The following is a 62,830-nucleotide window of genomic DNA, read 5'->3' as shown; positions in this document are numbered from 1 at the left end:
GTGTTTTGGAAGGGTTGGAGAACAAGTGCAAGCAGCTGTGCACACTCACTTTGAAAGCATATCCTTTCCTTTCCAGGGCTTCTTACGCATCAAGGTTTAACTTGATCTTGTAGTCTATTTGATGCTGTGAGGACATCCCTCGTTGCCCTTTAAAAGAACATTTGTCACTATATAAACACAGGGTTGATTCTTTGTAAATGGTTTAACTTGTTTTCCACCCTTTTATTCTGCCTGTTGCACACAAGAGAGTTATTTCCTACACCGGGCTGCTGAGTTACCAGCCAGGTCTGACCCCATCTGCTCGGAAACCTGCATTTGAAGCTTTCTCTGTTCAGCATCCAGTGCCCAATGCCTGGGAGGGGCTGGGTTGTTCTGTTTACTTTCATTTCAGTGACCTACCTAGGGCCACCAAGTGACACCACCACCTGTGATAACGCCACATTAATCGCAGCATTTGGGATTCCACACACCTTTAAAGCAAGGCATGTAGTGACCAAAATGCTTTCACACTGTTCCTGTGATAAGCACAAGCACATCTGCATGTGTCTGTGGCTGAACAACCAAAACACCATATCACAAATATCTGTTGGGGTACTTTATTCTTTCCTTTAAAGACATTTGAGTGCACTTGAACAAAAAACATAGCACTATCCTGTCTCCTATGCCATCATCTTGCAAATACATCATGGCCATGCATAAATTCATTACAAACCCCATGATAACCAAGCATTTGCTATGCCTGCAGAGCTGGATTGACAAATACTTCATTTAAACCCTCAAGGTAGTCTTTACATTGTATTCGTGGACTGGTTTCCAGTAAAACAGTGTTTTACTGGAACTGTGGAGGTGAGGGACCTGGTAGAGATCCCTGCAGCCACGGTGCTCCACATGGTGGTCCTCCACCTCAAGGACATCACGGTGCCTGCTGATCCCCAGGAATCTCAGACCCTTGGGTCTGCATGCATAGCTGGTCACAGGGACCATCCACTCCTGCAGCCTGGGATGCAACAAGAGATAAACAGGTTATAATCACAGTAATCCTGGGAAATTGTCCCAATTTACTCACATCAGCGATTGGGCTGCACTTGCTGCAATTCCCTGTAACAGCTGAGGTTTTGCTTCACACCATGATTTGAGGTCTCTTGAAGGAAGACGGACCCCAAGCCCAAGAGGGGAATGGTTCAGCTTGCTAGTCTTCAATCCGTACATGACCCGCCACCACAGAGCATGAGGAAGTGGACTGAATTGTTGTTTTCCCTAAAAATGCCAAGTCAGACAAAAAAAAAAAGTTTTAGTAAGAAGAGATTTTTCTTAAGAAACCAATCCTGCATCATTTATATTCTTTCCTTTCTCTCTTGTATTTCAGAGAAAGCCACTTTCTTATCCCAGCTGCTGCCAACCTCCTACTTACAAGAGAAGGGATCCAAGATAAACCCATTAATTTCAAGGAAGATACTTTGGAATTATTTCATTACAACTCCAAGTGTATTTTTACCCTGATCTGTTTAACCACTGTATGGATTCATATTATGCACTCACATTTCCTCCTACATCCAGCTCTCTTAATAATTTAATTAACATCACAAAAAAAAATACAGTTATACTAGAATTTAAAACAGAAACAGAGGCATCGACATTTCTGAGCTGGTGAAAGGTTTTTATCATGTCTCTTTCAATAGCTGGTATTCACCTGAAGGAAGATGCAAGGCTTTTTTTTCTTTTTTTTCTTTTTTTTTTTCTTTTAAAGAGGTATTTATGAACGAAGAAGAAGGAGAAAGAGAAGGAGAAGAAGAAGAAGTTGTTATATTACATATAACTGCCTTAGATTTGAGGGGGTTTTTTCCTGTAAAATGACAGAGCGACCTAGAGAGGTGCAGATAACTCGATCAGGCTGATGTGAGATTAGTGGAAGAAATATTACCTATGCATTTCTGTATCCCTATTTTGGAAGTGTAGCTATCAAATAGAAACATTTAAATATTATTCATATCACCAGCCAAGAGGATTTTAATCAGAGAATTCCACTTGTTAGTTTTACCTTTATCATGAAAAGATATTAAAGAAAATCAAGTAAAGGTAACAATCCACGTGGCCATTCAATCCAATACACTCAATTTGTTCTATCCTGAAATTTCCTCTAAGGAAAGTCGGGCACGTTTTTCATTCCTGTATTGGCAAGGGCTTGGAAGCCCTCATTTAACTGTGTTGTGTAAAATGATTAGGTGCTGAAATCTGTCTCACTTTCTGGTTACGAGCACAGCACAGAGAATACCCAATAACAGCTGTGCTTTGGCCACACTTGATGGCTGTGGAAAATGGGGTTGCTCAGAAGGACATGTATGAACATACAGGCAACAGGATTTTGTCTTCCTAATTATCCACTCACATGCAGGAAGGCAGGGCGTGTATATCAGTATATCTCTGAAGCTTGGAGAAGAGGTAATACCCAGGATTAAAACTGTTTCAGACACGTTATTTCTTGCTGTACAACGTGGAAATATCAAAGTTCACACCCAGTGATTTTGGAAGATCAAACTAAGCATGAATGGAAGAACCTGTCTGGCTGAAAAACAGTGCCCATGTGGGACTCGTATTCACTATGCTGAAGCACCTGGATGGGTTTTTGCCCAATTTTTAACTCTTCCAAGTTAAGTTTAGGCCATGCACTAGAATGAGAGAAATTACAGGGACACTGCATCACTAGCAGTGAAGATGAGGAAGGTGGAAATACCCTTTTCAATTTTTCAGGATATGTCCCCAGCATCTCCATTGCTCATCCCCACTTGCTCCATTTCCAGCCCCATTCCTCCCAAAGCCCACCCAAAGCCTGGGGAGAGACAATCATCACACACAGCCTTTCTGTGTTGCCACACAATATTTCCCCAATTTCAAAGAGCTTTATTGCCTCCTCGAAGGCTCTTCTTGATTGCGACCAGCTGCACTTGCCCTGGCTGCTCAACACTTCCCCTCTGCTAAGCAAAAACATCCCTTCTGGTCCCCCTGAGCCCACCCGCCTGCGGGCCCTGCAGCTTCTGTGCACGGGTCCAAAAAAAGCATCTGCTGGCTAGATAATAGCAACAAATTGCTCTTGTCGGCAGAGCACAGGAGGCGATGCTCCTTCCTTTTGCCTTAACAGCATATTTAAATCATCCCCATCAAGCGATGGCAAGTCCTCACTCCCTGAGAGCAGTTTTCCTGTTTCCCATTCCCCTTCTTCCCCCTCCCCTGAAGCTCAGAGCTTTCTGCACCAGGGCTGGGACGGGTTTGGTGTCGGTGCTCGCTCGCCTGCCACGCAGCAGGAACACCAACAACATCCAAGTCAAACAGACTTAATGACTCCTGCAGCAGAAGTGCCAGGGCCCCGCGCGCGTGCTCTGCTTCCGGAGCCCGACGGGGAGAACGTCTCTTCCACTCAAAAGGCAATTTTTTCCTGTCAGCTATGATAAAAGCTGGAGCTGGAGACAAGCTGCAGAGGTTGGGTTGGATGGCTGATAGGCGGATTAGAGGAGCTGCTTCTGCTGGGAGGAACCAGCACAGACAGACTGTATCGGGAGCCATCCTCCAGGGTCTTCTTGGTGGTTCTGCTCTCATTCCTCCTCGTGCAACGTCTGCTTCTCTACCTACATTTGTTCCAGCTGAAGGAAAAGATGGATTTGAGGACAGAAACCATAGGAATAACCGTGGACATCGTCTTCTCCAATGCTGTCTGCAAGAAGCGCAGTTTCTAGCCTTTATTGAACCAAGACCAAGGGTTGCACTGGAGTTGTGGAGGCCTGCAGAGGAAAATGAAGTCTTAGGAGCCTCCAGAAATAACGCATGGCTATGCTAAAGACCACATGCCACCATGCTGTGAAGGACAAGTTGTAGCTCCAGTCACAGCATGGGCTACCAGCAGGAATGGTGAGGTCAAGGTTTTCTGGACAGTTTCAGACTCATTGCAACAATTTTTTTCTGCTTTAAAGGTCTACAGATCTCCTCCTCCCTCTCCAAAACACCAGTGCTACCCATCAGACCCTTGAAAGCAACCAGCAAAATGAAGAGGTATCCAAGAAGCTTGGGACATGACTGAGCTGCTGCTGTGGAGCCAACTCGATGCTATGGGTATGGAGGCCACTGGAGATGGGTGGCCCATGCCATCACCATCTGCAGAAACCTTCCCAAATGAGCAGCTTCCCAGGCTGATGATCCCATATGTCCCACTACCAGACCCACCTGAGCTAGAGAAACTGCCCTGGACAGCCCCCCAGGACTATTCCAAAGGACAACTTGCAATATAAGAAAAAAATCAGCACTTCTCAGAAGCAAACAAGAAGAGGTGTCCATGGAGCCTGAGCCTTGCTATTTTATTGCCAACCTAATCGTTTTATCTGCTGTGGAATACTAAAAGCTCGCTGAGAGGCGGAAAGGTGCCTGGGTGGAGCGAGCAGGGCCCTCTGAGCTCTGGCTCTCCTTCCCGGGCCCTCCAGCACCTTGCTGAGAAACTGCAAACCTGGGCAGGGCCTGCTGTGCCAAGGATGGCAGGAGAAGTTCTCCTGCAGGTGGAGGCACGTCAGGAAAGCTGCCAGGCAAGGCGTTAAGCAAAAAGCCGCGAGCAAACCGGAGCACAAAGTGCCCAGCGGCTGAAGGCAGGAGCAGTGCCGAGGAGCCAGCTCCCAACCCACGGCTGCTGCCTCTTGCAGCACCCTTTCCTCCTCCTCTAGTGCCCTGTCTTGCAGCTCTGAGGAGCCAGATCTTGGATCTGGAAACCTGAGAGGCAGGATTAGCATCTTGGTTTGCTCTGGTGTGTTGTCACATGGCCCTGGGAGCGTTAGGGTGCGAGTGACAGCCAAGTTGCCTCATCCCGACCCAACACGTGGCCTGCAGACAGAGTGACGACACAGTGAGGGTCTGGAATTTGCCCGTCCTGGTCGAGACATCCTGAAAAGCAAACTGTTTTAATTAGGAGAAGCTTATCATGTCAGCGGGAGCTTGCTGTAAGGAACAGAAAGCAAACAGCATGTGCAGCATCTCTCCTTGCAGGGGGATAACAGCGTGGAAGGACGGGACTTTCACCATGCCCAGTGAGTAGGGTGGATGTGTCGAGGTTGTACCAGGAGCCTTGAGGAGCACCAGCCAGGCTAACCTGAACCAGGACAACCCGGGGGTTACATTATTTTGGGCTGGGTGTTGAAGATCAGGCCGACTGTTTCTTCTGCCATGCCTTCACCACCCTTTTATTGGGAGCCAGGCCACTCCAGGCAGAAGAGGCACCCAGATCATTTCCTGCCCATGGAGGTGGTGACTTGCTGCTGACCCTGCCTGGAGATGGATGTTGGACTGGAAACCTCCAGAGGCTGGACTGGAGGCCCCTGCACACCTGAAATACCCCATGACCCTACCAACTGCCCATTACCCTTCTGCACCCCCTGCTACGACCCTCTGCAGGAAAAGCCCACCCAGATGAGGACAGGGCACTTGGCAGCCCTCTTCCCTACAACCCTACAACATGAGGCTTTCATCTCACCCCCTGCTGCCCAGGAAGCCTCATGAATTTTTATCAAGCACTAATGGTTTAATTCCTGCTCACATATGTAGAAAACTTGCCATGAGTCTGAGTTTTTTGGGGGGGTTGTTTTGTTTCTCTTTAATTTTATAAGAACTTTAATTTTACAAGTTCATAAATCAACACTTCTTCCCTGCTCTGCCCCACACCTCATGTCTGGGTGTGGCTTTAAGCAAATGAGAATATTGAATGAAAAAAATAACTTTTCCTTTTCTTTCTTTCTTTTTTTTTTTTTTCAAGAATCGCTCATGTCTCCTCACAGCCTCAAATATTTCATGCAGGTTGTGCCATGTATTTCACAAGCTAAGCCAAGCAAAACACCGCCTTCCATATACACAGCAAAAAAATGTTTTCCAGGGCTCAAAGCATTTCTGTCTTTGGCAGAATCTTTTCTCAAAGCATACTGAAGGGAAAGTATGGAAATGAAATACAAAGAGTGGTTAAAATAATATTTTGGGTAGAGATGAGCCCAAACCAAACCCCAGATTAGAAAGCCAGATACCCCCCTAGATACCATTCCCAAAATGAGGAGGGTTTGTTGTGATACTTGGAGAACAACTGGGAAACGTTGCAGGTCTCCCACCAAGTTTAATTTATTAATTGAACTTGTAAAAGACTTAACCCTTACCAGTCCTCACAGCTAGCACAAATCCTACACTAGAGTGAATGCACTGCATGGTTGTGATGGGCAAATTCAGCTGTGCCATGTGCCTGAGACAGAGCTCAAAGCAGAGGTGGGCAAAGATGAAATATTTTCCCTTTTCTGGCCCTAGATACTCGTTTATATTTACCCAGAAAGGCCCTGGATGGGTTACTTTGGAGGTGGACATGCTGTGGGGAGGCAGATGGGGGCCAGCGAGGACCTGCATGGACCACAGGGCTCTGCTGAACCCAAGCAGGAGACTCGAAGCTTCAGTGCGATCATATCTGCCGTTTGGATCCAGACTATCACTGACATGGGCTCTAACTGCGGCGTAATTTGGGGTTTCAGACCCAGAATTCAGGACTGGATCCAAAACTCAAATGGAAGAAATTTAGGAAAGAGGCTTTTATGAGTTTAATTTGAAACAGAAAACCCGTAAATCTATTTCTGCCCTGGTGTTTAATTGAACTATATATTTTTTTTAATCCTCTAGTATGCCCGGGCTGTTCAGACATCCAGCAGCAATTCCTCAGTATTAAATAGAAGGCTTTATGCTATATGAATGATGAACGAAGGACAAACTCAGCTTTGTGTGTACCTGCTGTTCTGGAGAAGTGAACAAACAGCATGTTATGGCTCAGTGCGTTTACTCAACAGCAGCCAAAAAGAAAGCCACCTTCAAACAAAGCCTATCTTGACAGCACATTTGAAGAGAATAACTGAACCTAGTAATTCATAAGTGCTCTCAGATACTGGTAGTGAAAGTCTTAGACTCAGACATATCTCTACTTTGTATCCCAGTAGAGTCCTTGTGTGCAACTCTGTAAAATTAAGACAGCTTAATCATGCAAAGTATATTTCACTCTCTAGTTTAATATTTTTTTATAAACCTTAAAATAACCTTAGAAATATCTGTCCTAGCACTTGACGGGATTTGGGTTTGTTTTTCCATTGACTTAGTGGCTATAATGAAGGTCTCAAAATAGAGCACCCAGGGGAGGGAGGGTGGTTTTCTGCTCCAGAAGCTGGGTATGTACCCGGCACATCACCCGCCACCAGGCCCGGCACAGTGGCACACTCAGCACCTACCATCAAGAGCCGAAACCGTGCCAGAAACCCAGCAGCAAAGGGTGGACATGCCATGGGCTCCAGCCACTGCTGTGCCCCATTCCACACCACGCTGGAGCTGCTCATGACTGGGACCCACAGCACAAGCATGTACTTACCCATGCCAACTGCCCCAACTCCAAAACAAGGGCAAGACTTGGCAAAAGAAGTAAACCTTCCGTGAAACATGCTGGATAAGTCAGTGCTACCCACCAGCATGCATAGTGAATTGTTCCAGGCACGAAGGGTCTACAGGGCAGAAGAGAAGCATCACGCTTTTAAAACTTTTCATATTATTAATTCCTCACCCATTGCAGCTTGACATTTTGGGTCTGCAGGAGTCATGTTGCAGATGTGATGCAAACAGCTCCCCCAGCACAAGCCCAGCTCAGTCCAGCACCAATGGTACCCACACCTCCCTGCACCCCCACTATTGTGGACACACCAGGAACCCCTGACCCTCCTCCAGGCAGTTTTGGGATCCACAGGTGTCCAGTTTGGCAGCAAACAATGTCCCCCAACTCCATCAGCAATGTCTTCGGTCTCGGTTACCTTTAAAATAAACCTAATCCAATGAACGCTGCCTGTGCATACGTACATGCGCACACAAAAACACTTACTAGCTTAATAGGGTGAGTATCAGAATGTAACACTAAATTATCTGACATCTTTATTGCTTAGAATGACAGATTCAAACAAAGCTAACCCTTTAATTATGTTTATATAATGTAATTTGGCATAAGTCATAAAGCACCCCTTTGGCAATGCCAGATTAAATATTTTACATTTGCTTGGGCAGCACATTACAAGATTGGAAGCAGTATTTTCTTCTGATGCTCCAGAGCAGGGACTACACTACTGTGGATGGGAACAAGGCTCAGCCCAGAGGCTCTCTCCGTGGGGAGCTCTGCCATGGGAGTCGTGTTGGGCTCACGGGGACCCCAGTCCCATACCTCACTGTGCACAGCTCCCTTTTGCACCCTCTCTTTCAGGACATCAGCACCACCGGTGTTTGCCAAGAGTAAAACAAAAGGCCCTGCTGATGCCAATGGCAGCAGGGAAGCCTCCGTTACTGCTGGCAGGGTTTCCCAGGGCAGTCGCCCTTCTGCCTGCACTGGATCAGCTGGGACTTCTCCAAGTCCTGCTCCTGTGTACAGAGGTGGGGGTGTCCCATGCTTTTCCACAGAAAGAGCTGACATGGCTACTGGGCTTTGAGAAAGTTCACATCTCACATTTTGGAGAGGATGAAACATCTGAGGATGTTCTGCAACAGAGCAGAGAGTAGAAATTGGCCTCAATATTCAGCTTCCTTCCCAGTGCCTAACTTTCCCATTGCTCCTAGGCATTTTCCTGAGATAAGGGACGTTCCCTGCAGCAGGCTTGGTGTCTGGGTTCCCCTGCAGGAAGCTTCTCAAGGGTACACCTCCAAGCTCCATGGCCTCATTTTACACTGGTGAATTAGAAGAGCTAGTGATGCTCACTGCCTATTTCAAAGGGATGCTAATGAATAAACACGGTCCTTGCTCCCAGAACAGGTCCCTCTACTGCCAGCACAACAAGTAAATAGATCCTCCGAAATTGTAGAGAATAACTCCCTGAGATCCAGGGTGGCCGTTTCACTGCCCACCATGAATTGGTTGCCTTTTCCAAGCGTCTTCATATTCCACAAGTCATGACCAACACTCTGGAGACTTCAGCCCTCTGATATAAACCTGCTCACTCTGACGGTCTGCTCCAGCACCTGTAAATCCACCACTCCCAAGGACCAGGCTTGTCCAGCCTAACTGAGTGGGTCCTTCAGAGAGGTTTCTCTGGCCAGGCTCTGCTGGTACGCTACTACGAAGCTGACACTTGAAAGCAAATGCAATGCAGCAGGACTCAGCCACTCCAGGAAAAACATGACTCCTCTTGGTAGATGTTTGTATAATAACCTGTTCCACATTCTGCTTTTAAATTTCTTCCATCCTATATACTTCAACAGGCTAATTAATTAATAGCAGAAGGAGCTTGAGAGCATGCATCCAGATGCTAAAACACTGTCAAACTCCAAAATTTAACAGAATGCATTCAAATTTGTGTGCAAAATAAACCTTCACACACCAAGCCTGTGTATTTCCTGGCCTTGCACATCACTGCTACACAAGGGTTCTTCTGTGCCATGGAGACCCCCTGCCTTGGTTAGCCCACGAGCCCACTCTTCACTGTACCATGCCTCTGATGTAGTCCATGAACCACACATAAAAGTTAACTCCTTTTTCAGGTGGTATGTACACCTCTTACTTTTGTCCCATCAGCATGAGGTTGTGGGTGAGATGGTTTTGTTTCCTAATTCCCAAGCTTGCCTACTTGACCCATTTCTTCATGTGCCAGCTCTGGCCTACATGGTACTGCTTGGCCTCTGTCTTCTACCCAAGGAGGCAAGATAACAGTCTTACCCCTTTTTTATACAAAGTCCAGGGATTCCTTCAAAACTCCAGAGACACAAAAAATTGGGAAGGAAAGATTTTACCCAGCCCACATCCCCATCTCATAGAGTGATGAACTTTCTTCGTGTAAATTCATGAATTTCACATCTTGTTGGAGATGGCTGAAGTGGTTTTGTTTATTTTTGTAGGTTTGGGATTTTTATTCTTCTGAAGTTGCCACCAGTACATAGAAAACAGACATTGCACTGCTGAGGGAGACAGAAAAACAAAGACAAAAAAAAAAAAAACGTGCAAGAGTCCAGCCCTGCAAGGAGCTGCCTGCCAACAGGGAGATGGAAAGCAACGTTCACACAATCTGCTGGAGCACCCAGCATAAACTCAGTGTAGCCTCACTACGTTGTTTAAGCCCAGACCTTACTGACCAGAGCTGTCAGACTTTCACACACACACATGCTTTGTTGAGAACGGTCATTGTACAATGCAAAGCAGGTAGCGGTTTGAATTGCTCATTGCCCACATAAATTTGGACGCTCAAGCAGTACCTACGTTCTTCATCGCTTTCAGAATAAAGTGATAGCTGTATAGAGACATAAAGAATAAATGCGGAAACAGCACAGACAACAGGAGATTGAACTTCTTCAATAACATCTGGAGCCAAATGGCAAAGAATTAACATCACAATTTTACAAAGGAAAATAAAAATCAAGTGCTTCCCCAAAAAAATGCATAATGTACGACTCAGAGCAGAACATTGACTAATGGAGAGAGAAGAGACTTTCAGAGCACCAGACAGAGCACAGATTCACAGACTTTGGAGCATGCAATGTTTGCATCAAGGTGTTTTAATTAGTGAATCAATAAATCTACCCAGGCAAAATTTCCTTGAGTTCTTCAAAGATAGTCTTGACTTTTTTGTCAAACCATTCTCCCTTTCTGCCTTCATCTATATGCATGCTGTTGTGTGAAGGAAAAAAAAAGTTAGAAAGAGTATGAGTTATGAATTTTTTCCTTGTGCATAAAGATTACAAATCTCATTGAAATTCCATTGAATTATATTGACCACACAACTTGCACATGTAGTGAGAGCCACACAAAAGGCTTTCTTCCCCATTGTTTATGTGAGCATTTTGGAAATGGGGTATATATTGCTACACAGAAAGGGGAAATAGAGACAGGAGTGAAATGTAGTTTGTTGAGCTAATAAAACAGCAAGCCCTCCATTTGTTTCTTTAGTCCTGCAGAGCCATTTCTATTTCAGACTTACATGCTCCACTGTTAGCAGAACTGGTGACAAGCATTTCCACTGCAGATTGTTAAAGCATGTGGGCTAGTTTAGCTTTAACTATGGGAATGCTTCCCAGCCATTCTTAATGGTATTGCCATAATTCCTGATTTAAGAGATCGATATACAACAACAAAGGGACAGAAAGCCCTAGAGACACTGTCTGTGCCATTAGCTAGGTTAAATACATCTAAAGACTACAGCAACCCCAGAAAAACATGTATTAATCTGAATTCTGGGGCTCCTGATGTTTGCAATGAGCTTGGCCAAAAGCAATCTAATTATTTTCATATTCCTTTACATAAAGTTACCAGTACTGCCTAATTAAATGAGTAATAACAGACAACAAAGCCTTCTTCTCACACATTCAGAACCCTGGAAACACCCTTTCATGCAGTGAGGAACGGTGCATATAAAATAATTAAGACGGACATCAATGAAAGCAAGAAGGGGCAAGAGCTTCAGGAAATGTGCCAAACCACCGGGCCTTCTGGCAGAACATCCCGAATGTCTGCCATCTGCTTGTCCAAATATGCGTGTTGAACATCTCTGTCGAGGCACTCAGTGCAGGTCAGCGGCCACACACTATCGTGGGACAGCAGCCACCTCCTGCTGGCCATTTCAGCCCTAAGACAGCAATGGCAAAGAAACTGAACATAGGTGAATTCTGTAGCAAATACCTCTGAAAAAGCTGTCAGAAATGCCTTCCCCATGCCCCAGCCCTTGTGGTACACGCTCTTCCCTTGCTTGCACTCCATTCTCCCATCTCTGGAAGGGCTCACAGACCATTTCTGAAGACACAGATTCAGGCAGAAAGAAAGCTCTGTGCGTCCAAGAGTTTCTCGTGTTCCCCCCCAAACCCCAAACACTCGGGTGAAATGAATGACAATTCCAACTTTGCTTTACACGTAGACTTAGACCATCACAGCTGAAGCAGTGCAGTGTTGCTCTGTGCATTTGCAATGCCCATTCCAAGTCTGTTAACTGCTCAAAAACTTATTGAAGGCAAATGATGACCTTCTGCTGAGCAGAGAGGGCGGCAGGCCAGGCCCCAAACTGCTCCTTGGAAATCACAGTTTATTTCCTTACAGTTAAGGAAGGAAGGGAAAAAGGAAAAATGGTCTGGTCTTGATTTTTGGGGTTGGACCCGATGATCTCTGAAGGTCCCCTCCAACCCCTACAATTCTGTGATTCTGTGATTCAGTTGACTGCAAGAGGATTGAGATCATTTACAACAGCCGATAATGCCCTCAGCAGGTAAAATTGTAGGGTTTTTGTGTTTACACCTGATGAGACTCACCATCACCATCAGGGCCATCAGGATATGGATGAAGCCTCTCCAAGCAACAGATTCTTTTCAGTGCTTCCCAGGGCCAGGCTGAGAGGCAGTGGGCACAAACTGGAGCCCAGGAGCTCCCTCTGACCCCCAGGCAGACCTTCTGGGCTGGGTGGGGATGGAGCCTGGCACAGGCTGCCCAGAGGCCGTGTGGTTTCCTCTTTGGGGATCTCCAGGAGCTGCCTGGACGTGGGGCTGGGCACACAGATCAGGGTGGCGCTGCTGGGGCAGGGCTCGGAGCAGAAGGCCCAGGAGGCCTCTGCCAGCCTCAGCCATCCTGTGACCCTGTGAGAGCCCTTCGCTCCCAGTCAAACCTCCCTGTGCACACTTTCTCTTCAGGGTTCCCACTCTGAGTTCCCAGCTGGTTTGGGCTGGGGACAGCTCGGGTGATCATCACCTCCTGGCCACGGCAGGGCCTGCTCCTGTGCCTGGCACCGTGAGGCCTTGCCCGCAGCGTGCGCGGCTTGGGCAGCTCGGCAGCTATCGGGGGATTCACAAACCAGAGCGATGGGCTGCTTGGACTCTCTGGGGAACGCGCTTCTGGCACATGCAGCTGGAATTAAAATCAGGTTTCATTTCCTTCTCTGTGTCACACAGAGTAAATCATCGTCTGCCTCGTAAGCAAGGAGCCTGGGACAGCAGCTTCCCCAGCAATAAGCCCTGGTGACAGAAATCCATACTTACCAGCAGTGAAAGATCTTCTTTCACTTTTGGCACAAGCTTTTTAACCTTGCCTTTCTTCCCCCTCCCCTGCACATTTTCTCCTTAAAACAATTACTTTGCTCCATAGCTGAAGGCAGGGTTTAATCCTGCAAGCATAAATTCACACATACAGCGATGCGATCAGCAAGGTTTGCGGGATTAAGTCCCTGGGTCCAGCAGAAATTTTCACAGGAGTGTAATTAAAATGAGGCGTGCAGCTACATGCGTGCTTGAAGGTAAGCACGCGTGCAGCTGCTGGAAGAGAGGGGCTGGGAGGGCCGGGCTTGCCAAGCAGCACCTGTGGGATGATTTCCCCTTGCTTGCAAGGATGGTGTCAGTGACAGCACAGGAGTTACGTGGGGATTCTGTAACCACATCGGGAGGCAGGACCAGAGGCTGTCTTGTTTTCACGACACATTTATCACACCCCTGAGCCCCAACAGGCAGCGGCTTTCCATGCCAAGGCCATTAAGGAACATTTACAAAAGACCTGCTCCTTTTGTAAAACCCCTTTGGTTGGACCCTGATCATTTGCTGCTGCTGTATCACCTGCAGCTGCTTCTGATCCACGCAATCTCCCACATACTTTCAATCTCCATTTGCTACCCAGCACGTTCAATTTGCAGCTGCTTTAGAGCCTTTCCAATTAAGATCTGCACCACAGAAGTAAACTGTCCCACTTACATCCTACCAGGGCTCTGGGGTTTGGAGCTGAGCCTCTCCAGGTGAGGCCCAGTTGCAATTACTGGTTGAATCATAGAATCACAGGATGGTTTGGGTTGGAAGTGACTCTAAAGCCCATCCAGTTCCAACCCCCTGCTGTGGGCAGGGACATCTCCCACTGGGTCAGGTTGCCCAAAGCCCCATCCAGCCTGGCCTTATAAACCATTTCAGCCGGGGTTTTGGTGACCACCTTGTTGCAGTGCCCCAGCCTCTCCAGTGCTGAGAGCTGCAGCCCTGTTTAACACCACCCAGGCCCCATGACCATTGCTCTGAGCTGTTCTCCAGCCCTATGGCAGGAATCAGATCATTGGGGTTATACTTGCACCCTAACCTTGGCTCTGGACCATCAGTTGTAACCCACGAACTATGCAGTCCAGATTCTGGTTCTTTTCCTGGTGTTTTAAAAAACAGTCATCTGCGCCTAATGAAGTAAAATTTTCATTAATTGATGAGCAAGGAAACTACTGAGCCAACTGCCAGGTGAGGCAGACTGAGCAAAAGGCGCCATAGCTGCACTATAAACAGGGATCCTACAGCAGCAGTGGGATCTTCTAAAAATACTGGAGACATCCCTGTGTCTTCCCATTGCTCACTGGGGTCTGTGCTGGCTCCTACCTGATCTGACTTTTGGGTTTCAAGCCAGTAGGACAGAAAAGTATCTTCTGCACCTTGTGCAAGATCCCCCATGCTATATACCCATGTGCAAGCTAATCCAAACCTGTGCACAGGGTAGTCCTGCTGATGAACAGAAACTATAATGGGAGTAAGGAAAAACCTCACTTCACCATATGAATTTTGCCCCCTTCTGATGGTACCAGTCATCAGCCCTTTCATGGACTGCAGCTAAAATCTGTAAATCTCAGAAGGAGCCAACTGAGTTTGATTTAATAGCAAGCAGTTTGCTTAATTAAATAGAGTGCCAATCAGGGAAATATTATTCACTCCCCTTACTAGAAACATAATACTAATCAAAACCAGGGTAATAAAAAAGTAAAACACACACTGAATGTTTCTCCATCCATCTGAAAAAAAAAAAAAAAAAGAAAAAAAAAAAGGTCTATTGTTCTAGATCATTTCAGAGATTTTTGCTCCCTTCAGGACATGCACACTGAGTTTTGAATGAAAATGGACTGAGATAATCAATATTTAAGCCTCTACATAGAAAGTTTAATACCAAAACCACAAAAATAGCCTTAAATATTACCTCTGCTATTATGCTCTGAAATATATATATATATATTGCTTTCTTAAACCCAGAATTATTAATTTCTGTACTAAGTGGCAGCTGCTTGCACAATTGTTTTTAGAGAGGATTTATGCTTGGTCCAGGCAGAGGAAGGGAGCCTGGAATTAACCTCTTGGTCTCTGCTACTGTTAATTACCTTTGCCATAGCATAGAGTACACCAGTTGCAGAGCATCTAGCCAAGGCCTTGCCATCAGCAGCAAAGACATAAATCAGGATGTGACAGCATGAAGGGACAAATAAATCACTAGGGGAGAGACGACACGAGCAGGATAAGAGCTATAAGCAACATGAGCAGATGAGTATATGGCCAACGCCAACCGTGCTAGAGCTGTTTTGGTTGGCCTCGGTTGAACATCTGGAGCTGAGCTGGGTTTGTGGCACTACCTATGCTTTGGAGACAGGAAACTGAGGCACAGAGAAGATAAGCCTGAGTTTGCTGAGAGCTTGAAGGGAATGAGGGACTTCCCCTTGTACAGTGTCCCACCCAAGCAAGGTTCCCATGCACAGTCAGTACCAGAGCTAGAGACAGCAGAAAGGCATCCTGGATCCTCCTCCTCTGAGTTTGGCATAAGGTATTCATTTCTTCTTTTACTATTCAATTTTATCAGAAGTAAGGGGAAAAAAGAAAATCCTTTTGAATTTTTGCTGTTCTTTTTGAACAGAAAAAAATAAACGTGTTTTCGGATACATTCCAGGTATTAATATCAAGAAATGTTCTAACAGAACCTTCTCTCTTGGGTTATACATACAGAATATAGTGGGAAGGAGCCCTTCTGCTTAAAACTATATGCTGGAGTTGGGAACATGGAGAGGAAATCTGGTTTTATTGAGGGTTTTGTTCTTTTTTTAGAGGAAGAGAGAATGAGCACCAGAGAGGGGTTTGGCTGCTGAGGGTATCTCGTGACAGTAGGTGGCAAAGACATCTCAATGCTCCCATGTGGAGTTTCTGTGCGATGTTGTGGTTCGGAGGAAGGCGAGATGAATGCAGCAGCTTCCCAGAAATCAGCTCCTAAGGTTTTATCTTTAATCTCTTTCCCTCCCCACTCTGATACGGTCTGCATTGAGAAAGCCCTGAGATCAGCAGAGCAGCCCGCGCGATACCGAAGCATGCAACCACGGCCTGGCCCTGCTCGGCAGAAACGACGGCAAACATCCAATTTCCTACATGGGCTTGAGCAAGCTCCTGGCTTCAGTTACATCTTCATTGCCGCCGAGCCACAGGCATCGTGCACGGAAATATCTGCTTTGGGCTGCGGGTTCCTTCGGCTGGGACGGTACCAAGTGCAAGGCCTGCATCAGCCAGGGACCTGAGCTGGCGTAGGTCCCCCGGCTGGGTTACAAGCACAGCATCACACATGTGGCTAAACACCTTGATGGGTCAGGGGCTCTTCTAGGGCCTTCCATCACTCTCTATTACACCTGGCACTTTTAATCCTTTTAAACTCTCAATTGCCATAGGTGCTGCACAGAGACCTCCCTGACCTTCCAGAACACCCTAGTGACTCAATAACCCCTCCACTGAGTTCACCACTTTGGATGTCCTCTGGAGAATTTTTCTTTTATGGCAGATGGTTAGTATTTTAGCAGAAAAGGGCAACTGCTAACCAGCTTCATGGGGAAAGGGAAATTTCTTCTTTGCTGGAAAAAGCAAACACACACAAATAAGCTTGCTCAGCTGCTCTTCTCTTATCCCCGTGGGGGAATTAACTGAATTGTCTTTATACCATTTAAATGCTTGTTTCTGGTTTGGTTTTCAAACATGAACTTGAAGACCAGGACACATTTAAAGGTGGTGAAGAGAAAATACCAAAGATCATTACAAGACCAAAACCCACCTAATGAGGGGGAGGAAGAAACACAGCAATGACTGAGTGAAGAGAGATCATTAAGCAGGTGGAGAACAACAGAGCCAGCATCCAGTAGGAGGCCAACAGGCAGTCAACGTCATTTAAACTAAAAAACAATAAAAAGGAACATACAAGATGCAAGGTTCACTCTTTGGTTTGTGTCCACAGCACTGTTGAGGTCAATGTCTGGCAGAGTCCTGAAGAGCACCCAGTATTTCTGTCAGGATTAGATCTCTGGAAGTTTTTGTTAACGAGGGCTGGGAGGATAGGGTGGGAGGGGAAATTATCTCAGATGTGTGTAGGCAAACACTGCCAGCTGATCTGAAAGTGATAAACCCCACCACCACCCATAGCCAATCCCCACGGGCATTTCTCTGGGATTCCCCAACACCAGAGATGCCCTGTAGGCTGGAGGGACAGTAATCTCCAGGAAACGTCCCGTTGTGCTGAAACGTGCAGGGCTGGTGCATCTCCAGGGCCCCCTCTTGATCTGTGACGTCACACTGGCTCAGTACAGACCTAGTTATTTTTCTTTTGTTTTGGGGCTGATGTCAACTTTTTATTATTATTCTTTTTTTACATTTAACTGTTTTGAAGAACCCTTCCCTGTGGAACAGAAGTCCCTCTGGATGTCAACAGGAGCTAAGAGCCTTAAGAGCCAAAATTTGCTTCAGAAAATTTTATACTAGCCGTGGAAAGCCCAGATAATTGCACTTCAGGGAGAATGCCAATCATTAATTATGGATAAAAGGGGCTTGCAGGGGTAAAGAAAGAAGCCCATGTTACAGACATGGAAAATCTGCCATGCCAACCTGCCTGAGGAAAGCGCTTCCTCTGACTCGCGTGTGATTTTGCAGAATCAAAATCCCATCAGACTCCAGCTTTCTTTGCCCTTCCCCCCAGTTTTTTGGGACAGAATTGCAAAATTAAGGGGCTAATATAGCGCAGAGCAGCTGCAATCTATTTGGATTTTACTGAAGGGCTTGATACCGTCTCCTGAAATCTTACGCTCCACATTGATTCAAGTTGGCTCGGGCAGGAAAACCCTGTCACGCCGGCTGAAGGCTGCCTAGGAAGCCAGTACAGATGGGGCAACGATGCACAGCGATGAGTCTTGCCATAGTGAGAGTCCACGGGGGCCTGCTGTGGTTTCACCTCATCAGCCGTCCGGGGGAAAAAGGAGAATCCAGCACTGAGAAAAAATTAAAACAAAACTGGCTGCATCTGTGTGGGCAGAGGGATAAATCTCCTAAAGTTGAAAAAGTTGAGAAATGTTGATAAAACACCCCAAAAGTTGAGAAAGTTGAGAAATGTTGATTAAACACGGCAAAACTCAAGTTTTTCACGGAGAAGTGGTAAGCAACACCGCCTACCTGCACGGAGATATCAGAAGGGAGTGCATGACACCTAATGGAGGTAAAAAAATCCAGGAGGTGGCGGCAGTAGCAGAGATCTAAGAGCAGTTTCTGCCTTTCTTGCTCAGAGGCAAGCAGGATAATAGCATTATTGGGGCCGTCAGCTCGCAGCCGCATACCAGCCCACAGAGCCAGCGGCTGCGTGTGCAGCGTGCTGCAGCGGAGGCTTCAGGCTTGCCGACGCAGGGAACTTGACCAGAATAGCTATTGCAGAATAAGCTGTTCCACAATAACTGCTTTGGAATAGCTCCCTGCACAGACCACTGTCTTCCACAATAAGAGTCATTTTACGGTGGGATAATTAATACTCTCCTCCAAAGCAAAATAATTGCTCTGGAATACGCTCTCTTTGATTCCTAAATAGAGTTCAGATGAGCAGCAGCTCCGGAGCAACTCTTATTATATTATTCTGGTCAATTGTGTCTGGTAGACGAGCTCCAAAATCCAAATGTGCCCAATCCATAGGCAGAAAATCCATATGGTGATCAGGGAAAGGAGCTCTGCAGCTGATGCAGTTAGGAGCCTGTTGCCCTTGTGGGCATCAAAATCTGCCAAGCGCCCATCCCATGGTTCCTGAAACCGAGGGGAATTTTGCTGTTTCAACAGGAGAAGATTTGATCCTAGCCAGCTGAATTGTTTTCAAGGAAAAATGGCTTTATGTATTAAATTTTTTGATCACTTTCAGACTTAGTTGGGGATATTTTTTTTCCATTTAATTTCGATATAATGAAAGTATTCCAGCTTTTGGAGGGGAAGAAAGTTTGGACAGAAATGTTCTGAGAGGAACAGAGGAAAATTTAGGGGAAGGGGATACCTTCAAACAAACACAGTCATGGAAAGTTAACTTGCGTTTTCCCAAAACGTTGATTCTCTCGGACATATTTGTTTCCTTGTCCACCCTGCTTCTGCACACAATTGTCTCACAGATAATTTCCAAATTCTCTTGCAGAAACTCAAACTTCAAGGACTTGCCCAACACCTTCTGCACAGTGCTCCCCAGGCCATGCCCGAAGAGCTCACCGTTGGCCTTCGTGGTGTTACAGTCCTACAGGGGCCCACATGAAGCTCTCCATCCTCCTTATCCCTGTCTTCTAGGAGGAAACCTCTGCTGTGTCACAAGGGCGGGAGTCTTTTTCCTGTTCCTACTCTGTGATATTCACCCCAACACAGTGAAAGGCATCTCCCAAAGCAGCCTGGTGGCTGAGGAAGGCAATCTTCCAAATTCCTTTAAAGGTGGTTTGGTCATTTAGCTGTTGGTGTTCCTCCAGCCCCTCTCCTGGAGGTAATCCCATTCCCCCCAGCTTGTTCCCTTCATCCTTGCCACCTTCCTGGGCTCTTGTTCCTGCTCTGCAGGGGAGAATCACACCTCCCTCTGAAGTGACCCCAGGAATGCCTGCAAGATAACAGGGAAAAAAATATCATAAAAGCCAAAACAAACAGCAAACAACCAAAATATTTTCACCCTTTTTCCTAAATGACAGCCATTTCTTGCTTTCAAAACTGACTCAGACTTTGCACTCTGAGCCCACAGGAACAAGCCCCCAGCTCTACCAGCTCCTCGGAGCACACTGCACACCCCAGCTAGCCACTGAGGATGTGAGATTCAGCCTCCATCTCTCCCTGCCTAATGTGAAGCAGATGTCTTCTATTAATGAAGTAACTGCTAATTAGCAACCACTTTGTCTCCCTTCCATCAGTTTTCTTCCCTGGTTCAGGCGCAGGGGGGCAGGATGTGTAAATAAGGCAGCCTCCATAGGAATGTATTGCATATACTGCCCACAATTTGGCTGTTCGCATCACAAACACTAAGCAAGGGATGCATCTCTGACACGGCGCTTAGCAGAAAGGGGCCTTGGCATTTCCCAGCATCTGGGGAGACTGTAACAGGGCAAGATGTTTGTACTGGGTCTGGCAGAGGAGGGCTGGGCCCAGCTACGAGTACAGCTGAGCTCTCAGCAGGGCTTTTGTTAGCATAGTTTGGTCAGTAAAACCGGAATTGCACACCTCCGTGGAGCCAGGCTCACAAAACTTTATAAGCACAGACCACTGAGAGCTTGCTGCACCTCCCCATCACCTGCGGGACAGTCTGCAGGGCAGCATGATGGCAATTCATGAGCCACTTGTACAGCAAGGAGACTGAGCACCAGGTGGCATCGCTGCTGAAAGCTGCATGGGACGTGCCCACTGGTCTTTGCTCACCCTGAATTTCCACAGGAAACTCCAAATATTTGCCCCATTTTCTGTTCAAGTTCCATCACTATGAGGTGATACCAACACAGCCCTATGACTCTGGGTCTAGGTGGCAGACTCGCCACCCATGCTCCAGAGAGGAAACATGACCCGTGGTAAACATCCCATTTTCCTGCCGGGCATTGCATACAGCCAGGACAACCCTCAAGGCAAGGGTCTGCGTCCCTGAGACATGCTCCCAGCACAATATCCCCATCCCTTTGCTCCCTAGCAGCTGGGACGCACCGCCCAGGGCCCCTCTGTTTGGGACCCTTGAATTCCAGTCCACAATATTACATCCCAGCTCAACAGAGAGAGATTATTTCCCTCTGGGCTCCGCGTTTTAAAATGTGACGATGCTTCTGCATGATTTATAGAAAAGGGATGACATTCAAATTCTCCCTGGGTCCCAGCCACCACATTGCATCTGTGTAATGGTTTCCCAATAGAGACAGATTCCTCTTCTGGCTGCCTGTCTCTCCTTTCCCTTTTCCCCCAATATCAAGGGATCTTAAAAGCTTAGAAAGCTATAGCCATGCTGATTTTGTAATACACTTGAACTCTCCTTTTGCATTGTCCTGAGGGGGACTTGCTGTAATTTGGTTCTTGGAAATAATTTCTCCCCTCATAAAACACCCCTAATTGTAAACCTTCCAACGAGCTCCTTACATTAAGATGTCTTAAAGTTTTATTTTAGCAATCATAATAATAAACAACTGCAGTCTTTGCAGGGCTTTTCATCCCAAAGGCTTCCAGAGCACCTTCGACCACTGCGCACAGGCTTTGTAAGGGGATGGATTCATCGCCTGGTGAAAACGCAGGTGTTCCTGGGGCCACAGCTGGCCCCATGCAGAAAATCTGTGTGGGAGAGGTACCGAGGGGATGGGATAACCCAGGCTCCACTGCTCGGCTGACACAGCTGCCCTGCTGCGGTGTCCAAACCTGGCAAAAGCAGGCATGCTTCACATCCTCCACTCCTCCGGTGCCAGCAAATTAAAGCCCGGACGGTGGTTACCAAGGGACATGCTGCGCTCCGGGTATTAATCCAGGCATTTGTTTAATTAATAATTAATGTTACTGATTGCACCGAGAGGCAACAGAGACGAGTTGCAATGTGGGAAATGGCAATTAAATCAAAGGAAGAAAAGTCACGATAGATGCGGTCAAATATTTAAGTGGGCTGTGTGGGGAGGTTGTGGCATCTCCATCCTGGGGCCAAATCCTTGCATTCAGCCAGACAAAGCCCTGAGCATCCTGCTCTGACTGGGACATGCCTGGTGCAGGGCATTGCAACAGAGACACCCCGTGATCCCAACCTAAATCCTCTTATCCCTAATCTGGGGCAATAACTTAAAGCAGGAGCGGTGCTGGTTTAAATGCCCGCATCAGCCTCTGGAGGAGAAGGGAGCACCGGGATGTGAGCAGCAAACATTCCCAAATGTGGGGGTTCCCAAAAGTGGGGATTCCCAAATGCGGGGGTTCCCAAATGCAGGGGTTCCCAAATGTGGGGGTTCCCAAATTTGAGGCTTCCCTCCCGCCCACCCCACAGTCCCTAGGTTAGAGCACTGCAGGGCTGTTAACTCGCAGCAACCGGCTGTGTGTTATCCATATCAATCTGGACCCGCTCCAGCCCCTCGGTATCAGCAATGGAGAGCACTGCCCGAGGCTGGATTCAATACAGCGTGCTTCAGACCTCGTCAGCACCCGGTGCAGCCGCCTCCCTTATCCTGTACGCAGCTCGGCTGCGGAGCCATCCCAGCAAGCTCTCGGCGGCAGCCGATCGGCGTCACGCTGTCCCACTTGGGTTGCAGTCCCCATCGCTTCCAGATGTTCCCCCATCGCACTGCAGCCTCTCCAGCTGTTGCCTCCTCGTTACGCATGTGTGCACTGGATCGCACCTTCCTGCTTACGTCTGTCCCGAAATTCATCTCTCTGGCTGCAGCCCCACGGATAACTCTTTTGGAGAAGAAATTATTCCCCCACTCCCCTAGGGTTTGTGCATCCTGTGCGGGGAACGACAGCTAGGAAAGCCAGCAAGGAAAGACTGATCAAACTCCCCAGCTGGCCTCTTTCCAGCCAGCACCGGGAGCTCGGGAGTTTTATTCAGGCATGGTAGCCTGCAGTCCTGGATCCTAAAGCCCTGCTATAACAAACCACTGCGAGAGTAAAGGCTTTAGGGTCTGGGACCAGCGAGTGTGGGGCTGGATATGGAGGATATCACCACGGTCTTTGTTGGCGTCACGGTATTTTATATTCAGATCCATTACGATCTGACAATGCTTTTTAACCCCCTGTTCTTGCTGGCATCTGATTGTCTCGTGACACCAATCCCAAAGGAATCCTCACCTGGATCCAGGCTGTGTCTGGACTTAAACACAGACCACTCGGGGGGTTATTCTGTTTTTTACAGCCCTCAGGTACCGCTGAGAAACAATCCCCGTGGCTGCAAAGTGCTTTTTAACAAACAGTAGCTCTGAACTGTCAAGGCAGAGTTTTAATCATTCTGTAGGGCAGGGAGACCTGGGGCAAAACAGCACAGAAATCTGTAGATCGGACAAAAACCCCGTAACCCATCAACTTTGGTCCAAGATCTAGCAAGTTCCAGCTCTGCTGTACAGCAGCTCCTGAACCATAGTGACCAGCACCAAAAAATACGTTGAAAAAATGTGCTGCCATAGCTGGAAGCTAGCAAATGTGGAGGGCAGAAAGCAAGTGATGTGAAGAAGAACCAGAGAACAACTTTTTGTTTAAGGTTTTACCCCACGCAGTGTAAATAATGATCAAGTCATTTATGACTTGTTAGTCCAGTACGTGCAAAATCCCATAAACTTTTCAACTGATATCATTTCACGGTGACAGGAATGCCATTATTCTCAGCAGCAGCAGCTGCACACACAGCACTGCTTAACCAAAATGGGGAAAAGAAAAAGGAAAACTTCCCCCCACTACAAAAAAAAAAAAAAGTAATGAAAAGAAAGTTAATTATGGCACTTTGGAAAAAAAAATAGTAGTTGGGCATCAGCCAGAAAGCTTTCTGCTTAGACCTGGGTAAGGCTTCCTGAGGGAAGCATTATACTTTTGATGCAGAGGCTCAGGTCTCTATTTTTAGAGCACATCACAGTCAATGAGTTTAGTACTTTCACATTTGAACCAGCAGTCTATTAATTTTTTTTCAGACCTTCTCTAACACCCCATGGCAGTTTGTTCACTTTATAATAATTGTGTGAATTGCCATCAGTTCCATGGCTGTCGTTGTGCTGGTTTCACCCGGAATAACCTCGAGGATTTGGCAAGTGAGACTTAGCAATTCCACATCGTGCTCTAATTGTGTGACCTTCTCGTTTTCATTTTGGTCCTTCCCCATACCCTTCTTCTTCAGTGTGGTGTTGGGCATCATTCCCTGCACTCAGGGGGCTGTGTGTGTAGGAGCAAGGTGGGCTGGAAAAGCAGAGTGGTGGGAACATCATGGGGCATTACGAAGCCAAACGCAGGGTCCTGAACCCAGGGAGGAGCAACCCCATGTACCAGCACAGGATGGGTATCGACCTGCTGGAAAGCAGCTGACCTAGGAGAAACCCACCAGTTGTTAGGAAAATGTTGTCACCAAGAGGGCGGTCACACACAGAACCCAGGCCCAGGGAATCTGTGTGATGTCCATCCTCATGGACATGCAGAGCACGTAAAGGGCAAGGCCATCTAAACGCATCCTCACTCTGAGCTGGAGGCTGGACTCTATGACCACCAGGGGGCCATTCCAGCCAGAATTACTCAGATTCTCCAGTTCATACCCTTTCACCAAGCTACATTTTGCTAAAACATGCCCGAGTCATTCAAAGCATCACGTCCAGGCCACCAAATCACGTGCGTCTAACCCGTTCTTAACGGAGCACACCGGCATTGCTGCTCTTACAGCAGCTGGGGGCTTGGTGGGAAGATGTGAGCCCAGGTGAGCAACTTGACCCATCACAAAGGGACCGTGCCTTCATCAGGGGCTGGAAGGCACCTCTGGACGTGGCGTCAGATCGAGCCAAGGTAGGCGACATCATGCAAGGCACCACTGGGCACCTTGAGCAAAGCCTTGGTGCGGCAGAGTTTGTAACAAACGCTGCACTCACCGACCCAGAGGGAAGGGCTCTGGGCATGGAGCACACTGGTCACTAATGGGAAAGTTAGGGAACTTCTGGAGGATCTGTGCAGCTTCAAAGTTGCACACGTTAATGCATACCGTGAGCGCTCAACAAAGAAAATATTTTCAGGGGCCTTTCCACCAAGCAAACTGAAGCTGAAATTACAGAAATTGATGTCAGACACATTCACTAGAAACAGTTTGGCTTTTGTTACTTGATTTTCCAAGGGTGGGCGAATAATTTATTTTTGTCATTTTAAAGACTTTTTCCCCTCTGCCTTTGTCCACAAGAAAACCCCCACAAACCACAGCGTGATAGCAACAAACCGGTACGAGGGCTGACCAGAGGACTGCGGTCGGTTCTCCTTCAGTGTCAATTTTTAAACTGGAGATTTGGAGAATTTCTTAGAAACGATGCTGTGTTTTAAACAGGGATTAATTTTGGAAAGTGTAGTGTCCAATTATACTGGGTCAACCGACCGGATAGCAAAGGTTTATTTTGGTTTGCAAGCAAGTGGTGTCGTGGTGACACAAGGAGAGGAGCTGGAGTATGAAATGGGGGGAGCGTGGGGGCACCCGGCAGCCAGACATGGCCTCGGGCTGACAGCAGCCTCAGGGGGAGAGAAGAAGACAACAAGCAGGGAACGGAGCTTGCGAGTGCAGAGCAAGGACCTGGGGAAAATCAGGCATGGGATCTGATGAGCAAAGTCAGGTGAATGTGGGGAGGGGATGCTTGTAGCATTTTAGCTGGAAGACGGAGGATTTGCAATGCCCACGTAAACGTCTTGTAATTTCATACCAGACACGAAACTTCAGGTGTGGGGTGGGAGAGAAGAGCAGTGAGGGGAGAAAAACAGTGAGTGGTGTGATCCAGGATGATGCCCTGCTCTGTGGCGCCCTCTTCCAGGTGGGGTCCTCCTATTCCATCCCATCCTTTTCCATCCTATCCCATTCTGCCCCGTCCCATCCCATCCTCTTCATCCCATTCCTGCCATCCCATCCCATCCCATCCCATCCTGCCCCATCCCATCCCATCCTGCCCCGTCCCACCCTGTCCCGTCCCATTGCATCCTGCCCCATCCTATCCCATCCCATACCACCCCATCCCACTCTGCCCCATCCCATCCCACTCCCCCCCCATCCTGTCCCCATTCCAACCCATCCTGTTCCAGCCATCCCATCCCATCCCATCCCATGCCATCCCATCCCATCCCATCCCATCCCATCCCATCCCATCCCATCCCATCCCATCCCATCCCATTCCTGACATCCCAACCCGTTCCTGACATCCCAACCCGTTCCTGACATCCCATCCCATCCCACCCCACCCCACCCCATCCCATCCCATCCCATCCCATCCCATTCCTGACATCCCAACCCGTTCCTGACATCCCATCCCATCCCACCCCACCCCACCCCATCCCATCCCACCCCACCCCATCCCATCCCATCCCATCCCATCCCATCCCATCCCATCCCATCCCATTCCTGACATCCCATCCCAACCCATCCCATTCCTGACATCCCATCCCATCCCATCCCATTCCTGACATCCCATCCCATTCCTGACATCCCGACCCGTTCCTGACATCCCATCCCATCCCACCCCACCCCACCCCATCCCATCCCATCCCATCCCACCCCATCCCATTCTGCCCCATCCCATCCCATTCCCATCCCATCCCATCCCATCCCATCCCATCCTAACCCATCCCATCCCAACCCATTCCATTCCTGACATCCCATCCCATCTCATCCCATCCCATCCCATCCCATCCTAACCCATCCCATCCCAACCCATTCCATTCCTGACATCCCATCCCATCCCATCCCATCCCATCCCATCCCATCCCATCCCATCCCACCCCACCCCACCCCATCCTGTCCCCATCCCAACCCATCCTGTTCCATCCCATCCCATCCCATCCTATTCCTGACATCCCATCCCATTCCTGACATCCCATCCCATCCCATCCCACCCCACCCCATCCCATCCCATCCCATCCCATCCCATCCCATCCCAACCCATCCCATTCCTGAAATCCCATCCCATTCCTGACATCCCATCCCACCCCACCCCATCCCATCCCATCCCATCCCATCCCATCCCATCCCATCCCATCCCATTCCTGACATCCCAACCCAACCCGTTCCTGACATCCCATCCCGTCCCGTCCCGTCCCATCCCTCCCCGCTGGCAGCGCCGAGCCCGCTCCGGTCCGGCCGTGCCACCTAGCGAGTGGCCACCGCCGGCCCCCACCGGGTGGCCCCGGCACGGCCCCCCCGGCACAAGCCCCGGCTCCAGCCGGGTGGGCTCAGCGGGGTCTTTCGGGGGGAGGGAAGTGGGCGCAGTCCCGGGGTTGGGGGGGTTTCCTGCAAAAGGCAGGTGATGCAGCCACTCCAGCAGCCCGTGCTATCGATTAATCCCAAATCGTGTTTTTAAAGAGTTTATCTCGCTCCCTTGAAGTCCCCAAGATATCCCCCACACGATCCTGCCCAGCTGGCCTATACGGCACGCCAAAGGTTTCGGTCACTGCAGCATCACGCATATAAAAGGTACCCGGGTTTTTGTGCTAATTCTTCCTCCCCATCACTTATTCCAAAGGGTTTTTTTTGGCCTGTCATCCATTAATTCTTGAGTCTGCACGTCCAGCTCCCAGCTAGCTCATTTTCAGAGTGGGCACAAAGGATTTTCTAGGGAAAAGGCTGCCCCAAGGGGTTTAGGTACACCTCAAACCAAATCATGCTGAGTCACTGCGGGACCGCAGCGTTATTTTTGTTACAGAATTTGGATGCGTAACTCTGGTCACAGAAGGTAGGTCTAAAAATACGGCTGCGTGCGCCTTCCCTCTCAATGCCACTCTTGATTTTGAAGGCTAAGCCTCGGAGCAGATTTTTTTTCCCTGAAATTTTGTGGCTGGTGAAAAACCAGCTCCCTGTGCCGGGAGCGCCCGGGATTCAAAGGGAAGGGTGAAAAAATTCAGCCGCCGCCAGGGCGCACGTTTGTGGCAGAGGAGGGTGGGCATGGAGCCCGATGAAGGCAGCTGCTGAGCGGCTGAACTGACACGGACCAAGAAAACATCTAGTGAGATGTGAATTTAAAAGATTAATGGTAACTGTACTTCAGCTCTGCTTCTGTACCTCTTGCAAGGTACCGGGAAACTAAAGTGCAACAAGGACCCTATAAATCTCCCCTACTTAGTCCTGCAAGTTGAGTAAGGGACGGAGAAAAAAGAAAGGTTGGGGTACGGGGAGGAGGGAGAAGAAAAATATGCTGATTTGCTTACTTCTTTAGGGTATATTAAGTCTGGAGGAAAAAAAAAAATATATATATATATATTTTCAAGTCTGAAGTAAGCTGCAGAGATTCCCAGTTTTTCTGCGTAACAGGCTGTTAATTCCCATAATAATAATAATAATAATAGTAATCCAAAGGTCAATTTACTATTAATAATAAAAATATAAAAATTATAATATAAAAATTATAAATTAAAAAACATAATATAAGAATTTAATAATACTCCAAAGGCCAATTTATTATTATTATTATTATTTGTTCATCTTCAGCTCTTTTCAGCAGCTCTCCTTCGGGCAGGCTCTGAAGCCCTCTCCCGGCAGAGGCTCCAAAACCACGGTTAGAAACCAGGTCGAGGGAACTTTGCTCGCTCTCGCCCTGGAGCCAGGACAAAAGGCAGGGGGAGGCAGAATGCACAGCCGCTCCCTGCACGCACAGGAGGCTTTGACATCTTGAACCGCTGGCTGCAGCCTTCGCTGGGACATAAATCAGGCCGTTCATGAAGGGCTCTGCTCTGCCAGCGCACATAAAGAGAAATAGTAGACGGAAAGAGGCAAATCTGAATCAGATCCATCTCTTGCATGGCAAAAAAATCCTTTACGCCAGTTAGATGAGAGAAACTGATGTTTGAAAACCACAGAAGGTTTGGCAAGTGTAAAATTGTACATGCTAATGAGCCCCCAAAGAATTTTTGACCTGTGGAGGATATTTAACTACTGAGAAAGATTTATATCCAATAATACACAAAAATGGAAGCGAGCACAGAGTACAGGGAATTAGAAACATACTACAAACATCCTCCTGTTCACATCGGACTTGAGAAATAATTCAGGAAAATACCAGAAACACTTTTCAATGTAGAAGCAGTGAGAAAAGTAAGATTCCTGAGCCAGTAAGATTCCTGAACTACTTAGTACGGGCTGTCGCCGCTTGCATGAAGTGTTTACAAGTCTTATCACTACAAAACGCTGCAATAGGTCCTTATGAAGAGACACGCAGCTCTGGAGAACTCGCTGTCTGCCTAGTCAACGACAAAAAATGTTTTATGTAACTGTGACACGAGAGCCGTGCGATGCGTTACTGGGAGAACAGGCATCGGATACTCCTGTATTAGTTGTAAGACCTGAATTTGATCAAGTCAGAAGTTTTTCCAAGCAGTTTTCTGCGTACCTGCATTAGCAGGCTGATGTAAGAGAAGCTCCTTAGCACTGGAGTTATAGCAACATCTCTATTATCTATTATTTCTAATTAGTGAAGTGACTTATCATCCCCTTTGTGTATATTTGTGGGCAATTATCATCTGTAATAATGGGTAATGATCACCTGGTGCAAGGGAAGCACAAGGAAAACTCCTGAGAGTGATCAAACACCAGCAGAGGCTGCCCCAAGGGTCACGGTCTCCAACCTTGGGGATGCTCAGACCCATGCAGGCAGGGTGCTGGGAGCCCAGCCCTGATCAGGAGCTGCACCACAGTGCTCCCATCCAGCCCCAGCTCTCCCAAGGCTTGGATTTGGCCCATGCCTGGCACCTACAATGACAAGCAGAGCGGCCGGGCTCTCCGCCTGGGCAGGGGTATGGCTGTTTTGTTTTCCCACTCCATGAAAGCAAGAGTTAAAAAAAACGCACCCTTTTTCCTTTAGATTGTAATAACTAGACTCAGTTGCTCTAAATCTTTATTGCATGCTTAGACGAGTGTTATTTCTTTCATATAACCAATTATTATCTCAGTAAATCAAAAATGGATGTAGCAGTGTTGGGCACTCAGGACATAATGATGATCAAGCACACTTGTCAGCGCGGGCATTGAGTTTGCAAACTCAAAGCCACAATTTCCCTGCTAGTCTGCTTTACCACACGGCTGCACAACAGTCCTATTCACCCTAAATAAGCCTGTCATTAAAGGAAATTTTAAAGCAAAAGCTTAAAAAGTAGCAGAACTTGTTCCTTTTCAGCCATTATTTGATATATGGCATTTGGCTTTAAGTGGAGAAGCAAAAATCCGCAACCAAACTCAGCTTATTGATTAAGCTATTTTAAAAGCATTTCAAGACAGGAAGTTGTTTTCAGCCATCTGTTGGAGTACTTTGACACTAGAAAGTAGATCCACATGTTTGCATGTTCCCAAATCCGATCTGAAAGAAGCCAGGGGGCTGGCTGCAACGCCGGCCCCTGCAACAGGACCTCTGAATCTTCTGGGCCTGGATCATCCCTGCTCTGCATTTCTTAGTCCTGAGCACAGCTGAGCCAAGACGAGCACTGACACTTCCGAGAATAATTCCAATACAAATTATGCTCGAGATGGCTCAATTATTTCCAAGGGACCACATGTGCACTGGAACACCTTGCTGACTTGGGCTCTGCTTTCCCACCCAGGCTGCCAAAGCTCCAGGGAGAGAGGTAACAATAAATCACAAACAGCTTTCTAATGAAAAAGCATTTTGTGGGATGTGCTCAAGGCTTAGAAGTCTGCTGTACACTGAAGTGTGCTCTGTAAAGAGCATTAAGCTAACAGAGAAATATATATGTATATATAAATATATATATAGGCACACACCACCTGTTATGTCCTCTTCCACCCTGAACATCTTAAGTTTCAATACTCAGCTCATCACCAACAATCTCACCTGAATAGCAATCAATTAACACTACACAAAGAAAAGCAACAGAAAATAAAGTAATGGACAGATCAGGTTTCAAAATGATACATTTATTAAAACTAAAACGACACAAGCTCCAATTAACTTAAAAAAAAATTTATATTGCATTATGGCAAACACAGGACCAGTATGCTCAGAGCACAGACAAGTAATTTTTTAACTTAAATTTGTAACATGGACTGAAACTCTTAAACTCAAAACTTTGAATACATACCAAGAACAGAATGTGGGATTTTTCTTTTAATTAAATATATCCAATAATTTCATATAAACAATTTAAAAGGATTTAAATACATGCTGAAGTAGCTGAAGATTAAATGATTAGCAAGATATGTAGATACAAAGTTCAAGAGCTACTTTGGAGTTGTATAAAAGATGCAACTTTTTCCCCCAGACAAAGCCTATAGTGCAATGAACTGTCTTGTCAAGAGAATTCTCTACCCGCATGCATTCCTGCTGACAAATCACCTATTAAGTTAGCTTTTTGGTACTTAACTTGCAGGCAGGTTTACTCATATATTATGCAATCAGCGATGAAAATCTCAGTAAAAACCACCTTTTGAAATAACAAATTGGAAACAAATTTGTCAGTAAAATAGGTCTTATAACTGTTTTGAAGGGGAAGAAGAAAGGACATCCTACTTTTTTTTTTTTTAAACACTCACCTCAATAGTTTATAGTCAAAATCTTATTTTAGATGGATCTGAAACAACCCCAACAACGGCTTTACTGATTGATTACCCAACTCTGAGCGTAGAGGCTTTGCCTGTGTAAGTCACAAGGTCACCCAAATCCCACGCGTCCTTTTAATTATTTAAACAAATATTTACATCTCCTGATTAAATATTCACTCAGGAATAAGTTCTGACCGGTTACTGTACACCAGGAAGTCATCCTTTCTCTGAAAGTACTGCGGCTTCTGGTTTTGGTCAACATGAGAGACAACAAAGCGTGTTATCTGGAGCTAGTCCACAAGCCACCGATCTGCTCGCGTTGTCTGAATCACCTGTAGAGCTGTTCGTGAAGGTTTGAAACCGAGTAAACGTCAATCACTGAGGGCTTCCCAATCTTTCTGAGCTTGCAGAACATGTTAAAGTCCAGCTGTCATGGGCTTCCCTACTTTTGACATCAGAATAAAGAGATTTCCCGCAGAAATGCCTCGCTACTGCTGTGTATGTCACTTAAACTCTTTAGGTAACAGGGGAAAACTGACATTTGTGACTGAGAGTCATACGTTTAAGTGATTTTTATGTAAACCATTAAAATTTCATCATATAAAATGATGAAATTTCAAACCAGTCTAAAAGCTGAAAGTCTTCAAAAACCATACCACAATTATCTCAACTGGAACATTCTTAATAAAAAAAAGAATCGTCTACTTTGGGCTCCCTTCTTACTTAATCCATAGACAATTTATGTGAACAGTAAACACAATCCAAGAACAGCAGCAATGTGTCTTAAACTCCTGAACACTACAATCAGATAACGTACTGCCAGGAGAATTAAAGATGTATGAAACTTCAATCTGTAAAGCTCTGAAAACAGCTTTTTCTGCTACTTCCCTGTTTTAAACTTGTATGCATTCGAGTCCTCATCATGCTGAGGCTTTTGCTATCACATGAAAGCTAGCAGACCATTTTAGTTCGAATAACTTCATCGCATTTCAGGAATGTTAAGTAAGACTGTTAAATGCTGTTCTCAAACTGAAGATATGCAAATGCAAAATTTAGGGTACATAAAAGCCCATTCATTCTAATTGTTATTTATACAACATAAAATTATTTTAAAATTTTATTTTTTTGTCAAGTTACTCTTGCTTTTTCACCTAAGACAAGTTTGGGCCTAAAAAAGCATCCAGTGAAGTCCTATCTTCAAAATTTACACACTAACTTTCATGCTGAAATCTCCAAGTAAGTCTCAATTTACAAGAGAATAACCCCCTCATTTATGGGTATGTTAATTGCAAAGTTCATACTGATTTGAAATTTCAGCTTTGTCACAACAATTTTACACTTAAGATATAATTACAGCAATTCTCAGGAGGAACAGTCACATTACCTACTGTAAAAGCAGCTTTCTTCTCAAACTGTACAGAATATTAACTTAATATTTAAACTAAACACTGACCCTTTTTCTAGGATTATTTGTATTGTACATCCTACTGTACACTTTGCTTTGGAAACAACTAAATACAATGGTCCATTATGCAAGCCATGAGACTGTCCAAACTTTTTTGTTCCACTAACTTGAAATGAATTTTTACAAATAATTTAGCCAATCTAGATAAATACTGAACATAGAATTATGCTGAAATACATTTGGGAGTCAACATTTTCTATAAAAATATGCAACTACTACTAAAAGCATTAATACTACTAACTGCCCACCTCAATATTGCTGTGTACAGAGACATAAGATGTGCTCTTCATAATGTACACAAAATCAAGAGTATCTTGTGATACCGGGTGAAAAATGAGGAAAAAAATAACCCTGCTGGTTCAAGTCATACTTCTTGTATTTCATCAGAAATTTTAAGAAACGAGGGAAATTTCAGGTTACCAGGAAATATGAATATCCTACAGTTGGTATTTTATTTTTGAAACTTAAAAAATTACTACTCTGGACAGACATTAATAAGTAAACCTTGACTTACTGTCAGTATTTAATAACACAAAGACAGCAATCAATTAATTAGGAAGCCGATGTAATCAAAACACTGCCAATATCAGACATCACTTGCTGACTGCACAGTAAGCAAGGCCATGAGATGAAAGTATTTAAGTACTTCGAATGTACCTGGTTAGTGATTTATACCTGAGATGACAATTGAGAGGTAACAGAACTAGTTATGGTAAGTAATTGCCAGATGAATAACAACCAACACACCTTCATAACTGCTTTTTTTAAAAAATATTTGCAAAAAGATCACAACTGACATTTTTCCCTTACAGTTAATTTCATTTCGCTGTTTAGACAAACACTTTATCTCATTTTACTCTGTGACAGATTGTGTTCTGAAACTATTCGAAAGGCTCCTGTGATTCTAATGCTTTCTTTAGTAATTCATTGAAGTTTGAGTAGAAGTGACATCTACTCCCTAGTCTTAAGAAATTTAAGGCACCCATAAGAAGCAAACTTCATGGGAAGTTTCAGTTCTAGGGAAAAATAAATCTGATTTTCCCTTCAACAGGAAAAAAAAATCATGAATTCATACAAGTGATTAGAATGTCACATTCTCTGTCAGTGAGGCAACAACTTAGTGATATTTAGTTTATGTAAGGCTCAACCTAATGAGCTACTATTGAAGCCACAGAATCTTCACCAACAGGTTACCAAAAAATGTGGTATTGTGACTGAAGGGAAAGCTTGTATTAAATTCTGAAAAAGCCAGAAGGTAGAAGCAAAGCAAGGTTGGGCCCCATGTAACGATGAAAGGAAATAAATGAAAAACATCTTTCCATGATCAATACACTTAATTTATACAGCAGACTTGCAAGTTTAATGGATCACTGTACCACAACAATGAGTGCAAATACATGATTTTGTGGGCAGGAACACTGCTGAAGAAGCATATTTTGTTTTCATCTGTATGGAATGACAGTAAATCATTTCTCTGATGAACGGAAATTTCATTCCATATGTCAGAAAACGTATCTACGATTTATTACTAGAATCAGCTTAAAACACTTTCCATAATCACAAAAGCTCAAGTAATATGTAGCCATTAGACACAAAGATATACACAGTTTTGGTTACAACTGGGCTTTGCTTCAGAATCTGAAGCTTAATTCTTTATTTCTGCAGCTTCTTTATCGTGCTTTTCCTTTGCTTTCTCTTTTTCTTCCAGTTTTTCTTCTTTTTGAAGCAGTGCCATAATCTCAGCGACCTGGCTGGTGCCAATATCAATATCTTCTTTGTCAATCAATTCTACTACCTACATGAACATTGAATGAAATTTAAAACAGTATTTAACTTTTACATTTTTCAGACACTTTTAGATCTTAATTTTTGTTAAGAAAAAAGCAGCCAGTTCTCTCATATTCACAAACAGTGTTTTGTTGTGTGTGTTTTTTTTTTTCCTACACGAAATAAGTATAAACTACAATCGGTGCCTAAGACATACCTGCAAATTTTAAAGCAAGTGATATAAAACTTTTGATCTCAGCACATGAAGAGTCATATTTTAGAACATTAGTAAGACAAACCCACTTATGTTTCAACAGAAAGCTCAGATTCAGTATCTAATACTTCTGAAATAGTATTTAGATAGTATCTGTATTATAGGCTTCATTTTGTTGAGGAGACTTGTACTAAATAGAAAGGCATAAATTTACAAAAAACAGAGTAGGGGGAGGGTAGGTCTTTTGGAGAGCAAAATGAAAAAAATAGTTCAGAAGGCACTTCCAAATGAAAAAAATAGTTTAGCATGCACTTCCGAATTCCTTTATACAGCTTTTTGTACAAATGTGTTCATGACACAGCTCCCCAAGTTCTCAAAACTGTTCAGCATTAGATGCAGAATTCAGGAAGTTCATTTTCCCTGTGTTGCTAAATGTTACTCAATGCAACAGCTGCTCAGAGCAACAGTGAAGAGAAAAAATGTGTTTCAAAAAGCTGATACTGTATTTTTTAGCTGCCATAGTGTTCTATCTTTAGAGAGGATTTCTGTACTGGGTAGGAAAATTACTTGCAAGGAAATAAGTTTCAGGACATCTCTAAGTTTACCATGCAGAAAAGAAACAGGAAAATGAAGGATTTGAAATACAGGGGGAACGTGAGAAAGTTCTGCAAAACGAGAAAACAGGACAAAGCGGGTAAAAAAGGGGTGTCTGAAAGCACGGTATCACATAGGGAACACAATACCCAGTAAGTAGAAAACACCCCTGAAAAGCACTGAGACATTACTTTAAAAGGAGCAGCAAGGAAGCAGAAAGAGACAGAAAGGTCAAGTTATCAGAGGCCACTATTTCTACTGCCAGATAGACCCTGTCAGTTTTAAGAGCTGACCTCCCTGACAAAGTCAGCCATTTACAGTGGACCTAAAGTAAAACTGATGATCTGAAGTCTTTCAAGCACAGAAAATATAGATCACAATGAAATTTAAGTATACAAGTAGGCAGAATATGTCAAGACTTCAGACAAATACTGGTGTTCCTGATGCAGTTCTTCCAAAGCTCCTTTCCATTCTCCCTCCCATTCACAAGTAGCGTAACAGAAATACCAGATTTCACATAACTTTACATATGCAAGGCAAACTTACCTCTAATGCAGGTAACAGACACAGGATAAGAATCATTCCCCACCCACCAAAAATATAATAGCCATATAAATTCTGTAGATGCTAGTATGTGTTAGAACATCTACTTACAATACATGCCCAGAAAACTCATTGGCATCAAGTAAAGATTCTTGAAAAAGACATCAATATGAAATCAAGTCAAAACTGGCATGATATTTGAAGAATGGCTAGCCTTATTTTCTTTAAATAGTTCATAGACTTACCTTAACGACATTATCTATATCGATTTTGCCATCCTTGTTTTCATCTAGTGCCTCTGCAATCCTAGTTAGCTTCTCCTCTGGAATCTTCTGGATTTGTTTCATCGCATTAATTAGCTCAGCAATACTGATGAGATTCTCCCTAAAGAAGAAGCACAATCTCTTTACGGCAAGCAGTTACTCCAGAAGACGAAAGGTCCTCAAAGACAGTACTGAAAGTCACTACACTGCAGGTCACTTGTAAAACATTAAATAATTATTTCTAATCCTGAACAGAATGCAAAAAAGAAAAATGAGTTACCCATCAGCAAAGCACGTTTCAAATTAATCTTTACCTTTCCAGAGAAGCTCACGCTTTTGGTTCCACTTGCTTTATTGCACAAATACAGGTGAAAGTTCAGCAGTTTCTGTGCTTCCTAGCCTGTATATCTAACACCCTTTACACTCTCCATTTATTAAAGGTGCAGTGTCACGCACCTGTCACCCCTGTGGATTTAGGAGAGGTGGGCCTACACAAAACAACTCAAGCATACAGGAAAAAAAGCACAACGTCACAGGAAAGCAAAAGCTTGACAACTAATTGCTTTTAGCAACTTGGCTGTTTCACTAAAATACGCTTCATTTCCTCATACCAAAGAATACACTCCGTAAAGGAAAGGACTAAATTTCACATTAGAACTAGGAGATTTGAAGTGTTCCCAGTATCTGCTTATTCATTTCATGAAGCTACAGTTGTCTGTTTCCTGCAACCTGAAACCTCTGCTTGTTTCTGCAGTTTTATTAAAGAATCATCTTCCAGCACAGGTCAAGCTGAAATGCAGGAGACAGTGAGCAGAATAAATATTAAATAGAAGGGCTTTAATGCTCCATACATGCCCCTAATCTCTAAGCACAGACTGATTTTTATTCAAGGGCCATTTTATTTTAAACAAAAAGAGGGTAGAAGAAATTCTTTACTCAGAGGGTGGTGAGGCACTGAACAGGCTGCCCACAGAAGCTGTGGATGCCCCAGCCCTGGCAGTGCCCAAGGCCAGGCTGGATGGGGCTTTGAGCAACCTGGTCTGGTAGGAGATGTCCCTGCCCATAGCAGGGGATTGGAATTAGATGATCTTTAAGGTCTCTTCCAGCCCAAACCATTCTATGATTCTCAGAATGCCACTAATTATCCTGGACTTCTGCTTCTATGATTTTTAATGACTACGTAACGGCTGCTTTGACTTACACATTAAAAAAAACAAACCTTTGGCAATTAAGCAAATGTTCAAGCTTACCATTTTCAATTGTTAACAAATCACATACAAAATTTAGAGTTCTCCCCAAAACCATGCATTAAATAAAGCATAATTACATTCAGTACAAGCAGATGCTGTATTTCATTTTTAATTTACAGATTTGGATGGTTTTGATCAAGAACCCTCTATAGCACCTTTCACATGGTCTCCTTAATCTTACAGGACATCTGAAACAAATGACTGCTTGCCCTGGGGACTGGAAAAAAACAAGTTTGCAAGGAAATGAAGCAAAATCCTTATTTCTGTTTAAGTTATGCTCTTTGGAAGCTGGGAAACTCTTAATGAATTACACAAACTTGTGCAAGCACAAATTTGATTAACACTGCATTTATAACCACAAATTGAAAATTGTCACAGTTTATTGATATCTCATCGTCATAACAAGCAACATATGACTGTGTGACAGGCCACTGCCTGAAAGCCTCTAGTACCATCAAGATTTGGAGAAGTGTTGATAAATGAAGTTTCAAATTAGAATTGTTAGCTTTTATTTGAAAGGAATGACCTTTTATTTGGGATACACTTCTTAGCCAGACCTCTCAAATACTAATTTTACCATCACATTTGCAAGCGTGTTAAAATTGAAATGAAGCAAGTCTTCAGAAAGGAACCATGTAAACTTACCTCCTTACTTCCATTAGATCTGTTCCCTCATTTCTCTTCAAGATATTATCTCCTTACACCAGACAGAACAGATTTTTATTGCTATTTTTCCCCTTGTTACATGTTCACTACTCAAGCAGAACATGAACATGCTCACCATACTTTTGCACAGTTTTTCGTTCAGTGACACAGGGCAAACCTACTGCCTGAGTAGCATTACTGAAGGCATGATTTCACCTGCGCCATCAACAGTGCCACGTGTTACAGATGGTATGATGCTAATCCACATCCTGACTTTCAGAACCCCCTTCCTGACTAGCACCTGAGGAAATTATACCTGTTGCTTTCCTATCATCACTTCAACCATATCTAACATATTGCAGAAGAGAAAACCTATGGGACAATTTTGTTAATTTTGTTTTTAAAATAAATATTGAGATTTTAAACAACTCACTTGCTAAGTCTTTTCTAATCACACGTCAGACATATGCAAGACTTAAGATGACCAGTAAGAGATACATTCAGTGCTCGTGAGTCACTTACCCAGCAGGAGGACTAGCACCATCATCCACCTTTACATCCACTGTCTTTTGGTTTGTTTCCAACTCATTAATAATTTTGTCTATCTGACCAATCATTCGGTTCACCCTTTTGGTCAATCGCTTGCTTGCCTTTGACTCTTCCACTACCTCTTCCTGGCCAGTCTTAGAGAGCTCCTTTATTTCTTGCAAATCCTAAAAGATATGGTCACAAGAAAGAAAAACATTTTTGTGGGTCTGAATTCTCTACAACAGCCACTACTAACTTAAGAGATGAGCATTTCAAGTGCCATTTAGCACCATTTGTAAATAAAAAGACATACAGAGCCAAACTGAAATTGGAACAAATGCTTAACATTGCAGCCATTTTCATGCATCCTTTAAATGTTATTTTCTACAGCCTTTGTAATATTGATTTACTTAACACAAGGCATCTGTAATACTGACATCTATGCTTGACAAGAAGGAACTGCAGCATGCTCAGCACATGTTATTCTGGTCACACTGGAAATAAGAGCAGGAAGAGGACCCTCATCTAGTGGAAACTACTCCTATCATTCTAACTAGGCTTTAAACACATTGAGCCAATAAAGCTCTGCACTGTCCCATAAAGCAGTATAAACCTCAATTACTCAGCTACCAAAAGCAAGCTAACAGACATCTAAGTAAGATGATCTTTGATTATATGGGGTCATTTATACTAAAACTGATCATGAACAGGAATTTAAAAAAAAAGGCAAGCAAAAATCAAACACTTCCTTCCCCACTTTACCTCATTATATTCCTGGATATCACCCTTCAATTCCTCAAGCTTCTCCTTTTCCTTTGTTAGTGATTTCTTCTGTTCCTGCAGCTTGTTACAAGCATCACTCAGCATGTCAATCTCCTCCTTAGTTATTTCCTCACCCTGTAACAGAAAATATATACAGATTACTGAAAGATACGTGTGTATTTTCCCCAAAACTCTAAGAAAGGACATGCTCCAGATTCTTTTCCTATGTTCAGAGACAACATAGTACAGACTGGCATTTTGGAGCTAGTGCTCCAAAATTTAATCTTAAATACTAAGAGAATTAGTGGGCCATGGTACTTTCTAAGCACATGAGAAGCAAGACCAGGTAGTATGATTCATTATGTGGGTTTTGGCTATTTGAAATCCTGTACCTGAATGTCTCATTTAAAAGTGTTTTACTTCCTTCCCTGCTCAATGGAAAACCCAAACTGAGAAATGATTCTGATATTATATACAGGAAATATTCATTACACAAAAGATTTTGCAGAGCGAAGTTCAGGAAGCTGAGCTGGAACAAAATGATCTTCAACAACTTGTGTAATGATGTGTATGAACATTCATAGTTTGTGACGTCTATTTGTCTTTTAAAATGCTGAGAATAAAAGTGTAACCCCCAAACAAATACATCAAAAATATAATTTCAAGAATTATTCATTAAAAATGCTAAAATCACACATTAGTAGGCACATTTAGCATATTGCATTAGTCCTACCCAGACACCAGCTTTTGTTCTGAAAAGACTCTCAGCCATATAAGCAGAATACAGAAAGACACAGGCAAACAAGGATGCCATAAACATATGGGATGATATACTTCCAAGAAACAACTACGGAACTTCTTAAACTATACATTCATGCCCTTTGAAACTCTGAGTAGACGGTGTCCTGTTACTGTATAAACATCAACCTTGCTTTTGCTTTTAATACAGTAGCAAAAAAAAAAAAAAAAAAAAGAAAAAGAGAAAGCAACTCAGTTTGAAAACACGTTCCTCTGCCTAAAATAAAATTAGTCATCTTCAAGAAGTCAGTCTAATATTTCTTCCCTCAACAGGTAACACTGTGTACTAATGTGGAAATAAGAGTTTGAAATAAAATGGTTAATTCCCTTAGTTATTCTGTTTTGAATTATTTTTACCTGAAATAAATCTCTCCCAAATTCTGCTCTTACCATTAGAATCTGTATGGCAGCAGTTTAAATTAAACACATTATGTTATAATAATAGCAAGTAGATAATGATAGTGTCCAGGAAGTAGAAGCCAGTCAATACTGGTGTACCCCAGGGGTCAACAGTATGCCCAACACTTCATTAATGACCTCTGGGATGGTACAGACTGAACCCTCGGCAAGCCTGCAGACACAAAACCAGGAGGAATGGCTGGCAAGCCAGAGAGGCACTGAAGCCTCCAGCCCCGCAAATACTCAAAACCCAAATGGACGCGGTCCTGGGCAGCCCGCTCCAGCTGACTCTGCTTTGAGCAACAGGATTGGACTACACAATCTCTACATATATTATTTTATGGAAAAATGTTACAAACCCAAAAAGAACATGAAAACAAGCCTTCCCAATCTTCTACAGCAGTATTTTAAGCAATAACTACTAACCATATATACAAATCAATTTTTTAACAGTGGAGAGGCAAACCACATTCTAGATCTTAATCTCTGCCACATTTCAAAAACACATGCACACAAAAAATAACCAGCGACAACTAATAAAAACATGTTCCTAAAAATGCCACTAAACAAGATGCAAAACAGGCACTTGAAAATCATCAAAAAAACAAGCTACAAAACACACACAAGAGGCTTACTTAAGCAAGAAGCATTATTTTGAATACATAACTTTTCTTATTGTAAGGCTGTGCAAGAAGAACAAGACTTCAGTATGACAAAAAAAAGAATCTGTATAGAAAGGCTCAATGCTGGCATTCTTAAGAAAAAAATCTGCAAAAAGGCTCCTTTATTTGTGCAAGAGTATGACACTATTTCAAGTTTCCTGCATTTTCAAAACATCTATTTCATATCGTACTATTGTCAGTAATTGCAAAACTATGGCTAACTAGAATATTTTAAATGTGAAATGCCTATTCCAGTCTCAATTTCTTAATTCTCTTAAAAAAAATCTTGGTTTGGTATTCATATCCAGAGTTGAAAGAGTAACTCTTTCAAAGAGTTCTCTGAAATTATGCATGGAACTTATTTTATTCCTGAATATGTGCAAGCCTGTTCTTTATGACCACTTCTTGACAGCTCTGCTGGAAAGCACTTGGGTAGTCTCAACAGACACCAACCTGATCACGAGCCAGCAGTGTGCTCTGGCAGAAAAAGTTAACAGCAACCACGGTCAAAGTCAGTAGACTGACAGGAGTGACTATGCCTCTTTACCTGGCTCTTGGTATGCACTTTACCTGGTCACATCTAAACACTGCACCCAGTTCTGAGCTCTCTCCAAAAAGACATCCGTAAACTGGAGAGAAGATAAAGACTGCAATAAGATCTAGCTATATTCTGTTTCTGTATGAACTTTTGGACAATTTCTCCAGCCAAAACCAAGCCAGATAGCAAATAGTTATCTGACTAACAAAGCATGCTCTGATCATCGCAAAGTATGATAATCCTAGAAATTAACTTTTAACAGTGGTATGAATTACGTTCAGCAATATACTGAAGAAATGGTGACAGAATATACTAGAAAATTTTTATAGTATACGTATACTGCACATATCTGCTTAGAAGAGGGAGTCAGTAGTTTAGTTCAAACCTGGGAATCTCTATTTAATCCTTTGGTCTGAATTACACCCTTGAAAAGACAAAAAAAACACTCACCTTTAGCTATTCTTGTCCTTGCCTTCCTTATGTTAACTACATATATATACACACGTTTATTTACTTATATATATGAAAATTTATATATTATATATATAAACATGCATAGATCCATTATGTCTACAGCCAGTGCAAATGCGCCTCCCCAAAACAGGTGTTAGTTTCAATAACACAGGTAGATAAAGGAAATACTCAAAAGTTTATTGTGCTGACTTCCTGTTTCTGCACTGGTAGTTACGAATTTGCAATCACGTCGAGTTTTCCAGATTACCTTAATGCCTTCCAGTACGGGTGCTGTATCTTTCAAGGTCTCCATATCTGCCCTTGCCAGTTCTTGTTCGCCATCCATACCCATCTGACTTTTCTTAACTTGCAAAGCAGCTGGTTCTAGATCTGCTGCTGATTCCACCTCTTTCTAAATTTGACAGACCCAAGAATTTTAATTAAACAAAGATAACATTACTTGTATTAGGATCAGCAAAGAATGGCTTCTTAAAATAGAAGTAATTGCCAAAACAGATGTAGACATTTTTATGACAATGCTAAAAAAACTGCAACATATTGAGTGGTTTCATATTAAAATACCAAATGCACTTAATAAACTGTGCCTGTGAGCAACTGAGGCTTTATGCACCCAGTAAGCCAGGCCAGCAGCAGCTTTTATACTCAAGTAGTATACCAAGGACATCACCTGCTTAATGACAAATAGGTAGAGCCAAAAGCAAGAACAATTATAATTACAGTAATGAAAAACACACACACACTAAAAATCAAAATTAACAAGAAGAAAAAACACAAGCCACCACATCTTTTGCTAGAGGAATAAATGGTTTCTTTTATTACTCTGATTAAGAGGAGAAATCAGATATGTAAGACAGAATGTCTTCTGTGTTTCACAGTGAATCCTTCTGTACTGCATTTTGTTTTAATATTTTCCCACCTTTTCTACACGTAGACTTAAAGTCCAGTTTCCTGCAGACAGCATGTGGAACAGAGGCAATAACTCATAACATGCTGCTTTTCATCATGACACTGACGTTTATTTCTCAGCAGTTGAGAACAGAACTTACCATGGCTGCAACTTGAAGGGCTTCTTTGGCTTTCTCTGCAGCTTCAGACATTCTTTCCAACTCTTTTTCTTCATTTTCTTTCCTGATGGCTTCTTCTTCCTGAAGTGTTGCTTCCAGTCGTGCTTTGTTATCTATTTTTTCACCTTCAACTTCTGCCACTTTGACCTGAGCCTCTTTGGCCTACAAATAATGCAAGAGGTCTATAAAAGTCTCTCTCTACATAATACAAAAAGTCTGTATACCATTACTGAGATAGGTAGTACAGGTATGCTAATGAATACAATTAAAACACCAGAAAGCTGCCCTATTTTTTTTCCCCATTTTTCAGAAAAAGATTATTCTTTCTTTGAAAATGAGAGCTTTCCATCCTGAAAGTGTAATACATTCTTCATTCTCTTTCTTTCCAGATCACCAATAATCTATTCAAATGATTTCTCTCTTTTACAAAACATTAACATTTTCACAGCAAAACATTGAAATAATTGGGTTTCCTGAAACTGTCTTAATCACAAGTTTTGCTTTTGCAGTTTCTAAGTTTATCTAACCCTACATAAGCTTGGTTCATGGCCTCTATGCTGAGGAAATTCTCAATTAAGTAGTTAATATACAGGGATGCATAAAATGCTTAGTGGTATGTTGTATAGTAGAATAGGAAACAGTTTCAATATCTGAGTGAACATAATAAACCATCTCCTTTTATTTATGAATTCTGAGAACACTATCACAGAAGAAACTGGTTTCAAATAGATTTGAGGGTAAACAATTTAACACCAAAGTGACAAAGAAACAGCACGGGACAAGCAGATCTAATTGTAGCGCTGAAGCAGAAAAATACAGTAAATGCTATCACTGATAGAAAGGTTTCTTGAAGTGCATCTTTGCAACACCAACTATGAACAGCTATGTTAAGAGGAACAGTTGTGCACCCATTTTCACTCCTGGCTGAGTTTAACACCAAATAAATTTAGTTTTTACAAATCAGATAAACCAAGAAAAATAGCAAAACATGGTACACTTAAGAACTATATGGTGCTCTAATAATTAGATTTGTAAACCACATAAAAGGTTCCACTTCTGAAATATAGAAACAGAGTCTGCCTCAAGTATCTCCACAGCTGTTATTGCTATTAAGGTAGAAATTAATTAATTTCAAGTGATAACTATCCTCTATTGTGATAGGAAAGATGGAATTCACAAAAAAAAAACAAAACACTAGAGAGAATGACTTATTTTAATAGATCTTTCTTCCACAAACCAGAGGTATTTTTTTAGTGTTACTGTTCACACACACCATTTGGTGAAACAAAATGTAAGTTCTGTAAGGGAGTAATGTAACTTTATCCATATTGGCCAAAAGCACACTAAGTCAAACTTGGATCGGTAAACCTACAGAACAAGTTGTTTTGAAGATAGAATTAATCTTCATATGAGCAACTGAGCTCAACTATGATAGCTTCCAGATCCAATATGAAATCAGGAAGTCAAGAGACATATCACAGCCTGTCATGTCTCAGTCAATTTTCAATGGAAGATCTTAGATATGTGACATTTATGAGCATTTCCACCTCTGTTCTTCGTAAGTGGAGAACTATGATCAGCAGTTTCGCCTTTCACTCATAAGCATGGCCTGAGAAATTCCATCTACACATGAAAAGGTCTGAATTCATCCAAAACAACCACCGATATCCAGAAAAAGAAATCCATAGAGTAACTCAAACTTCAACTCCATGTCTTATTAACCATAATCAACATAGCAGCAGGGCCTGCAAACACTGTATGCATCTTTATATTGCCTACAGTGTAGTTTGGAATTTTATTCAAGTAAAAAGTGTATTGCATATATTTCTATACTACTGTCTACCCTCATGCAATGAAATAATGCTTTTCATTTGCTTTATTCTCGGGCCCCTCCAAATCCAACTGGTGCATTTCAAGGCCACTCAAATAAACCTACCCATTTTTCAGCTTTTCAAAGAAAAGAAGAGTGAAGAATATCTACTGCTCTAAACTCATTTTCAGTGATGATAACGCGAGTTAGTTATAAACCGTATAAATCATACTTACAACACTCTCTGGTAGTGTCTGAAGTGTTGTTTTGAGCTGATCAGCTGGAGAAAGGGTGTCTGGAAGATACATGGCTCTGGATAAAATTAGCAGTGAAGTAGGGATTTCCTGGTTCAGGTGCAGATCTAGCCACTATGAATACAATACATAAAACAGAAGCCTTCAACTTTTGGATTTCTTTCTCTTTTGACAAATCAATTCAAGCATATGCAAAAGAGTAAATTCTAATTTTTATCACTAGTTATCAATCAACATCCTAGCACAGGAGCTACAGCCCATAACCAGCAAAGAATTAAAGAGATTGCATTGAAGAAGTGTTTGAAGAAGTACAGAATATTTGAGGAAGTATTTTGTTTCTTATGCATCTTCCTCTAAACCAGATAACCAGAAGACAAAATTTCTTTTCTCCATGATATACTCAGAGAAAAGTTTTTTTTACAAAGTAATACAGATAGTTAACAAGACAAAGAGGCAAAATTAAAAACATTTTTAAGTCTATGTATGTATTTGCATCATCAAAACATCATGGCCCAGTTAAAAACCAGAAGCCCACTGCTACTATGTACTTATACAGTACATATGACAAAAGCTTATTAAGGAGACTGTTTTAGCCCAGCCCTTAATAAGAACAGAATCAAAATATCTTATCAGAATCATAACAAAAATCATAGCTAGCAATTAAAATTAAGCCTGTGCATTCAATCTTGCAAAAACATACCTGTTTAAGCTGTTCTTTGAGACGCTCCTCTGTGACACCAAGGGCTCTCATTCCTCGTGCACGACACGCTGCCTGCAGTTCTTTAACAGTCAGGGTATCAACTCCTTCTTCAGCAATCAGCTGCACAAAACGTAAAATAAACTCACCGTGTAAGAGCTCAAAAATGAAAAACAACCATCGACGCACTCCCAGAAGTCTGTATTTTTTACAACGGCCACTAGAGGCTGCTGCAATAACACAAAACAGCCTGGACTTTTCAAACAGCAGTGAACATTACACTGTAATCTTAACAGCTCCATAATGGTAATGCCAATTTCTCTCCGAGTTTGTATTTCTATTAGCTCCTTCACAAGTTACAGTTTCATAGAAATGCCCTTCTTTTTAATATGATTAATTTCATTGTAATTAATGGTAGATAAAAAATGGCAGGTTTTTCTTTAGAGAGACATAAGATTTCAAAAACCCTTTAAGCCTTTTTAAGTTAGCTCAAAAATAATTAAGACAAAAACAGGAAAATACTTAGAAAAAGTTTACATAAATACTCTCAGTCTTACACATAAACATTATTAACCAGTACATATTTCGAATGACTCACTTTGTCATCTGCTTTTATACTTCTCAGCCTCATGGTCAACTGGAAACGGAGGAAGTTATTTGTCCCAATTGACTGAAGTTCCAGCAATTTACAAAGTGCCACCAGCTGAGGCCTGGTTAGATTGTCCAGTGTCAACTCATCTTCAAATAGTTTCGAGAACCTTAAGATCTCTTCATTACTGGGTCTTTCGCCAGTTTCCCTGATCTGTAAGAAAAACAAAGAAACAAAAAGCCTTTCAAAGCAAATTCCATGCCTGGGCATTATTTTGAACAATAAGAATTGTTCTCATTTGTCAGGTACTTCGCCTCAATTTTCGAAATAGGAAATAGGATATAAGGAAGTCATGGTTGTTTTTTTTTTTTTTCCTCAAAAAAAAAATGTGTTTACTATAAAAGGCAATAGAATTGATGGTGTTAACAGTTCCCAACAGCACTGCATAATGTACATAGCTAGATAAAACCCATTAAAACCAACAATTAGATGCATGTGCATACTAATGAGTAGTTTTATCTGAATTGGCACTGGCTTGAAATACCTCAAAATACCTAAGAGAAGTACAGAAGAACAGTTGCTACGGAAGTCATGTAGGCAAGTACTCTTTCTGGTACCATGTTTAGTAAACATAAAGCATGTTAAAAGCATCAGCCTGTTAAGATACGCTGAGAAGCATGCCACGATTTCCAATTGCAAATATTTGCAACACTGGGGTCCCTATCAAATGATAATTTGGAAACTTGCCTACCTAAATTCTCTCCACAACCATGACTGTTACAATACTGTTTTGCTTCAAATTCCTAGCTGTTCTGCAGTATCTCAATGCAAATACACTTGAATTACTCCTAAGTATAAACCACTATCTGGCAAAACACTGAATAAATCTAGATGGAAGGATCTATGTAAATGCTTATACAAATGCAAAGTTAAGCCTTTAAATAATGTGCACTTCACAGTAATTAAATTGAAGTACTAGAAGCAAAAATAACAGTTCAAAGCAGGAAAAAAAATCCTTAGTCTCATCAGGGCATAGTAGAACTTTTATGCATAATGCTGTTGATTTTTCTATTTTAAGTATACCATTAAGTGCTTATTGGTGATATTACTGAATCAAAAATTTACAGAACCTAACAATCAAAGACTAACTTCCAGCCAATTAACACCTTCAGTCTAAAGAGTAGATAGCCAAAAAAAAAAATTCCCAATCCATCTACCTGTTTAAAGCCCTGCAAGTTAACTGATATCAAATACAGCCTAAAATCTAATATTACCTATATAGCCTGATTTATTACACCTACTTGTTTTAGTTGTCAACTCAACGCTTTTAATCAATAGCTAATTAATAAAAGATAAAGATTTGGATGGTTTTGAATCGATTAACTTCCAGGATGGCTGTGTAGCAGAGAAACTAAGAAAGGAAGGTCAAAGGCCTCATTACTCCACTTCACCAGCTCCTTCAACACAGGAGCCAATACTGGAACCTTACGAAAACACTCAAAGTATTTTCTTCTTTGCTTAAAGCTGAATTTTGGCAGAGACAAAATACGTAGAGGAAGAGGGAAAAAACACCCTATTTCTTTAGGGCGCAAGTTGACATTTCATCATGAGCTACAAAACAAGACAGTTCTCAAGCAAACTTGTTAAAGCCTGTAATCAGTGGATCCTGTAGAAGCAAATACTTCACTGCAGAAGCAGTGGGGAAGCATTTAACCTTCTTTTTACTCTGACATTTATTTTCTAGGATACTGAAATGACATCAAAGTTCATCTCCATGGCATAAACGAGAAAGTTATGGCTGTAAAAAGCACACCCACACATAAGGAAAGCAGGGCCTGAAGCTTCCTTTTAGTCATTGCAGGAGCTTGGAACTCCCCCTAGCAAGAGTGGAGTGATACGTCATCAATTTCCATAGAAATTAACCCCGAATTTAAATTCTTAGTAGTTCTCTCAAAAGAAAATGAAATGTTCCAAATATGAATCATGGCAGTGGCATGTTCCCAGAGTCTGCAGACAGAAATTTAAATGCTTCAGCTACTAGTCATGGTCACTAATCACTTGAGATTTTCTGCAGATGAAAAAGGACAGAAACCGTTGACTGCAAAGAAGCTTCAAAGTACACGGACTTTGCAAGCAGATACTGGCACAACTTGCCAACAGCAATACCATTATCTGAAGTACCCCACTTGCTGCCATCAACTTATTACCCCACCCTTTAAAAACTTTAGTCTCTGCACTCACAAGCAGGAAAAACTCAAGCTAACTAACAAGCCTTGAAAAGTTCAGCTCTGAAATCCCTAGGCTTGTGTCTTTTTCTGTGCAAAGGGCAAGAGCCCGTCTTTGCTTAAAACTCTCAGCCATTCCTACTCATCCTCAAGAAGAGAGATGACACTTTTACTTTCAGAAAAACACCTGGCAGCAGCAGATGGTCGTTGTCTCAATTCAGCAGCCCCACAATTACAGAAATCAGAAGTGTGAGTGGACTGAGATGAATCCTATCCTGAGAAGATTTATGAATGTATTTTTTGTCTCTCCAGAGAATACCTTACCTACAACTTCGTGAAAGGAAATGCTATCAAACCTAAAGGCAGTCAACTTATGAGGGAGGTATTTGACATTCAGTCAATGTTCCAGCAAGTGTGATAATAGAAAATACTTGTACCAAACATAATACTCATATTTTAGCAAATCCCTAAAGTCTTGTCAGCATCTCAAAGGATTTCAGCAGTATAGAAACTGTGTTTTAAAAAAAAAAAATGATGATAGGATTAAATATGACAAAAAAGAGCAAGTTTTACATTTCCTCCTCTGAATTTTAATCAGGTACTTAGGAAAGAACTTCCATTTCTCTTCACATTTTATACCCAGTGTTCACAAAAGCAAGCCAAGAACTGTGTGTTAACACCACATACATAGTCTTTTGGATGTCAGAATTAACTCATTAACAAAGAGATAAGATAAGAACACGAAGAGAATGAGCAGAAGTGTATTCCTTCCAGAATTAAGGAGAGAGTAAAAGTACCAGCTAGAACACCACAGCTAAAAACAGTGAAGCTTCAGCACTCTGAAGTATTACTTGCCAAAAAGAAACCTATCCTGAAGAAAATATTACATCCTGCTCTTTCAAATCCAACAGAACAGGTAGTTGATGATATGTAAACCGAAGGAAAGAGAAATGCCAACCACTTCAACCACTTTTTTTTTTTTTTTTACCTTTTGAAAGAAAGTTGAAAAATCTTTTGTAACATTTCCTTTGGCTGCTTTATTTTTTAAGGCCATCTCCTCAATTGTGTCTTGAAGGAATTTAGCCAATTCAAGCTTTACTCTCAGTTGTTTCTTCAATCTCTCCTCCTGTTAAAAAAAGTTTGGTTTTAAATGTTCCTTCCAAAAATACATGCAACTAAATACCACTTTTTCTGCCCTCAGACAAGTTATCTGCAGTGCTTCTAAACTTCTGCTGTTAACACACACATCACAAGAGAACATGCATTCATACCAAAAAACACCAAAACACACTGAAATTCAGGTTGAACAGCTAAAGCTCCATAAAGCACAAGGTGCAATGCCAACAGAGTGAAGTGTAACATGAGTAGCCTCACCCACTACTACTAACATGAACCCACCCACCTAGGAACAAAAAAACAGAAAGTAACCAACTTTGGTTTGGCTAACTCCCAACTCTTTTATCCAGGTCAAGTTCTATTTTACACCTCATCCAAAATAAAAGGTGAATCTATTGCAGAATTAGAAATTAATAGTTACTCAGATGCAATATACAATTCCCCATGATTGATTTTATCTGTGGCCGACTGAGAGGTCACTACCTACAAACCTCATGTAATTATTCTGTGCTCTGATACGGAGAATTTGTCAGGTTCTAAGAGAAAGGGGAGAACGGTCTGTTTGCTTTTACAAAGCGCTAAACAAGAAAACTTATATGAAGTTTAGACCAAACACTGTGTAAGAAGCTATTTTAAATATTTAGCATAGATACAAAAAACCCTGCATCAAAAATAAAGACTACGAAAACTGACAAATGTAATGCAAAGTAGGAAAAAAAAACATTTTGCAGCTTTCATTTCTGCTCTGTAACAATCATAGAAAACAGATAACAAAAAACAAACAAACAAAAAACAAAAATAAGAGAAGCTAACAGCCTTGACAGCTAAGCACCTGCATGTACAAAACAGAAAGCCAGGGTGGCGCTGGTTCATTCCTAGATGTTGACAGCAAAATCATCAGAACAGCATCAAAAATATACCCCAATACTGAAGAAAAAATATTTAGTAGTCCAAACAGTAAGTCATCTTCAGTAATAATCTAAAATCAGTGTTGGATATGACTGAAACATAGTTTAGGTCACACACTAGGATGTGAAAAAAAATATTCAGAAACATAGTTAGGACTATACTAGGATCATCTGGAGCGAACATCGTAACAATCCCTTCACAGCCTCAAATGTATATAGGAGCAGCTAAACTTGACATAACTTCTGAGCATTATTTTCTATTTTTATTTCACAAAATAAGAACCTTTTTCCTGTTTTTATTTAACAAAACTATCTTCTCTTCCATATAGACGACAAAACAGGAAACTGAAATGCTATTCTGTAATTACTGCAACACTGTTTACTTTAATACCCTGACTGTGGAACCCTATTTAAATGTGTAGCTACCAATAACCCTCATGTAGATTTTTCCATTCTGTATCTCTTAATACCTCGTAAGAAGTTTTACTTTCACTTAAAAAAATATTTATTTAGTAATAGCATACTATGATTTTACATAGCAACATAAAGCCTTACAAATCATTAGAACAGCTTAATAACAGTAAATTGCCAAATATTCTTCCTGAAACTGTTACAGAATAAAATAATCTGTAGATCAAAATATGATCTGAACTAGAATGATACAGGTATTTTCCTACCCAGTAAAAATTTTAAAAAGCTTTTACAGCTTTTGTTGGTTACAAAACTGTATTAGCTAAAAGAAAGCACTTAATTAACTTTTAATTAAGAATTAAATCACGGATTTTGTTAATAGGATTCCCCAGACACGCACAGCAGGCATAAAGTATGTTCAGGTAACATTTAATAGACAAGTTTAAGTTCTTCCAAACGTCTTACTGGATTACAAATTCACTTACTCACCTTTTTAGACTTTGTCTCAAATGTAGAGGGAAGCATATTAGGGAACAACTTAAGAGCTACTGGAAGTAAAAATTCCATAAATGGGACAACGAGAAAAACTAGAAAAGGAACCAAGCGGAAGAGGTCAGCACATATTCGAAGAAACTGGAAGAAATAAAAAAAAGTGTATCGATAAGCAAAATGTTATATATTTATTTCAAAAATGCTTTGTATTACCATCAAAATTACCACTTATACACACATTTGCTAGAAAGGAAATTTAAAATAACATAGATATAAAGAATGTGAAATCAGGTTTTAGTATCTTTTTCTGTAAAGTTGCTATATACTGCAGAGTGCCAGAGTTTCTCCAGTTTTCAATGCTATAGAAAGTATTTCAAAAGCCTCACTGTGTCTCAATAGGATTATTGAACAAGTATCTCATTTAAACCTCTTAAAAGCACCTGAAAACAGGAGGTGGTCATTTGTTGCTGTTAAAGCTGCTTAACTTCTTTTATTCATCTTTATTTGTGCTCCACCACTTCTTACATGCATGAGCTACTATGGACTAAGTAATCAAGAATAAAATGAAAGATCCCTCCCCCCGGCCTTATAACAATTGTAATGTACATTTAAATCCAGGGTAATGAGCCCAGCTCGGTAGATTTTTTTTTTTTTTTTTTTTAAGTTACGGCTTTTCTAGAGCAGTAATCCCCTGAAGCAGGCAGATGCATTAGTTACTAAATCTTGAACTGCATGAAATAAATATTGTCCTTTTGATTTCTGTACACCCACAGGCACACGGACTAGGCCGTACAGTCTGTAATCATATTTTCAGAACTCTGAAGCTTAATAACTTGGTTTATATTGGGGGAGTGCAGATCCTGCCTGACTCTGTCTCATTTTATAAAGCAAATAAGCAGTTATTGGGAATAATGTCAGCTCCTAAATCAGAGACTGAAGGCCAGACGTACACTACTGCCACAGCACTGTCAGTCAACATCATGACTTAATAAATAGTTATGATTGGCAAAAACCAGCAACATAAATGCTATTGCACAAGTAAATACATGCTTCTCCCCGCCTTCCCCTCCCCAGAACTCACACCAATCCAGGGGAACAGCAGCAACAAACAGCCTGTACAGGCTGCGTGCTGCTGTAGAACCACTTTGTAGAGTACAAAACCAATAAAACTTTAGTCACCATTTTCTTGGCATAAAACCACCCAAAGATCTTATATATGGTTTGAGGAAAGCACACGCTTCTCAGATCCAAAGTTAAGACATTTTTTGCTGTATAAAACAAATTCAGCTTCCCAGAAAGGAAGCTTTAGTCTATTGTTTATGGATTCAAAGATGCTTCCATTCATTCCAACAATAGAAGATAAATGAATACCAGGGAGTTCAAAAGGATGTAAGAAAGTTCAGAAGAAAATTTTAAGTCATACAAACAAGTATATTTTCCCTAGAAAAAAGTTCAAATAATTGTACAGAATACAATACAGTGTTCCTATTTCTATCCAGCATCTATTTTTAGATACTGAAAGTATTTGTATGAGGTGAAATCCAAACATACAGAAGCAGTTTTACAGCTGGATTAAGCTAACGTAACACTAACCCGAGATAATACATTAAGTCATAAATGTGCACCAGCAGTCCCAACGTGAAGGCACACCACTGATCCAGCTAAAACTAACCCCTAAATACATATGCAGACATGCAGAAAAGGATTAGCACAAACCAAAAGGAGGTGGGGCGGGGCGAAGCACTTGCATTTAAGCACCATGCAGGACTGGCGACTTGTGCAGCAGCACAGTCCTGGATCAGCTTCCATAAATCATGAAACTGCATCAAAGTGAAAGAAAACCATCTCTGCACATAACCTAATGCAATGGTGCATGATTACACACACGTTGTTTGGCGGTACAGCATGAAGGACTTGTGACTGCTCTATCTGCTGCTGCAGCTCACATACTACACGCTCCCCTTTTTTCTCTGCACAGGACAGAAGGGTCTGTTAAGGTTGATACGCTTACCACAAGCTCTGTAGTATCTGCCATCTAGCCTAAATGTCCTGAGCTATCCTGCTGCAGAAAGTAGTTCTTAAACAGCCATTGCTTTATTTCGCATGCTTTCCTTCTTCCTGACTTATCTCCTAAGCGTACAGAAGTGTTCCTGTTGAATCCGAGCCCCACCAGCAACTGCACACGGAGAATTTTGTGACTGATTTTTGGTTTACGTGAGCAACAGTTCCCTTGCATTAGCCACGCTGCAATTGCTTGTTAATGTGGTTAGATTACTTGGCTATCTTTCCATTATTGCCTCCAAAGAGGAAGGAAAGGGCAGGCAGAAATAACTCATTTGTCAGTTTGAGTGAAGATAAGATTTTTCTGAACTGTCAGTTCATACATGGTTTAATACATTTAAAGCAGTATGTCCTTCAAATATATACATATAAATATATACATACATATTTAGGAATATATATAATTAAGAAGTCCAGGAGCAACATTTCTTTGTTTTAAAGACTTCTTTCAATTTAAGGCTAAATTAAAAAAAAAAAAAAAAGAACTGTGTTAAAGAAAAGTAAAGGTTTAAAATAAGCATGTGCAAAGGTTTTGTTCAGCTGTAGGCTGTTTTGCTCTTTGCCGACCCTGGGTTCAAAGCCTACCACAACTCCATTCCAGAAACAGGACATCTTCTACCTCCACATAAAGAAAGTACACAACCTAGATTGAGAAAAATCACATTACTGTAGCTCTTAAAGCTATTTTTCCTACAACTTCCGCACTGGATTGCGCACAGACAATCACTGTAAAAGGAGATGCTACATCAACGTGAACACCAACTATACCTGCACAAGAAACTCCTATTTTACTTAAAATAGGAGAATTTATTTGGAAGTGCTCATCTGCAAAAAAAATAAAGTTCAGGAAGTCCAAATGCCAGACCACTAGGGAGCTATGAGAAAGACAACTCTGTGGTCGCTAACCAGCAGTACTAAACAGCAGTCAGGTGAACAAACCCCTTTATCGACCAAATAACACACGCCTGTCCGAAGATAATGTATGAATACTACAGGCACATGCTTTCTAGTACTCAGTTCTGATCTTTCAGCACAAGTATTTCCGTGGTATTTGTATTTTTCTGTTGTTTGTATAATTTCACACAAGTATGGCTCAGCAAATACCAAAGAGGCAGGAAAACCAATGGTTCCAGTCCTGCCTTGCGGAAGATTGTTGGTTCCATTTTAAACCGTGAATTAACTCGTCTCACTTGGTTTTCCCAATATTCCAAAGCTCTGAACAAGGCGGCACAAACCAGAACTGCCACTTCCTCAAGTCCTGCTGTCCTCGTTTCCCCCCCTCTCCTCAGCTGCTCTTTCTTCCTACTACATAATCTCCTCTCTTATGTCAGCACAGACTTTTAAATTTATTGCTGAGCAATACTTCGGCTGGATCAGCTGCCAAATACACTCTTGTACTGGCATAAAGAATAAAGCAAAAATAAGTAGTGAAGATGCTGAGACCAAATACCATCAACCACTGCTGCTGTAGTAGGAGATATAATCTGTAATGAAAACTGCTACATGTGCATTTCTGTCATTTGTCTAATCCTGCAAATATAGGAAAAGAAACATTTCTGCATACTTCACTGAACTGTGATATTTTCAAATTGTCCATGAAAATGGTCAATTGTTAATTATTTCTTTGTAAAATTACGTATATAGTGAGGAAATATTTGTCAAATTCATCAAATCAAAAGTTTTTAGTGACCATGCAGGGAGTTACTAAGAGGAGGAGGAGGAGGAAGGAGGAAAATCCACACAACAATTTTAATTCTAGGAGCAACACCCAACAAAAAGAATGAATTCAGTTTAAATAAATTGAGTGATCAGTAAGGTCACTAAAACAAAATTGGTTTTTACTCATTACCTGTCTCCGTTCTCGACGCGACAGCGTATTTCCATGAAGTATTCTCCAGAGCATCCTCGCAGCTATTTTTGTGTCAATCCACAGTAACCGAAAGCCATGGTAATAATGCTTCAGCTCATCCACAATCCTCTGTCCAATAGATTTTTTCACGACTTCCACTTCCGTTGGACTATATATAGGTCCTCCTTCTTCCAGCTTCTTGTTTTTGTCCTTTAAGGACTTCAGTGACTTTTCAACTATGGAGTCATCTTGAAGGGAACGCGAAGAATGCCACCATCTAACTGGAAGATACTGGGGACCTAAAACACCTACGGCTGCTAGGGGCATCCATGAGCCAGAAGAGCTCATAAGAGTAAAGTATGTTCGTTCAGATCCTCTAGTCCAACAACAGTAGTGGTCTTTTTTGGAGTATGCATAAACAGGAGAGACACTAGTGCAATATTTAAAGTGTACAGTCCTTCAAAAGAAAAAAAAAGCATTCAAGAATTAACAACAGATGCTGCATCAGTTGAGAAACATCTACATTTTAGGAAAGCCAAGAAAACCTATGAATCCCAAAATCAGGATGTCTAAATAGTTAGCTTTACTTCATGACAAAAAAGCAGGTCAGCAAAAAAAACTGCAGTGAATTTTCCCTTAAACTACTTTGAAAAGGTAGCTTATTTTACTCAAATTAAATAAAAAGCAGCAACCGTAAGTGCCTTCCATTTGAAAATAAATCTGTGAAACCGTAAGTAACAGAAAACCCCTTCTATTACTTCTCCTGTTTGAAGGAAACACTGGAGAAACCACAGGCTGTAGACGAGGGACAGGTGCTGAGTTACGGGGAGAGAATTAGCATCAGAGAAATCCAACTTCATTAGAGTTCCTCTTTTACTATCTCCATGCATCTTGTTTCCCCTTTTCAGCAGAAACTTTATAAACCAAGTTCCATCATGGTACCGAGGTGATGCATACTGGAGCAACAGTCTTCTACCCTACTAAGAATTTTGTTCTTTTTCTTTTATTAAATGTAAACGGAAGACATTATTCAAAAACCTCAAACATTTACACGCACATTAGAACTACTCAGTATATGTAAGGAGGCTTATACTTCACACTTTTTCAGAAAGATATGACAAATTTAAAACAGCAGATACAATACCCTACCTTGTATATATAAAATACACATACAGCATCCTATATTGCATCTACCTACTGTTGCGGTAGGTGTCCAATATTACAAGATAAAGCATCAAAAAATTCAAATAAGCCTTGTGATCCAGGTAAGGAACAAAGAACGAACTCTGTCAACATCCAACTCCGTAACTGTCTCAAGAACACGTAGCAGCTGGATTCTTTTTCAGAAGAGGTCATCACTTCCTAGGAGAGCCTCAACCAAGGCTGTACCATACAGCACACTGCCTTGGTTTAACCGAGATACAACTCAAATGACTACATTCCTAACTACTAAACTACACGTTTTAAGCTAGATTTGATTGAATGTTTCCTCTGTGGAACCCCCCAGAGGAAGTACACAAGAAGCCCACGATATCCCATTATGCCACTTGGAATCAGTCGAGAACAAATGATTAATATTCCATTGCTTTCATATCATAAGGGAAACAAAAATGGTCGAAGTGGGTGAAAAAGGGAAGATCTCACTTTCCTTCTCCCACACACAACCAGGCAGATGAAGAGTAGTAAATACTCAGACTTCTTCTCATCTGTCTATAACATAAACTGAAACTGATATTTTGCACATTTTTGTCTACAAGAGTGAAAGCTGCATTCTATTATAGTATACTAACTGACAATTTGGTACAGCTCTGAGTTTAGGAAAAAAATTCATATTTACTCACATTTTGTTTGTCAACCTCAGGGATGTACAGCTTAGACATGCCCGATCTCCCAAGTTACCTAGAAAAACACCAGTTATTAGCATTCATTCTGAAATTCACAGTCATTTATCCATAGAGTGAATTGTACACAAACATGATTGTAAAAGACTGGTCTTACTAAGAGATAGCTACCAACGAAAACACAATAAAAAAGGTACTTAGCAGCAACTGGACTTACTTATTGTAAGCACATTCACACTTCGGATGATTGTGCACAATCACAAACATCCAAGCAAGGGAGGTTTTATGCTTTGACGATAGCAATGTGATGTACTAAAGCCTAAGTACCTCATCGTATTTCAGCAGAAGCCAAAGCATATGTCACAGTCTCCTCCTTTCTCTCAATCTGTAATCCCCTGACTCATAGGATGAAATGGAAAAACAGGTGGGAAGCAACTCTGTAATGTGGCTGGCATCCCCAGAAGTGTTCAAGCAAACTGTCCATACATACAGTCAAACTCTGTGGAACATGAGTTACTGCCTGAACTTGTTAAATTGCCTTAACAAGTCTCTGAGTCCTTTGGACAAGCAACTGCAACTCATAAAAACCTCACTGAAAGCAGAAGTCATTTCTGAATGGTTCCACACCACCACAATACCAGATGATCTGGATGGATTATCACCTACTAATTCTGGACAAGGCCAAGAGATGGCAGGGTATGAGGGTGGTTTTGAAGGTTATTGGTCAACTTTTCCATCATCAAAGCTAAGGTATAACCTATAACAGAACCTGAGGTAGAGAGTGTGGTATATGAGGAAATGCACCGCTAAAGCTGGTTGGCAGAAGCCTTCCCCAACAACACAGCCTAATTATTACAGGAAAAGAGATACCTTCAAAATCAGGTAGGGCAATCAAGAGGCACAGAAGGAAGAAGAAAAAAGATAAAGATAAACTGACTTACCAAAGAAATATCCCAGTAATTTGGGATTATCACGTCCCATGCTCAGTGGGCTTTGACGTCATTACCACAAAAGCTGTGGCATGATCAAATCAAAGGAAAAGGATTCACCCTTCTCAAGTTATATCAAAGTAACAAAAACAGGTACTCACTATCACTGCAAGTAAAAGCCAGGGGAAAGCCAGTCCCTTCTGGCTCATAAATCAAGCCCTGAGAGAATGAGAAGGCATTCTGATCAGTGGCTGAATTTCTTGACCTGAGAATCAATGCATCTCAGAAGGATGCCCCTGACTCTAAGGAACAGCTGAGCAAATCAAGAGTACTCAAAATCTTGACAGATGAGCCCCAGCACTGTAATCTATTTCCTTACCTCAGTGCCAGGAAGCACACAAAGCCTAAATTAGCCAACAATTGCACCCACAACAACAAAAAAAAAAAGCCAAAAATGAGTCCTGCTGGTAGAGGACATTACCCTTACAGACAGGTGCACCTAGAGCAACGGGGGATGACACGGAAAAAATCAAAGCTGACTTGGAGTTTCTTAAACAGAGCTCACTAACAGCACAATCCTTTCACTTCATTTATCTTTATTTTTCTTCCAGCTAGGATTCACTAATTCTAAAGAAGGGGACAAAGAACAAAACTCCATAGTTACCACAAGAAAGAAAACATGCTGACTCAAACAATTCTTGTCACATTGCCATTCGGAGTGTGAATGGGCACGCAGAAAACATGGATGTCACTGGAACAAGCTACAGGATAACTTCATTTCAACCTTGCTAGTCCTGTCAACAAGAGCTCTTTTTGGCCGAGTCTATGTTCTTCTAGCCATGTACCTAAGAGTGACCCGTCCCTGAATGAAAATATACACTTGGTTCAGAAAAGAGCGATGTCCATACTCCTTGCTTCTAGGTTAAGACAGACAGACAAATGTGTCTGAACAAGGTGAACATAGCTCACCGTACTCAACACTTTACTTAAGAAGCCTGTGTTAGAATAACTTGCTTTGGAAGTAAGAAAAGTGACAGCGGCAGACAAGCTACACATAAACATATTCCTTGTGGAAAAGAGGTCATCAGAAAGTTTAGTTTTAAATTTCAGGGGAACATCAAAAGCGAGGTTTTAAATGTAGAATATCTGTGCGCTGTTAGTGCTGAGAGTTTTTAAAAAGAAAAGGCTAACTTGAAGCAAGTCCCTACAAACTACACGCCTGCAGTGCTTAACAGCTTGATCTTTACTAGAACATCATTTAGGATTCTTAGAAGCACTTAGCTTTAACTTAATCTTAGATTACTTACACGTTAAGATGAGCTAAGTAAAGCAAGCCACTATACAAAAAATGATATAAAATGATGTGTTAATAACTGACTAATACTCCAATTAAAAAGCTCTGGCTATACCACGAGCAGAGTACGTTACAACACACAAGTGATTTGGCTGTACCACAGTATTTCAGCAGATGAAAGTTTTCATCTGGGATGAGATTTGTAACATGCAACAACGGAGGGATTATTATCATTTCTTCTTACTCTATGCCACCAGAGGAATCAAAGCTCCCACCTAATTTGAAGGTGCATGGATGTGTTGCTTCCCTGTTTTTAACAAAACTGGATGGGCAAGAAATCGCAGCTGTTTGCTCAGGCCACTGTACAAGTTCAGCCTAAATAAACGTCTTTATAACTGTGGTAAAAAACAAAGCAAGAGGAAAAAAAAAACACAACAACAACTAGAAGAAACTATCACACTTCAGTGCTGGCTGTAACCAAGAAGCTGGCTTGTTATCAAAGCGAGCAAGCACCCGTGTGGCCACTCAGGTTGCCAGACCGTGGATGTGCAGACACCCTGCTCTGACAGCCGGGGCTGTGTCGGGGGCACAGCGCTGGTGCTGAGCTCCCAGCCCCACAGCTGAACCCCACTGTGCCAGAGCGGGGACGTAAAAAAGCACCACGGGGCTGACGGCCTGTCCCAAGCCATCAGCTGTTTCGTGTCATTAAACCCCACTGCTCGAAGATATTTAAACTGACAAATTAATTGGATTACTGATGAACTATCTCGATTAGTGATGGACGCTGCTATCACGCACTGGGTTTCCTTTTTATTTCCCAAATCTTGCGAAGCCACTTGGAAGAAGCCAAGCTGACATTTTCCTCACAACAAAGCCCCAGGAAAGGAGCTGAGGTACTTCCCTAAGGGATACAGAGGAGCGAGAAACACAAGCAGGCTGCGTTGGGAACAAAGTAAGAAAATCGGGGACGAAGCAACCGGGGCGGCACCCCCTCCTCTCCCTCAGCCACCCCTGGGGCCGCCACCCCCGGGGACCCCCCGGGCGTCGCCGTCCCCTCCCTGCCTCCTTCCTCCCCATCTCCCCCCGCCCCTGCCTCCCTCCCCCCCTCCCTCCTCAGCCCCGCCGGGCCGCGGGGAGCCTCACCCCTGGGGGCCCGGCAGCGCGGCAGGCGGCAGGCCGGCCGGCCGCAGGCTCGGAGCAGCACGGACGCCATCTTGGCGGCGGCGGCCTAGCGGCGGGCTGCCGGCCTGCTCATGGCCGCCCCGGGGCGGCTGCCGCCCGCCCCGTCCCCGGAGGAGCGGGGTACGCCGGGAAGTGTAGTCCTCGGCACGGTAAGGCGCTGGGGAGAGACGGGGGTTGTAGTCCTCGGGTAACGTCGAGAGAAGGGCGTCGGGGTGCATGCTGGGAGATGTAGTCCGCCCTCGGGCAGCCCGGCCGTGTAGCCGGCTCCATTCCCCGGCAGCCCGAGGGGGTTTTGATTCAAAGATCATAAATCCAATTTCTTTAAGTGATTTATTCTTTATTGACGGCGCCGGATGCACGGGGGATCTTTCCGCCTATCGTGCATCCCGAAGTGAAAAGCCGTCCCAAATTTATACATCACAGTGATTAATATTTTATTAACGCCTATACATATTCATTATCTAACCCCGCCTACTCTCGCTTCTCATGCTAATCAGTTTTTTGTGTCCTGCGCCCGCGCAGATCCTCTCAGTGGTCTTGGGCAGGGGTCGTCGAGCTGTGGTCGGTGGTCTCAGAGAGGAAGGCCATAAGTCTTCCTCACAGTGTACTTTTCACCCTTGGTCAGGATTCTGCTGAATTAGCTTTCTTCCTAACCGCAAGGACTGTTTTTTCTTCGAATCTTCTGCTCATTATTTTCTTATCTTGGATTCCAATGTCTTGTTCGAGATATATTGCCCGTATGTCCTATTTTGAGATACATTGTCCGTACATCTGCTTCCTGCCCTACACCTAATGTTCTGTTCTCCTTTAATAGTTTCATTCTTAACCCTTTCTTATCTGGAATCGCCTCAGCTTCCCTAATCAGTTTGGGGGTGCAGATTAGGGATCCCCGAACCGACCCCGGGACCTTGTGGCTCCAGAAGGCCGCGGTGCCCTGAGGGGACAGTGGCAGGTCACGGAGCGGCGACGTGACAGAGCCGGGGCCGCTGCGGGGCTCAGCCCCGGGGCTTTCTTTGCCCCTGCCCCGAGCTCACGGGGCCGGTAGCCGGCTGGTTTGGGGCCAAAACCCGGCTTTTAGGGTAGCGTCAAGTGCTGCCTGGCAGCATGTGTGTGTATCTCAGGACGTGAGGGAAAAAACACCTTTTTTATTTTTTTCCCTGGAGATTTACAAATGTGGTATTTTTTATTAAAATAGTACATAAAGCAGTCAAGTAGCCAACATCCTTCACTAATTAATAGTCATTAATAGTTGGGCTGTAGGTGGCATGTTACAGTGCAAATACCCACCTATTTCTGACCAGCATTAGCATCTGCTATCAAATATTCAAGTGCTCACTTACTACAGCATTAACCACTACCATTCGTTTTGCTGAGTTTTTAATCATACAGACACGGAAAACAACCAGGACTGAACCGCAGAAATTATAATTTCATCTGAGAATAATGAAATTGTAAAAATTAGGAATACATGGTTTGGGTGGTAATGGCTTCCTTGTTCTAAAAAAAAAAAAAAAATGGGGGAAAAGCTGCTGTGTTTTTCAACAAGATGGCTGACACCCACTGTCAACAAGATGGCTGCCTCAAGGACAGGTCTCCAAACAGACAAAGATAGCGCTTCTTTACACCGCTTAAATTTCACAAGTTACTTACAACGCTGGGCAGTTGTTCACCTACGCACCCACGTAAGCCCCAAAGAAAACAGGTGCCCTTTTACTTTATCTGTAAAGGGTGGCAGAATCTTCAGGTTTGACCGAAAACATGACTGACTGAAAACAGCGTCTTATACAGGAGAAAAAAGCAGATGTGTCTGAAGTCATCCTTCATGCTTGAGACTTGGAAAATGCAGGAAATTAATTATTATTTTAAGTTCTTTTATGTATTTAAAGAAAATCCTCAGGGTTTCTCCTAAGCATGGAAAATTTCAGATTAAGTTTATACTACTTATATTTTTCAT

At 42.6% G+C, this 62,830-nt stretch overlaps 1 protein-coding gene and 1 long non-coding RNA gene across 2 annotated transcripts; both read right to left on the bottom strand.

Moving 5' to 3' along the window:
- Positions 1-14,939: 14,939 nt before the first annotated feature.
- Positions 14,940-19,961, bottom strand: LOC310898557. The gene is made up of 2 exons (XR_014583424.1): positions 19,776-19,961; positions 14,940-19,663 (listed from the first exon to the last, which is right to left on the bottom strand). It is a non-coding gene; the product is annotated as an uncharacterized lncRNA (long non-coding RNA).
- Positions 19,962-30,607: 10,646 nt separating this feature from the next.
- On the bottom strand, positions 30,608-61,026 carry LETM1 (leucine zipper and EF-hand containing transmembrane protein 1). The gene is made up of 14 exons (XM_083835231.1): positions 60,838-61,026; positions 57,472-57,529; positions 55,631-56,087; positions 51,718-51,861; positions 49,782-49,919; positions 46,578-46,781; positions 45,983-46,102; positions 45,265-45,396; positions 43,201-43,380; positions 42,402-42,545; positions 39,284-39,418; positions 38,516-38,706; positions 36,081-36,219; positions 30,608-34,512 (listed from the first exon to the last, which is right to left on the bottom strand). Exons 1-14 carry the CDS (start codon positions 60,905-60,907, stop codon positions 34,363-34,365), a joined length of 2,262 nt encoding a protein of 753 aa, XP_083691357.1. The 5' UTR covers positions 60,908-61,026; the 3' UTR covers positions 30,608-34,362.
- Positions 61,027-62,830: the final 1,804 nt, after the last annotated feature.

This window comes from Anser anser, assembly GCF_964211835.1.
Source record: "Anser anser genome assembly, chromosome: 4".
Taxonomy (NCBI): Eukaryota; Metazoa; Chordata; class Aves; order Anseriformes; family Anatidae; genus Anser; species Anser anser.
Note: the sequence above shows the minus strand (reverse complement) of the source record. Positions and strands in the feature narration are given on the sequence as shown.

Bases quoted from the DNA above. Each gene is read 5' to 3' on its own strand.
- LETM1 (XM_083835231.1), bottom strand. From the start codon at position 60,907: ATGGCGTCCGTGCTGCTCCGAGCCTGCGGCCGGCCGGCCTGCCGCCTG. The intron at 49,920-51,717 runs GTGAGTAAGTGA...TTTTTTTAACAG, and splicing joins TTGAGACAAAGTCTAAAAAG to GAGGAGAGATTGAAGAAACA. The intron at 46,782-49,781 runs GTAAAAAAAAAA...TTTTTCTTACAG, and splicing joins TTTCAACTTTCTTTCAAAAG to ATCAGGGAAACTGGCGAAAG.